The sequence below is a fragment of the Lathyrus oleraceus genome, chromosome 4 (genome assembly GCF_024323335.1).
Source record: "Lathyrus oleraceus cultivar Zhongwan6 chromosome 4, CAAS_Psat_ZW6_1.0, whole genome shotgun sequence".
NCBI classification, from domain to species: domain Eukaryota; kingdom Viridiplantae; phylum Streptophyta; class Magnoliopsida; order Fabales; family Fabaceae; genus Lathyrus; species Lathyrus oleraceus.
Window position 1 is genome coordinate 137,711,118 of NC_066582.1, and position 72,089 is coordinate 137,783,206.

Here is a 72,089-nt window from a genome sequence, read left to right on the forward strand (position 1 = left end):
GTACCTGCTTATGCAAAAATGATGCATGAAATGCTTGTGCAGATGCTTTGTTTTTTCAAGGAACCCTTAGGGTATTATTTGCAACATTTTGAATAGTTAAAGCATTTTAATTTCTCATGGAAAATATTTCATTCAATATATCAAGACAAAGAAGTACAACATTTTTTGATTATTACAAAGAGAAAAGGGAAATAAACATCTTATGAATCCCTAGAAGCTCGGGATGCTGGGAGACGAGAAGTACACAACTTCTTGATCTCTCTCTCATAGGCTGCTTCCATATCTGCTTTCTCCTTTGCAAGTCGATCATACCTCCTTTTCCAGAATTTGGAAGACTGAGGAAGCAGAGAGGTCCAAGCGTCGTTCGGATCGTCGATCACTCGATGCTCGAGGAACTCAATCATAGCGTCCTTCTCCTTAAGCTGCTGAAGCAATTCTTCTCTCTCACGGATCCAAGCACGTGAAAGGTCTTCTTCTCTCAACTCCTCTACACGTTGGGTAGGGAGGGTTGAAGGCCCAGCCACATCCAACGGTGTAGGTCTCGGATGATCGTACGACATCAAGTACACGGCAGCTCTCTGTCTGACCCAAGAGGTGTATGGCTCCAAAGCAATGCAGTTCTTTGGACCCAACTCGTTCCTACTCTTCTTGTGAATACTGTGCCAAGCACGGACAAATCTGGCTTTCAGGCCTTGGGGATCTTTACCCTCCTGGAAGAACACACCTTCTAACAGAATGTTATGAGGTTTATCCTTCAGGGGGAACCCAAGCTGACGTCGTGCGAGAATAGGATTGTAGCTGATCCCACCACATGTGCCAAGAAGAGGCACATTAGGGAATTCACCACAATAGTCAATGATCTGGATGGTATCATACACGCGATCATACCAGGTGATATCATCATTGGTGAGAGACATAAGTCTCTGAGACCACCGTAGACATCCCTTGTTCTCCTTGAAAGCAATTGTCTGCGGCAAATGCAAAATAAACCACTTGTATAGCAGGGGTAGACAGCAGACAATAACTCCTCCATCCTTTGCGTTCCTCAGATGCAAAGAGACATAGGCATCGCCCAACAAAGTCGGAACGGGATTAAGAACTGAGAAGATCCTAATGGCGTTCATGTCCACGAACTTGTCGAAGTTGGGAAACAACACTAATCCATAGATGAGCAGCACAAACAAGGCCTCAAAGGCATCCTCACTCATGGCCTTCCCATAAAAGGTAGCTTGGGTAATGAGGAACTCGGAAGGAAAACCCTGAATTCCGCCTTTGGTAGTCAGATTAGCCCTAATCAAATCTTCATCTATGTGCAACAAGCTGGCAATCTCTCGAGCAGTCGGAATACTCTCTAGGCCACTGAACGGCACTTGATCCAGAATCGGAATCCCAATAAGGTGAGAATACTCCTCCAAGGTTGGCAACAGCTGGAAGTCCGGAAATGAGAAGCAGTGATACAGCGGATCATAAAACTGAGCTAGAGTACTCATCAGCCCTTCATCAACCTGAGTAGTCAGCAGAGGCAGAAGCTTCCCATAGCGAGCTTTGAAACCCAAGGAATCTAATACATAAGATGTCAGATTCCTTAACTCTTTTACATCGGGCTGTCTAAAGCTGTACTTCTTTGTATGCCTTTTTGGTCTTTCCATGTCTGAAAATTTTGCAAATAAACCCTTTTAAGTTCCTTGAAATTTTTTCTTTTTCTGATGACATGAAGTGCAGATGAATGCATGAATGCATGAATGCATGAATGCAACAATCACACTCAAGGATCAAACAAGTCACACCAAACAAAGGTCATGGGAAAGCTCATTGTATCCCTAATATCAATCATCCATTTTGGTGGATTTAGGTTTTCACCTTATCGACACCCAAGTTCCATTGATATTAACGGTACATGAACCGGCTCGAACATCCTTAATATCAACCATCCTTTTTGGGGGATTTAGGTTTTATACCTGATCAACACCCAGGTTCCATTGATATTAAGGTTGTTCGAACGACTCAACCACGAATCACGGGTTTGTTGAGAGTCACGAGCATGGAGTTTCGGTTAAGAACCACCCAAAGGGATTGTACTAGGGTTTAAACCTGCCAGACATGTTCTACCAGAGGTTCCCACAATCATCGTTCCATCTTTCGAATATTATCGGAGGAACGAATACTCGTATTCCAAAAATATTCTCAAGAGAAACTCTTATGAGTGTAGTATCGCGTAACAATCGCATCAGAACTTACATCTGAACGACCTCCGCACTACGTTCCTAAAAATAGGCCAAGATGGGCTTGGTAAACTACGGTCCTTGGCTTCTGCGACACATGATTGAAAGAATAATGCCTAACCACAAATAACTTGTGTGACATTATTAATCCAACATGACCTCCACCAAGTGAATGGACTCGCAAGTCAACTGGCTAAGGAATACTCCACACCAGTCAACAAGACTATGCCATTCTCCTATCCTAGAGTGCACTCGAGTTCGGGTATAGAACTCATCTCACAGAGATCACCAAAGCAAACAGCAATTGTATATCAAGCAATTCAAACATTACAATCAATACAGTCATCCCAAATGGTACAAAAATATGTCATATAACAAATAACAATATAGCACACAACAAGGGTGAAAAGTAGGCATTACCACCAAGGATCATTTTTCCCCAGCAGAGTCGCCACTTTTCTGTAGCGGTGTATTCGTCGCTATATGATTTATTGATTAAACCATAAGCAAAGCATACAATGAATTCGAGTCGCCACCGCACTTTTATTTATCCAAAGGACTGGCTAAAAAGCGAACAAAAGCCTAAGAAGTTTTACGCGTAGAAAACTAATGAAAAAGATCAGAGAGTCTGGGTAAGGGGTAAATTACGCAATGGGAAGGTGTTAGGCACCCACTACGTCCTAGGTACTCCTAGGGAGCCCTTTTCACACTTGTTGTATAAAATTGTTATTTGTTATGAAATATTTATTGTGCAAACATGATTGGGATGATGAGAAAAGAATATACAATTTAATTATTTTTGTGTTCGAACGGATGAACCTGTTGCCTACGTACCTCCCATCAAAGGTAAGGATCAAAACGCCGTAGTTCGGCTAAAAGATTTCCAAAAGTTAGTGGATTCAATTTTAAACACAAGCCCTAAGGTCTTACGTTATCCACGGGAGAAAAATCAACCTTATACAAACAACAAGTCCACCATGTGAGAAAAGCTTCAACTTGCTAGTGAGGGGTTAACCCTATAATAAGCAAGGAAGACTTACAATTCAATCAACTAAGGACAAATAGGTGAGATTAACATCAACCAACTAGGATAAATCAAACCTATGGCTAATGTATGAAAACTTAGCAAGCATGGACAAAGCCACAAAACAATTGAATGGGTGAAGTTAATTGATTATGATTATTCACAAAAGGGGTGTCAAAGTATGATTAAGATTGATTCAAAAGAAGTATTATGAAAATGGAGTTTGAAAAAGTCAAGGACTTGGGGTCCAGGTTTTTAATTTAAAAGCATGAAGATGTTTGCACAATATTTATCTCAAGTTTTGAAAGTAATGTATGAAAAGGTTTAGGACAAAATGGGATGAATGGATGAAGATGGAGTGTAAAACTTCTTAGAAGGTTCACCTCTTGAGATCATATAGAAGATGATTCAAGTGTGTCCTTTGGAATAGGCAATGAGCAATAACAAACAAGCAAAGCAAAAGAGGAAAGTTAACAAAAGCGGATACCGGATGCCAATCACTGGACTTATACCAATCTCCTAAAACAGAACTGGATATCAGAGGCCACTCTATGGACTTATACTAATCTCCTCAACAAAGAAATAAAAAGTGGATACCGGATGCCAATCTATCTGGACTTATACCAATCTCCAACAACAAAGCAAACACTTGGATGTCAGATGCCAATCTATCTGGGCTTACTCTAACCTCCCACATATGATCATAGGAAAACAAATGCCAAATTACACGGACTTACAATTGCATCCTCACATAAATCAAGCAAATGCATCAAGCAAAGAGATGATGAGTGGCCAATGAAATGGTCTTATACTCACTTCCATATCACAGGAACAATGGCCAATGAATGGTCTTACAATTGTCCTCAATGGGCAAACAACAAAGATATGTCACAAAGACAGATGAAATGATCATGCACTAATGAGCAATTAATGATGATAAATGCACAAAGCATGCAAGCAGGCATGTATAAATGAACCAAGTAATTAATCAATCAAAGGCATTCAGCACACTCTATAACCAAACAATGAGGCTCATACAAAAGGTTAGGCATTGAAGCCAACTGGAATAGGGTTAATGGTGCTCTTAACCTTGACATTGAGAGCCAAGGTGAAGCAGATGAAAGGATATGAGGGGTGTGCCTCATGCTCTTATCCCTGGTCAGGGAGAGCTTTGAATATCAGAAGGTGTGGGAGTTCAGAAAGATGGAACTCTCTCCACAAGTTAGACTCTATAGATCTTGGGTTTTTTACTCACTATGCATCAACACAAGTAGTGTGAGTAAGGTGAGTGACACACAGAATAGTAGGAGATAGGTTACATATCTCTTGGATTCTACCAATTGCCTTATTTAAAGGACTTTTCCTGCTTGGGACAAAAGTAAACAAGCACAAACATCGCCTCTTAAGGAGGACTTCAGACAGTTGCCTGGCCAAGTAACAGGCCAGGTCTTCCATACTACATGAAGAAAAGGGATTCTACCTCAATACAAATGCTATCAAGCAAAGCAATGCAAGTTCTCAAAGAACTATTAGCAACTAAAGGTACCTGAAATCAGTCAAACACAATTAGTATACCAGACACAAAGTTAAAACAAACAGCATAAGCCAACAGACAACACAGTCAAGCATATGTGCAAAGCACAAGCTCATAACAAGTGAGCTAAGCAACCTACAAAACAAACAAGTTAGTTTATGATAAACAATCAAACTCATTCAACTTGTATTGATCTCTTTGAAGCATTTGCTTCTTGACCTGAAAAACAAACTCAAACATGAGCAACAAGACCACTAGGACAAGCCTAGGGTCAAAAGGGGATAAAAAATCCAAAACAGCAAGTGAAAGCTATCCAAAATCAAGTTCAAACAATCAAGAAGCAAACCCAAGTGGTTTCATGTTCATATCATTCATCATTATCATTTCATAAGCAAATTAGGTCAAAACATGTCATATAGAACCTCAAAGAAGTCAACAGAATGATTCAACTCAAATCCAATCACAAACATTTCAAAAAATTCTCAAATAATTCATGATCAAACATCATCCATAACATGTTAAGCATACCAAATTTCAGCTCATTTGGATCAAGGGAAGTAGGTCAATGAAAATCAGAAAGTCAAAGCAAGTTCAAGTAGGCTCAAACAAAGCATCAAAACATGTACCAACTTCAATAAATCATAAAACAGTGACAACATGTGATAAATGAATGAGACCAAAACCATGACAAACTTTAGGATGTCTACAATTCACATGTCAAATTTCAAATTCATCCAATAAAGCATGAGAATTTCACAAATCATATAACATCATGTGTCACAAAAAGTCAACAATTTGGTCAAACAGGGGAGAAAATTCCAATCAAATAGGAAATGCTATCAATAATTCCAGAAAAATTCACATGTATTCTCAACATCCACAAGTAGGTTCATGCAAAAATCCAGACCAATTTGAGTTCAATAAGCATGGTAATTAAAATCATGAAGTTGGACATGCATGGTGTGACACAAATTGTCACACCCCTATTCAAAAAATCAAAACTCCATAACCAGCAATGATAAATTCACAAACTCTACACCAAAATCACCATGGACATGTCTAGTTTAAGCACAAAAAATTTGGGAAGCAATGGATAATGTATCATCATTTCACAATCAATTTGGCAAGACATACACAAAATGGACACATATGACAAACCCTAGCACATTTTAAAATCCACACATGCAAAAAATCTGGAAAAATCATCATAAAAAACTAGAGGTCATGAGGAGAATTTCAGAAAAAATCCCATGAAAATTGGATAAGAATTGAGGAACTTATGATTTTTCTAAGTTAGCCATGCCAAATGAAATAAAAATTGCAAAATGGAATGATTTAATCAAATAATGAAACCGGGAATGGCAAACTTGTAATTTGGGAGTCATTTAAATGGAACGCTGCGTTCCAATTAGACTGCGTGTCACATGCTTATTGGTTCATGGCAATGGAATAGTGATTTTCATGCAAAACAAAAACCCACACAGCCAAACACGAGCAAGACAAAACCTGGGTTTAAAATTTCTAGGGTTTATAGCTACAGTACCCAGTTCATGAACACGAAGAACAAACTTTCCAGATTTTGGCAACGAATACATCATTCAAACCAGCAAACAGTGTACATCAACATTACAACATCCATTTTCATTAATTCAAGCTATCATGAAAGAACTAAGCAAAAACATATTTGAATATCAAGCTTCATTTCAACATAACTTCTACAATACTCGACCATTTTCAACGATTTAAAGCTCATCATATTCAGCATGGAAAGACCTTTCTAAAGCATAGCATGATTTTGAAAATGGTGTGATTCGAATTCTTACCAAATTTGAAGAGCAGTGATGATACAGTGATTGTTTGGTTGTGTTGTGTAGAAACAGATGCTTCTTCAAGTTCCAGATGATGAATGAATGAAGGGTTTTAGCTCAGCAACCTTTGAAACAACTCCAATCAAAATCTGCCATGTGAGAAGCTTCAATGCAACAGTGACCTTCCTTTGCTTACAGTTGGAAAATGATGCTCACAAATGCTCCAAGAATGTTGGTAGGTGATGAAGCAACCAACAGGGCACGAGTTCCCTTGACAATTTTCAGAAAAAGTTTCAAATGAAGAATTGAGTGTTTGAGAGAGAATGAGATTTTTTGATCTGGTTTGGTGAAGTGTGGCTAGGGTTTCTCTACCAGAAATGTGGAATATATATTCTGTTTAGTGTTGCTTAATCTTGGTTAGTGCAAATGATAATGGAATTAACTTAAAATGAAGTGTTTTTGGTTAATTTGTGGATTTCACTTAAATGGCAAGGTGCATGAGCTACAGTGCGAATTGGGCCCAAAACCACTCTCCAAATGTGATTTTTAGTCAAGTTCAATTAGTAGAAAGTGTAGCAAATGGCTATTTTGAAAGTCAACTTTTTACCCTTCCTTTTTTAATTCAAGTCAACTAAAAAATGCCATTTTGATTGGTTGATTTTTGGTGAATTGTGATGAAGGATTTGGATAGAGCACATCAAATATGACTTGTAGCAAAAAACCCCACCCAATTTGGCCAAATGGTTTGGAAGATATGCCACTTTGAAGTTCAAAATTTTTTGAGAATGATTTGATCATAACTTGCTAACCACACATGAGAAATGAGTGTTCTTGGACTTTTTGGAAATGGGAGAACAAGATCTTCAACTTTCATGTTGGATAAAAATTTATTTGAAGCTTGTATGATGAAGTAATCTTGAGGAGAAGAACTTTCCATTTTTGGCAAATTCTAATTACAGGTCAACTTTCTATTTTTGGAAATTTCTTGTCTGACTTCAAATTCTTCACTGTGGATGTTTGACATGTTATATGAGGCTTATATGGACATGAATGAGATCTCTCAAACCAATTCCCACCATCAAATCACTGATTAAATGCACAGTTGACCACAATTGACTTCAGTTGACTTTGCTAGGGTTTTGGTTGACTGAACCATGTTCTGATGAATTCCAAGCCCCTACCACTTGATATCTTGATTCAAAATGATGTCACAACTCATATGAACTCTTGATGAATGATCATGGTGCCCAAATTCTTCAAGAATGGCCACCATCTATCTCAATGACTGACTTTGACTGATTTGACCTAATTTGCTTCATCTGCAAGTGACATGGTTAGATGACAATATTTTTTGTACCTTTGGTTAATAGACAGATGAAAAGCAATGATACGCAGATGCAATACATGCTTGGTGATCAAGAACCACACTTAGAAGACAACCCACCCACTAGGAGGGAAGCAAAGGTGTACAAAGATCCTTGAGGCAATGATATGGTATGATATGATGCCATGAGGGATCTTAGGGACAAAATTGGGGTCTTACACCGGTAATTGAACATTTTGTATTATTAAGGAGATATACACTCAAGGGTCATTATAGGAGATATTCATACACCATCCTTGGCATATTATTATAAACTGTGAAAAGATTTATTCTATTTTACTTTCTCTTACAGTGACTTTTTACAAAACCCCAACTATTTGTTTTGTTCAATTGAGTAACAATTTACACTTATATTACTATGCAATCCTCGAGATCGATCTTTGGGATACATCCCTATTATTACTACATTAGCAAAATAGTACACTTGCTATTTTCCCGATCAGTATACATGATAACAAAGGCATGTAGGGTCTTATTTTCCTGTAAAAACCCAATATCCCCTCGCAAGTATGTACTAGTCTTCAAAAGTAATCCTAAAAAGGTCCTTAGAGTCAGGGACCCATTTTGAGATACCACTGCATGAGATGAATGACTCATTGGAAAGTGATGCTCCCAAAACGATCTACTTTAGATGTGGCATATCGTTCCAACCCTGATCGAGGAATAACTCCAAGTAGGTAAACATGACTCTTTCCACAATACTATCATGTGTTTGTGCTCAAGCTTGGGTATAAAGATTTTCTCTCGTGTATCATCATCGTAGCCCAGAATAGAGAATATTGAAAATATCCAGAGTATGCATAATATGAATATTTAAAGCAATAAAGAATGCAATAAATAATATAAAGATAAAGCAAGTAAAGAGATAAAAATAAACACCTAAATGAACAAGGAAACAAATAAAACTAGGCTTGACTTACTTAGGAGTCCCCAGCAGAATCGCCAACTAGCTAGGGAGTCCAAATAAGCTATCCACAACAGAGTCGTCAGCTATCGTACCGTGAAAAATATCTAAGCACATTTCACACTCGAAGATACAACAGAGTCGTCACCGAACTTTATTTATTCATGAAGGAAAGGGAAAGTACCGATAAAACCCAGAGGAAGAGAAAAAGGGTAAGGAAGTCGGTTATACAAGGGGAAGGTATTAACACCCCTCACATCCGTTATACTCAACAGGAATCATTTTGATTGTTCTTTGCCCGAATGGGTGTTACTATCTTAAGGTTACTTGCAAAAGGGGAAAAAGGTTTAATAATTAGTGTGCTCGCCAAGGATTCGAACCCTCGTGCTTACGTATTCTCATAGTGCAATGGGAAAATCAGAGCTCCGTAATTCGTGGTAGAAAATTTAGATGTGTTGGTTATTTTTAGGGAACAATTATAATCATATCCTAGAAGTGTGTAGACATTAGCTGATTGGATCCTAGTTTGGATACTCCAAGATTTTAGTCTCACTGCTAAGGAACGGATTATAAAAGTTATTTTATGAAAAAAAGAGTTTCTTGTTTTAAGAAGATTTAAGTGATAAAATAAAATAAAGAGTTGATTAAATTGAAAGAAAGATAGAAAGTTGCTTGCATTGCAAAGAGTTGTGAAGTAAAAAGTATTGTGAAAGTGTTGTTTGAACCAGGGGTTGTGTTGTTGGATCCATAGGGTAAGTATGTCTGAACCAAAAGATATGGCTAATGCATAAATGTAGAATTTTGCATATATCAAAGGATCAAGATCTACAAAGGGGGTGTTTTCCTAAGCATGAGGTCTAACAAGGAAAATATGAATGAAGAAAGGGTTTGCCTAAGCACGAGGTCTGACAAGGCAACCAAGAAAGAAAAGGGTTTTTTTAAGCCCAAGGTCTGACAAGACAAACATGCATGAAGGTGGATTTTCCTAAGCATGAGGTCTTACAAGGAAAATATGCATGATAAAGAGGTTTTCCTAAGCACGAGGTCTGATAAGGAAACTAAGAAAGAAAAGAGGTTTTTCTAAGCACAAGGTCTGACAAGACAAACATGCCTGAGAAAGAGGTTATTGGTTCACAAATGGTTTTTTGACAATGACATAATTAACCTAAAGAAGATATGGAAGTCCAAAGAGTGTATTGTTTGGTCCAAAGAGAAAGTGTATAGTTGATGGAGATTGTTGCAGAGTTGATGGTGTTGAAGTGTCTGTGGAGAAGAAGACTTGACAATCATTTGATTTGAATTGCACTAAAGTCTACGAATAAAGATGAATACTCTGAATAACTAAGGCCTATGCCTTGTAGGCAAAGCTACTCGGGACAAGGATAGAAAATTCCCTCTCATTCTCCTTTATTGCTTAAGGCTCATGGTGCACCATTCGTATCGTGACTGAGAAGTGTTGAAGATGAATCTTTTTGTTGTGCTTGATGTTCACAGTCTTATATGATGTCTTGAGCTTGTTTTTGACTTGAGATCCAGTGCAATGGATGTGTAAAGGTCCCCATTTAATTAAGTGATCAAGGGACTTATGATCACTCAATTGGATATGAGTCCTAAGGGAATCGGGAAATTGTTTAAGACAAGGTCAAAACAAAGTCCAATATCAAGTGTAATTAATTGATCAAGGGTGAACTTGATCAACTAATAAAGGGGCAAAGGTCATGCTAAAAACATATTAAGCACATGGAATTACGGGAAAAACTAAGCATTAAAAATTGAAATTTAATCATGTCAATTCTAATGTCTAAGTAAACACGAAACGAAATTAAAAATAAATTAACAATTAAACTTAATTAAAAACTAATCCTAATTAATTAAATTCTACCAAAACCAAATCCAATTAAAATGAATTTTACCTATTAAAAATATCTATTTAAATATCTATTTTTAATATTTTTTATGCGTATTAAAAATATGACTAAGAAAAAAAAATTAATAAGATTACAATTCAATTGATTAATAATTAAAACCTAATTAAATCTAACATGAATCATGTATTAAACTATTTTAATTAAAAAAGTGCGTATTAATAAACATTTGTGTATTTTTTTATGAATTAAAAAAAATAACAAAAATAATTAAAAAAAGAGAACAAACAAATAAAAAAAACAATTCAGCAAGGGGGTGTATGGCCCAATAGGGGTCCTGGCAATAAAAAGGCCCAAATTGGGCACCAAAATGGTCCAATGGCCTAGTCAAACAAAAAATCATCATAGTCAACGGTTAAGGATCCAAAGTCAACGTGAGAGAGGATGTGGTCCGTGTGATCAAAATCTGCATAGATCTGATGGTTAAGATTCTGGTTGCACACTACACATGCATGCATGTGATAAGTAGTTTCCCGTTATTTATTTAATTATGTTTAAAATATCAGAAAAAAATCAATTATGTATATAGCTACATTGCTTAATTTAATCTCTAAATAAATTAACTATTGTAGCAGTAAATTCACGACCATTAAGCTATGAATAAACTTAACGTCAATTAAACCAGAGTCGCCACCGCCCTTTTATTATTTCCAAAGAAAAAGGGAAAAGTACGAACAAAACCCAAAGAAAATAAGTTTTCAAATCAAAACTAATAAAATGCCAGAGATTACAGGTAAGGGGGCTGGTTACACAAAGGGAAGGTGTTAGCACCCAAAGTGTCCTAGGTACTCCTAGGGAGCCCTTTTTTATGTGTGTATGTGTTTTGGTATAAAAGATGTTTGCAATAAATAGAGTGTGGGGATGAGAAAAGAATTCACTAATTATATTTTTGTGTTTGACAAGACCTTCGAACTTGTGGCTACGTACCAACATAAAATGAGGGATCAAAATCTCGTAGTTAGTGGTAACAATTTCAAAGTGAGTTGATTGCTTTTAACAAAAATTTAAATTTTAAAAAGGCACAGAGGGCCTAAAAGAGTTTGCATGAGTGTTGGTTCTTTTTGTCTTTTGAAATTTTAAGTCAATATGGTTAAGTTCATTTACAAGTTTGATTTAAGAAGAGAGTTTAAAAATGCAATGGCATAAGGCAAAAGTTTCTAGTTTGCAATAAAGTCTAAGTTTAGAAATCACAAGCAAATAAGATCTTGAAAGAGAGGAGAGATTTGAAATTTAAGAAATGGGAGGAGATGAAGAGACTAATCCTAAGCAAAAATTTAAAAGTTAAGAGTTGAAAATATATGACCAATGGGATGCAATCCAATAGACAAGAATGTCATATAGAAACCCACTTTTCCCTTGGACTTTAGAATCAAGCAATATCAATACGCAAATAGCAAGATGAAGAGCGAAACATCAGATAAAGATAGCCACATCCAAGCAAGAAACTTCATAGCCTTCTTCATAATCTCCCATGTATTAGAGGACATACTCCTTGAATGGCTCAGAATAAGGCACTGGACACAGGTTCAAAATAACATTTGCATCAAGACCATGTAGTAGATGAACTCAAGTGGATCTCAAAACTTACATCAGATGAAAGTTCAAATAACAAGAACTTGGCTTCAGAAAAGTTGGCATTGGCCAAGTCCTTTTGCATAGGAAATGTTGCCTAATTCTAAGTCCAAAGCTCAGATCAAATCCAACAGTCTACACAAACATTTTTTAGAGTTTTTGTTGTTTATTAAGTATCTTAAGGTCAAAAGACCACAAACACAAACAAAATACACAAACAAGTATATACAATCACAATATAATCACAATATATGACTCAAGTGAGTAAAGTCAAAAATGACATTAAAATAAACAAGTTAAGTGATATGAATAATGGCAAATGATAAAAGGCTTGAATTTAAAATGCATAAAAGTAAATGGATTGAAATTAAAAGTTAGTCAAATATTAGTTGATTAGATGTTAGTATTGTTTTTGCTTTTCAATTGTTTAAGTCATTTTTTGGAGAACACTCAACCCTCTATTCACAAGCATGGATCCTTGAACCAAGACATCTTACAAAGGAAGGAAAAAAGGCCAAGTTTCCACACAATACCATGAAATGGGGGAGACTTACAATCCCACTTATTAGAATGCTATGCCTTTTGGGTCAAAATTTAGCGCTATGTTAAGCAATCGTAATTGGACTTATGTAGAAGTCACAACTATCTGAGGCCGAGCAATAAATTTTTTAGTGTTAATGGATGTTAGAGATATGGTATGATGAACCATGCTCCTAAAACATACCACACTTAAAAAGAAAATGGCAAATAGAGTGGACCTAATATCATCCATACTTGTATTGATTTATGAACCAATTAGCCTTAGGATATAAAGATATCATGGATCAATGGAATGAATGGGATAGAAGGGGATTAAAGATGAAGAGGGAGGGGGAATAAGACAAACACAAATTGGTCATGCGAGGACTTTTATTAAATTAAAATCATTCGTTCATTTTGGGAGATGAAATGTACATTTCATCAATCCCCTAAATCCAATGATTTTAATCCAAAAAAATCAAACAAACCTTGACCAAGGCCCAAACACAATAGTCAAACTCCACAAGTCAACAAAAATAGCTCAACACAATATATTCACAATTAAACTATTAAAAAGCAATTCAAAATGCATTAAATTAAATTATGTTTGATCAAAAACCTTAAATCTCTTCAAAACACCAAATAAATGGTTAAGAGATTTATCATAGGTCAAACAAGGTCAAAGGACGTTGGACAACAAATTTCTTTATATTTGGAGACTAAAAAGTATTTTTAAACAATTAAAAATATGTACAAAAATAATTAAATCATGAAAAATATTAATATTGATCCAAAAAATAATTTTAATTCAGAAAATAAAAGAGAAAAATATTTGAATTTTTTTGGTGAAAGTCCCATATGTTTTGGATCAAGATTAAAATTAATATGAATTAATGAAAATAAAGCAATTAAAATGAAAAATCAGAAAATCAAAAATACGTGGACCACCTGATCTCCCTCATTAATTTAGGTGACATATCAGATGGTCCCTAACGCGCGTTCGTGTGGTCTTGAGTCAACAGCGCAGCAAACATGGTAATTACAACCAATGCGTGAGATTAAAACAAATTGGATGGATCATGTGGTTCAGAGACATGCCAACACATCGCCGGAGTCAGAGCTCCGGTCTTCTTCTCCTGTGGACCTCACCGGATTGGTCCACCTTCAACCATCACCAAAATGAAAGAAGAGGACATGAATTTAAATAAAAAATGCTCAAGAGCTCGAATCCGGCCTCAATTTTTTCTAACTCCAAGTATATAGGAAGATACATGGAGTTGAATTTTGAGGATCATGATCTGAGTTGCTTCGATTTGACCTCTAAGCAACTCAATCTTGTTGCCTACATTGGTAGAACTTCAGACAACCAAAAATCAACAAGAATAGTGGAGAAATAAGAGAGAATCAAAGAGTGGAAAAATCTGAAAAATCACCTTCAATGTAGCTCAGATTGACACGATCTTGCTCTCAATTATGCTTGGCCTTGCTTCAGATGCTTGATGGAGTGGAAATGGATCAAGGAAAGAGATGGACTCCTGGAGTTTCAATCTCAAAACATTTGGAGATTTGAACTCGATTTTCAAAGAAAATCCTCAAGCTTATCCTTTAATGGTGATGGTTTAGGGTTGCTGATTCAAAACTTGCGCGCCAGGGTCCTCAATTCTGAGCAAGAGAGCTTCTATTTATAGCCAAATAGATTGATAATTGCACACTTCCATTTTTGGATAAAAATTGAAAATCTCACTTGCATGGGCGTGTGATAGGCCCATCAAATGATGCACTTAGGTCTAAAATTATGTGTAAGCAATGCTGAAATCATGTTAATAAGCCATGCATTCGTGTATGAAAAATGGAACTTGAAATCTTCCAAATGGTCCTTCAACTTTAAGCCACGCGCAAGTCATTCATGTTTTGTCCAAATGATATGAATTTGGACTTTTTGGAAAGGTTAGATCAAGAGGAATAACTTTCATGTTGAACAATTTTTCATTAGAAGCTTGGATAATGATGAATTTTGAGGTGGAAGTTTGGAAAATCAAACATATCAAAACAATTTCTAAGTGTCAAGCCATATGTCCAATTCTTCCACCTTGAGTAACTTTTCATGTGGACTGCAAATGAGAAAGGCTCATTCATCAAGTTGTAGCGCTTTCAAATTCCTTCAATTTGGTCACAAATTTGGCCTCATTTGGATTTAGCATGAAGGAGTTATGCATTTTAGAAGTTGAGGAAAATCACTTGTTCAATGGTATTGGCCCAAAATGACCTATAATATTTCCTCTTGTCACATGTACTTGCAAGTTGAATTTTCTCTTCCTCCAAGCATCAAAGTTGAAGTAGACATCTTGAACTTAATTATGCAACTTGAATGACTTTCATATCATAAAAATTTAGCAAGTTATGGTCTTGAGAAGTTGACCTCTAAATTAGGGTTTAGACAAAATAACCTATAATCTTTAACCATAAAAAATGACTTTCCAAGCAAATCTAGATCTTGACCTCAACATGAAAGTTGTTTTTAATGTCATTTAGAGGAACGTTGCTCTTGGAATCATTTTAATATGATAAAAATTGTAGGCTATAGGGTCTAGGGAATCCCAGTTTTGATCCGTTGACTTCCTCTGGTCAACCACCATGAACCAACTTGCTAGCTTGACATTCTCTTAACTTTTGGGACTCATGGAGGATCATATATGCATAAGATGATGGAAGGTGAAGTATACCTTGAAATATTTGATCAATTATTGAAGAAACTTGTTGAAGAAGTTACACAAGATACCCAAATGAATTAGGGTTTCCCAGGCAAACCGACTCCAAACTCTTGATGATTTCTTGATCAAAATGACACGTGAAGATCATGGGGATGCATATATGATACTTAGAGCCATAGTAAACCATTTATTAGTTGAGCTTCTTGCATTGAGGGTCTCAAACCCTATATATAAGCTTGATAGAGCAAAGGTGAGAATACACACTACCTACAAAAGCAATTAAACTATACAATGACATATTTTTGGTATTTTGGTTAGTAAATAAAGAAAAATGAATTATGATACAATCAAATGCGCTTAGTGACCTCTCCCAATGCAAACCCAATGAATGAGGGGTAAGGAGGATGCCAAGGTGTAATCCCCATGTTAATGCATATGATGCGAATATCATGAGGGATCTTAGGGTCAAAATTAGGGTCTTACAGCTGCCCCTATTTAAGGATGTTCTAGCTGAGGAAATGAAGGTTAAAATCTTCGCATCGGCTTAGTAGAATGGACTTAAATAACAACATATAGAAACAAATTTTGGTCCCTAAGAGACCTCATGATGCATATGATATGAATGTTAAAATAATCTTTGTGGGGAAAATGTTGCCACAAAGGAAAAGAATCCGGAGAGACCGAAAGTCCGCAGGAGTATAATGCATTTTGTAAGGAAAACTCACTGGGGAGATAGAGACTCTAGGGGATAAAAAGGTCGTGCTTAGGCCAGGCTACAACTTTAAAACTACTGGGGGACGCGGGGGATTCCATGAAAATAAATCAATGGAAAGACTCAGTCGGGGAATAAAAGGAACACCTGCAGGGGAAACGGGTAGATCAGATCAAAGCTGAAATACTCGAACCAAGCAGAGAACAACAATCTCACTGGGAAATACACACTCGAACTCAATTGGAGAAGAAATGATCTTCAACACAGGAGTAACAGAAGTATATTATCCACTACCGATTACTGGGTAAAGGAGATAACATAATCTGTCAGAGAGGACATCCATTACCGGTTAGGGTAAACATATCAAGGATGACTCGCTGAGGAAAGAACCAGATCAAATTGGATTTACAACTACCAGTACTGGGCAGAAGACCATAAAGGAAGAGAATATCCGTCACTGATTAAAGTGAACATATCAAGGATAGACTCAAAGGGAAGAATATCCGTCATCGGCTAAGATGAACATATCAAGGATAGACTTACCTGGGGACCTTAGGAAGAATATCCGTTACCGGTTAGGGTAAATATATCAAGGATAAACTACCTGAAAAAGTAGGAATTATATCTATCAGCTACTGGATAGAATATCGGAAAGAGAGTATCCGTCATTGGTTAAGATGAACATATCAAGGATAGACTCCGAGGGGAAAAATAGGGATTACATTTATCAGTTACTGGATAGAATACCGAGAAGAGAATATCCGCCACCGGCTAGGATGAACATATCAAGGATAGACTCCGCAAAAGGGGAAACATGATTTACAACTACCAGATACTGGGCAGAAGACCGCAAAGAAGAGGAAATCCGTCACCGATTAGGATGAACATATCAAGAATTAACCTTCTATGGAACAAAATAGGGATTACAACTATCTTTGTATTGGGTAGAATACCAAAACGAGAATATCCGTCACCGATTAAGATGAACATATCAAGGATAGCCTCAAAAGGGAAAGAGTATCCATCATCGGTTAAGATGAACATATCAAGGATAAACTTCCTGGGAGACGTGAAAACGAATCCACTAGGGAGAAAAAGGTTACTTTTGCCGGATATTGGGGAAGAAGTGAGATACTTGCAAATTGAGAAGAATATTACCAGTTATTGGGTAATAGACTCTCAGGGGACCAAAAGCATCTATCTAGGTAAGATTTAGAAATAAACGGTCAATCAAAGACTCAACCCAATGAGGATATAACTCAGGGGGAGTGATTCCATCCAGACGATCAAATGGGGAGGAAACTGAAATAATGATCATCCACGAGGAAGTAACTCAGTGGGGAATGAGAAAGGTTAAATTTTTTATGCTTAAGGGGATGACACTCTATAATTGAAAGAGGACAAACACACCAAATCTGCGTGGGGGGGGGGGGGGGGGGGGGAGGATACCACCATAGCAGAGGATCAGAGGAATAGTGAATCACAAAGTGCATTATTAATGCAAATGATGAAATCTATAAATGTATGTGTATATGTATATGTATATATGACGATTATGCTGACAAAACAATCACAAAGGAAACAAATGTCACTGGTCTGTATCACCAAAACAATACTCATCCAATCCTCACAGGAGGGAAGCATCTGCTGGAGAGAAAGGGTTACGAAGGATGAACGAGAATCATCTATCTCAAAGGCTCGACCTTGGTTAGGGAGAAGGAAAAGGGTTTGCCGAAAATCTGCATTATTGATAACACTAAAATTTACGTATTTTCGACTCCGATTTCACATGCATTCTAGTTGTTTTATTGTCATTTTGTTGTGTTATTACTGTGTTTTCCTTTGTTTTCAGGTTTTTACTTTAATCGGAACCCCGATCAAGAAAAGGAGTGAAAAAGGGCTAAAAACCCTAAAATTCAGCATTTTGTGCTTATGGCCTACCCAGTGGCGGGCGCCACAGACCAAGCCATGACGTGTCAAATTCAACTTCCCTCAACTCCCACGTTTTCCCACTACTTCCACTAAGGCGCCTCACTTTGGCCTTGTGGCGGGCGCCACAAGAGGAAAAACGGTTCCCTCCTATTTTCAAGTTGAAGGGCATCCAAGTCATTTCCATCTTTTTACTTGCTTATAAATAGAAACGCGAATTCACTTTTACAATCATCCAAACTTAGAACAGAGGCAAACTCAGAAGCAACTTTGTTTCACTTAGGCATATATTCAGTATTTTATAGTGGTAATCGCTTCGCATTGGAGTGTTACCACAATTGGGTAATCAAGTCTGTGATAGAGTCTGTAATCGAGTTTGGAGCACTTTGGAAGGAAGTTAATCCTGCCGCCATTTACATTTCCGCATTGCAATTTACTCAGCCCTCCGATTGGAGCAGGTTTTTATTACTCGCCTTTACTTTATTTATTTCCCGCACTCACTTTTACTTTATTTATTTCCCGCACTCGCCTTTACTTTATTTATTTCCTCGCACTCACTTTAAATTATTTATTTCTTCGCACTCGCACTACTTTTATTTACTTTCCGCACTCGCACTACTTTTATTTAAATTAATGCACTTTTATTTTACCATGTCTAACTAAATCTAAAAGGTTAGAATGTAAGGATCGTAATTGAACCGATAATCCGTACAATTGTTCGTAGAAACACTTAAGTGCTATTTTAACTTTCAACTTAAGTTTTCCCGCACTTCAATTCTGTTGGGTAAGATCGAAAGCCGTCCAACGTCTTTATAAACTTAATTGTTTTTAACTATTTCAAAAACAGCGAAAGCGCTTTGTTTAGTTCATTAGGAGTTTTTAACATTAAGAAGAAAAGAGATTTTAAAACTATTTTCGGACGCGTTTATAAGTTTAGAGTCTGGTTCGTAAGAACCTCTTTTGGTTAAGAAGTCCAGGTTATAATACCTTTCAACTTAGTTAAGATACTATATTTCTTAAAAATAGGTTTACTACTCTAACGCAATGCGAGCCTTTTTATAAGTGACAATAAGAGGGTTTGATTAGGGAGTACAACTCGGTCTGAATACGCGAAAGTGACAGTTCCCGTTAAATTAGTTCTTTTCAAAGTAGGAAACGTTGCCCATAAGTAGTTCTATTAGCAAGTACTTGGATTATCAATTGGTTACGTGAATTACATTCGACCCTGTCTTTATTAATTAAATCTATTTAAATACTTTACTTTTCATTGCACACTACAAAAAACACCTATTTTGACTGCCTTTGATAAACACCATAACAACAGATAACGATAGCTTGACACTTGGTCTCTGTGGATTCGACAATCTTTTATATTACTCTGACGCGTTCGTATACTTGCGAAAAAAAACCGCATCAAGTTTTTGGCGCCGTTGCCGGGGACCAATTTCGTCAAATTTCATTTTCCTGTTGTTATATCGTTTAGACTTAGGTTATTTCCCGCCGGTCCATGCGAAGAACTCGCAGTATCGGAAGTTTAAGCTTAGTAAACCCTCTGGCGGAACCTGAATGTTACGCTCGCGCACGTTTATTCTTTCATAGAATTAAGAGAGCTATGGCCGAAGATCAAAACCAAAGACCTCTTAAGGACTTCGCTCAACCATCTAACGAAGAACCTAGTTCTAGTATAGTAAACCCAATCATCCTAGCCAATAATTTTGAACTTAAACCGTCCCTATTGCAACTAGTGCAACAGAGACAATTCGCGGGTCTCGCTACCGAGAACCCTAACCAACATCTAAAAATATTTCTTCAATTAGCAGATACTTTTAAAACCAATGGAGCTTCTCCTGAGGCAATACGTTTAAGGCTATTTCCTTTTTCGCTCAGAGATAAAGCCCTATCATGGTTAGATTCCCTTCCACCCAATTCCATTACGACTTGGGATAACCTTAGAAGAGTTTTTCTTGCTAGATATTTTCCCCCGAGTAAGACCGCCGTTCTTCGAAACCATATAACTAGATTTACCCAAAACCAAGGAGAATCGCTGTTCGAAGCTTGGGAGAGATATAAAGAGTTGTTACGAGCATGCCCACATCATGGTTTAGAAAATTGGTTAATCATTCAAACCTTCTATAATGGACTTCATTATAACACAAAGATGACCATCGACGCTGCCGCAGGCGGTGCTCTGATGAACAAACCTTATCCTGAAGCTAGTGCCCTCATCGAAGACATGGCTCAAAACCATCAATCATGGGGAGTCGAACGAGCGACAATTGAGAGGAAGGAAGCCCAAGGAGGAGTGCATGAACTAAGCTCTATAGACATGATGCAAGCTAAAATGGACGCATTATCCCTCAAAGTCGAACATATGTACACAAACCCGAATACTGTAGCCGCAGTTTCGTCGGATTGTGAGATATGTGGAACCAAAGGACACCAATCTGCAGAATGCAGACTATTAAACGAAACCCACTATGAGCAAGTGAACTATACCCAAGGGAACCCATACTCGAATACCTATAACCTTGGATGGAGGAATCACCCTAACTTCTCCTATAAAAACAATAACCCTATTCAAAATAATGCACCTCCGAGACCTAGTTATCAAGCCCCTAGATCAAATCAACCTATGCAACCTGTACCACCAAAGCCGAGCCTTGAGAAAATTATGGAAAATTTTATCACCGCTCAAACCCAACAAAACAAGGAGTTCATGAACCAAAACATTCATGTTAATGAATTGATTACTCAGTTAGGAACCAAGGTTGACCAAATAGTTACTCATACCAAGATGCTTGAAACCCAGATCTCTCAGGTAGCTTTAAACCAAGCCCCTCAGACTACACCTGGAGGACAATTCCCTGGACAACCTCAACAAAATCCGAGAGGACAAGCCAATGCCATTACCCTACGAAGTGGGAACGCTTATGATGAGCCACCAAACCCAAGATTGAGTGAACCCGAAACTTCTAAGGAATGTACCAAACCCCCGGACAAAGTAAAGGAACTAGAGGAATCTGAAAACCAGGAAGGTCGAGAGAAAGGAGAAGAACCTAAAGATAAAATTTACGTACCACCCCCGCCATATAAACCACCTATACCATATCCGCATAGACTCAAACAAACCCAGATCAATAAACAGTATCAAAAATTTATTAAAGTTATAGAAAAACTTCATGTAGAAATCCCTTTCACAGAAGCCATCACTCAAATACCTTCTTATGCAAAGTTTCTGAAAGACATCCTTACCAACAAACGTAGACTTGACGATTCGAAGCCTTTGGAATGTAATGCTATTTCCGAGGACAAATTAGCAAAGAAAGATAAAGATCCTGGAAATTTCTCCATTCCTTGCCTTTTAGGTAATCATGTCATCGATAAAGCTTTTCTAGACTTAGGAGCTAGTGTGAGCTTAATGCCTCTAGCAGTTTGTGAGAGGTTAAACTTAGGAGAGTTACAACCCACTAAGATGTCACTTCAGTTAGCCGATAGATCTGTTAAATATCCGATAGGCATTTTAGAAGATGTTCCTGTTAGGATAGGTCAACTATTTATCCCTACTGATTTTGTCGTCATGGACATCAAAGAGGACAATGATATACCAATCCTTCTAGGTAGACCATTCTTATCAACTACAGGAGCCATAATAGATGTCAAGAAAGGAAAGTTGACATTTGAGGTAGGTGACGAGAAAATAGAATTTATACTTTCGAAATTTCTTATGGCACCTGTGATGGGAGACTCGTGTTATGCCTTAGATATCATTGATGAATGTGTTAGAGAATTAGAACAAAAAGAAATTATAAAAACAATTAAGTTACCATCAATCCCCATAAAGGAAGATGATGACTTTAAAGAACCTTACATCGATGATAACCTTTACGAATGTTTATCCCCTACCCCAGATCCTATGCCATGCCCTAAGAAACCAACCTTAGAACTTAAGGAACTGCCTAAGAACCTGAGATATGAGTTCCTCGATGAAAAGATGAACCGTCCAGTTATAGTTAGTGCTACCTTGATCCATGAGGAAACGAACCAACTTTTAGACGTTTTACGAAGACATCCCTCAGCCTTAGGATATAATATCTCTGACCTGAAAGGTATAAGCCCATCCGTATGCATGCATCGGATTTCGTTAGAAGAAGATTCAAAACCCTCAAGGGAGCATCAGAGAAGAATAAACCCTATAATGAGTGATGTTGTTAAGAAGGAAGTTCTTAAGTTACTTGAGGCGGGTATAATATACCAGATCTCGGATAGTAAGTGGGTGAGCCCTGTGCATGTAGTACCTAAAAAGGGAGGCATCACAGTCGTGCAAAACGATAAAGGCAAACATGTAGCAAAACGTTTAGAAGGAGGATGGCGGATGTGTATAGATTATAGAAAATTAAATAAAGCAACTAGGAAGGATCATTTCCCTTTACCATTTATAGACCAAATGTTGGAGCGTTTAGCCAGACACTCTTACTTCTGTTATCTAGATGGATACTCTGGATTCTTCCAAATACCTATTCACCCCGAAGACCAAGAAAAAACTACTTTTACATGCCCTTATGGAACTTTTGCGTACAGACGAATGCCTTTCGGCCTCTGTAACGCCCCAGCTACTTTCCAACGCTGCATGATGTCAATATTCGCAGATTACCTAGATGGTATCATGGAAGTGTTTATGGACGATTTCTCGGTTTGCGGATTCAATTTTCACAATTGTCTTGCTAACCTTGAGAAAATCCTGGAGAGATGCGTGGAGGTTAACCTCGTGCTAAACTGGGAAAAATGTCATTTCATGGTGACCGAAGGAATAGTTTTAGGACATATAGTTTCCGAAAAAGGTATAGAGGTAGATAAAGCTAAAATAGAAGTTATAGAAAACCTAAAACCACCAAAAACAATCAGAGAAGTCCGAAGCTTTCTTGGACACGCTGGATTCTATCGGCGTTTTATTAAGGACTTCTCCAAAATCACTAAACCTTTAACCAGTCTTTTAATGAAAGATGCTGAATTCATTTTTGATGAAATATGTAATGACGCATTTAATCTTTTAAAGCAAGCATTAATCTCTGCACCCATTATGAAACCGCCCGGTTGGTCGGAACCTTTTGAGATAATGTGCGATGCTAGTGATTATGCAGTTGGAGCCGTTCTAGGACAGAGAAAAGATTGTAGCGGTGTATTCGTCGCTATATGATCTATCGATTAAACCATAAGCTATGAGATACATGAAAAATTTCGAGTCGCCACCGCACTTTTATTTATCCAAAGGACTGGCTAAAAAGCGAACAAAAGCCTAAGAAGTTTTACACGTAGAAAACTAATAAAAAGATCAGAGATTCTGGGTAAGGGGTAAATTACGCAATGGGAAGGTGTTAGGCACCCACTACGTCCTAGGTACTCCTAGGGAGCCCTTTTCACACTTGTTGTAAAAGATTATTATTTATTATGACAAAAATATTGTGCAAACATGATTGGGATGGTGAGAAAAGAATATACAATTTTATTATTAGTTATTGGGTTCGAACGGATGAACCCGTTGCCTACGTACCTTCCATCAAAGGTAAGGATCAGAACGCCGTAGTTCGGCTAAAAGATTTCCAAAAGTGGGTTAGGTTCAATTTTAAACACAAACCCTAGGTCTTACGTTATCCACGGGAGAAAACTCAACCTTATACAAACAACAACGTCCACCATGTGAGAACAGCTCCAACTGGCCAGAGAGGGGTTAACCCTATAATAGGCGAGGAAGACTTACAATTCAATCACTAAAGACAGAAGGTGAGATTAACATCAACCACTAAGATAAATCAAACCTATAGCTCATGTATGAAAAGATTAATGGACAAAGCCAAAACAAGTGAATGAGTGAAGTTACTGATTATGATTATGAAAATGGAGTCAAAGTATAATTAAGATCAATTCAGATGAGTATTATGAAAATGGAGTTTGAAAAAAGGTCAAGGACTTGAGTCCAGGTTTTTAGTTAGAAAAACATGAAAATGTTTGCACAACACTTATGTCAAGTTCTAAAAGATAAAGTGTGAAAAGTCTAGGACATAATGAATGATGAATGGATGAGGGATGGATAGTAAAACTTCTTAGAAGGTTCACTTCTTGAAGTCATATAGCAGATGATTCAAGTGTGTCCTTTGGAATAGCAGTTAATAATAACAAACAAACAAAGCAAAGGCGGATATCGGATGCCAATCAATGGTCTTATACCAATCTCCTAAAACAAAACGGGATATCAGAAGCCACTCAATGGTCTTACACTAATCTCCACAGGTAAAGAAATAAAAGCGGATACCGGATACCAATAGATGGATTTACACCAGTCTCCTAAAACAGAACAGGATATCAGATGCCACTCAATGGACTTACACCGATCTCCTCCAAAAGAAAACAAAGATGAAATATGGAAGTTAACTGCCAATCTATCTGGACTTAGGTTAACTCCACAGTATGCTCACAGGAAATCCAATGCCGCATCACAGGGGCTTACAATGGATCCTCACATACAAGAACAAAAGCAACAATATGATCACAGGAAAGCAGATGCCAACTTACAGGGACTTATAACTGCAACCTCACATACAGATTAAACAGATCAAATTATGATCACAGGATAACAGATGCCAACTTACAGGGACTTATAACTGTATCCTCACATACACACAGATAAACAGAAGATATGAGTGACCAATGAGGTCTTACACTCTATCCTTCCATATCACAGGAGCAAATGCCAAAGCAATGGACTTACAATTGTCCTCAATGGGCAAACAACAATGATAGCATCACAAAACAGATGAGATGATCATGCATTAATGGCAATTGATGATGATGATAAATGCATAGCATACAGGCAAGCAAGTGCACATGAAGCAATCAATCAATCAATGAATAGCAAACAGCACACTCTATAGCCAAACAATGGGGGGCTCACACAAGAGGGTTGACTTTAAAAGTCCACTGTAATAGGTAAGTGTCGCTCTTAACCTGGCCATTGAGGGGCTCAGGTGAAGCAGATGAAAAGGAGATGAGGGGTGTGCCTCATTGCTTCTATCTCAAATCAGAGAGAGCATCAAAGAAAGTGTGGGAGTTCAGAAAGTAGGAACTCTCTCCACATTATTGACTCGATTAGATCTTGGGTATTTATCTCATTGCTTCAACCAGGTACTGGGAGCAAAGAGAGGACACACTGAATAGTGGGGGATAGATTACTTATCCCTACCTTCCACCAATTGCCTTACTTGAAGGACTTTTCCTGCTTAGGACAAATATAAACAAACACAGGCATTGCCTCTTAAGGAGGACTTCAGACAGTTTGCCCGGTCAAATAACAGACCGGGTCTCCAGACTACATGAAGAAGAAGGGTTTATACCTCAAAGCAAATGCTATAAAGCAAAGCAAGCAATCAAGTTCAAAGAACTTAGGCAACTAAAGTACCTGCAAAAGTCAAACTTATTAGCAAACAAGTCAACAGTCAAAACCAAAAGGAAATGAACCAATAGTCACACAGAGGGACCAATTGTGCAAGGCACAAAGACTCAAGTATGAGTCACCTACAAAACAAAGTGTTAGCACATGATAAACAAACCAACTCAATCAAAATTGAAAGGTCTTTGGGGCATTGGTGCTCAGCCTGAAACAAATAGCTCAATTGTAAGCTCAGAAGACCACTAGGACTAGCCTAGGGTCAAAGATGAAAGAAAAAGGCCAAGGCAGCAAGCATTATTCAATCAAAGTCAACATCAATCATGTAAAAAGCAAACACAATTGGATTCAAACTTATATCATGCATCATGGTCATTTCATACACAAATGAATGCAAAGCATGGCAAGAGAAGCATACAAAAGTCAACAGCAAAGACTTCATTCAAAAGTCAACTCAAACAATCCCAAAAATTATGAAATAAATCACACTCAATCCTAACATCTAACATGGTATACATGCGAAATTTCATGGCATTTGGATGAGAGGAAGGCAGTCAATGAAATTCATGAAGTCAAATCAAATTCAAGCAAGCATGGTGAAAGTCAACAAGCATGGGTCAACTTCAAAAAATCATATCAATTTGAAAACAGAAGAGAAATGAATGAGATTAACACCAATGCAAAGCTCAAGATGTCTAGTTATCACATATGAAATTTCATGATCATACAATAAGATTTGAGAATTTCACAAAAGATTTAGCAAGGCATAGCACAAAAAGTCAACAAATGACCACATATGGAAGAAAATTCACAATTAAATGGAAAACAGCATGATTAATTCCAAGAAAATTCATACATCAATTAGACATACAAGGGATGGTTCATGCAAAATTTCAAGTGATTTGGATAAGGGGAAGCATGTGAACAAAAATCATACATTTGCATATCATTGGTGTGACACAAATTGTCACACCCTAATTCAAAAATTCATATCTATCAAACCACAAATGGGAAATCCACAAACTTTATATGGAAATGAAGATCAATGTGTCTAGTTTTACCACAAAAAATTTCAAGCTCATTGGATGCAACATGAAAATTTCACAATAAGAATGGCTCAATGCATCATTTTGGCATACATGTCAAGAAAATAATTATTAATGAAAAGCCAGCCAATGGAAAATTAATTAAAATTCACCATAAAATAGAGGACACATTCATGAGTTCAATGCAAAAAAACCCACAATTTTTGGAGTTGAAATGAATTTAAAATGAATTATGGAAGTTGAGTGAATAAATGAGATAAAACATGAACATATAGCATGGTATGGTGGTCAAATGAGAGTCAACAGTGGCATAGTTGTAATTTGGGACTTACTTAACCAAACTGCAGCGTTTTGGTCACGCTGAGGAAATGTTTCTATTGGCTACTAGCCAATGGAACAGTGATCATGGCCCATGGGTGCACGAATTCTGGGTTTAACATGCATAAGCTAGGGTTTGTAATGTCAACTACATGCAATCCATCAATTCAGCTCCATGGTTCATCAACATCCAAACACACAAGCATACCAACATCAGTAAGCAAGACCATGCAACATCAAACAATCATGTAACAGCATGGTGAAAGTCAATATTCAAGCAATCAATATCAAACGCAAATCATGCCAATTGCTGACCAAATTCAAGAGTTTAAGAAACAGCAGGGCAATGCAGCAAGGCAACATCCGGGTTTCAAACAGCAGGGTGTACACATTCAACATCATTGTCACTCGACCAAATAAGACAAACAACAGCATGGTATCATGTATCCATCACTAATCATCATTCAAATATCAATCATGAACAGCAGCATATACCAATAACAGCAGCATAATGCATTATAAGCAACATCCAGCAACAGCAATCATACAATGACTACACAACACTATCTCCATGCAACATTTTGAGAACAACGGAGCAAGCATAATCATGAGGGTTTAAACAACAGCATACTTCAGCATCGTTCAATATTTATCAGCCAACCAAAATTCATCATCACACAAACATCATGGCATCACACTCATAAGGTTTGGGCAACATGTAACAATAATAGCCAGCATGCAAAAGTTGGATTTCTGTAAAGAAGAGAAAAAAAACATACAAGGGTTTAAGGAAGCAGCACATATGTATTCATTCTCCAACAGCAACATACCTCCACATGAACAATAATCATTACCAACATTCTCAATCAAACATGACTATGAAACAAGAACTGGAAACAAGCTATGGCCTGTACAAAACAGGGCCCACAATTTCATCATCACGCTTCATCAATATGGTAACAGCCTAGTATTAGTGTTCAAGCGGCAACCAAAGCACATGAGCTGAATTTCTAGAAACAATATAAGGGTTTCAAAATGGCAGTACTCATCATATTCAACCATATCAAACAAAAATGATTCAACCAAAACACACAACATAAGCATGAAATTCTGGACAGGATGGTTTGAGCAACAGCATAAATTTATCACCAGTTCACAGCATGGCCAATCAGCATAGCAACAAGTACAAACAACAATACTCAACACAAATCATATGTTTTCATGGCAATGGTTAGGGTTGAACAGCGGCAAGCATTAGCATAGTAAGTGATAATGGTTCATGCAGTCAAAACAACAACAGCACACAACAGCAGGCACTTCTAGAAATTAATCTGAGAGTTTTTTCAAAACCACACAGCAACATAGTGTATTCAACATCATCATGTAATCATCAAACCAACATTTCAATGGTAACAGCATGGTATTATCAATGTGCAAATGGCATCCAAACAACAGCATGGTAATTGCAAGCAGTCAACAACAAAGTTCATCATCATGTAATCACTTGGAATCCAACAGAAACAACTAGTCATGGCAAGGAGGTACTGTCATGATGCAGTAGCATCAATCAACAACAAAACAAAGCAGCATAGCACAGTAGGTTCATGCAAATATCATGCAACATTGAATAACCAACACCAAACACACAAACACAATGCAATGGATTTTCTGAGCATGTTTAGGAGATTTCAAACAGTAAGGCATAGCACAGTATGGCAGCACATTCATGTTTTAAAAATTGCAGCAGAATTTTATGAACATCAACATCATCATCACAGCAGCATGGTATAGCAGCAACCACTCATGTTCATCATATAATCAAAACAAGCTCATCATCAACATGCATTACCAACGAATTTCAACCAGAATTTACAAATAGCATGGCAATGATATAGTTCATGCAATCATCATGTAAACAACAGCCATACATGATACAGAAAAAACAGGAACAAACTGGGAATGGCTTAGGGTTTTCAAAGCAGTAGCAACAACTCCATCACCTCAAATCGAGTTTGTATGAAAAATTTTCAGGAGTCCATATTGAACACACACAAAGGTCCAGAAAATCATGGCAATCAATAGTTCATCATCAGTTTCCATTCAAACAGCATATACACCATGAATCGAGCATAAGAAAATCTGAACACCAACTTTGCTCATGAATGAAAAGTTTCAGAAGTGGATAAACAGCATACCAACAGGACCATTAGAGCATATACAGAGCAAATTCAAGCATGGTTTTCATGGAAACATGGTGAGGAAGGAGAATCGAGCAAAAATGTATATGAGCCAGCAATTTCAAATCCAGATTTCTAGCAATCTACTCAACCATTTTAAGTGGTTCAACTTGCAATAGACTCAGCATGGCAAGGACTACACAAAGCATAACATGGATTTGAAAAATAAATGATTCGAAAATTTACCAATATGAAGAGCAGAGGAAGATTCAGCAGTTGTTTGGTCTGGATATGCTCAAACAGTTGAAGATTCTCCCTCCACAAGTTGAATGGTGAAGAAAGCTCGTTTTAATGCAGCTGGGAAATCACTTAAACCAAATCTGCCATAGCTAGTGGTGCTGAAGAACAGTTGAATCAAAGCTGCTTCCAGTTGTGAAATGGCAATGGGAATGAGCTTGAAATGATGTTTGGATGATGGAGAAACCAAAGGAAGCTCGAGTATTTTGGAGTTTTAGCAGAAAATGCAAGTCGAGCAAAAATGCAAGAAGGAGAGAATGAATGTTTCTGTCCCTGGAGGCTGTAAAACTAGGGTTGTTTTGTGCTGAAAATGATCTCTTATATGACTGTTTAAGATTAACCAATCATGTACTAACCAAAATTAACTTAATTAAACCATTTTGCAAAATTGCTAATGTTTGGCCAAGTGGAGGAGAGGTGTGAATTGGCTGAGAATTTGGGCTGCTACAGGCTGCAAAAGGACAGTATATTTGCTGTTTTTGGTTATACATGGAATGCTGCAGCATGTTGTACTGGTTTTGCCTTATGTACTTCTATTTGCACCTTTTGCCAATTTTGAATTTTTATCCAAAATGATGATGGAATGATGGTATGATGGTGGTTTTAAGCTTTGAGCAAGTTTCAAATATGGTTTAAAACATTTCCCAATTGGCAAAATGATGAAAAAGTCCATAAATCAAAAAGTCAAAGTTTGGTCAAACTTTGAATTTTAAAGGAATTGGTCCAAAAATGCCATTTTGATTGGCAAGGTTTTAGGTCATGAAATTTATATTTTTGGAAAGAGGATGAAAAATGTGGTGTGTAGGAAAAAACCCCACCAAATTTGGCCTTATGGTTTGAGAGATATGGCTTGTTGAAGTTCAAAAATTAGTGAGAATGATTTGATCATATCTTGACAACCACACATGGGATTTTGATGTTCTTGGACTTTTTGAAAATGGGAAGACAAGATCTTCAACTTTCATGTTGGGCAAAAATTCATTTGGAGCTTGTATCATGATGTAAGTTTAAGATCAAGAAGTTTCCATTTTTGGCAGTTGAAATTACGGGTCCACTTTCTATTTCTGGAAAATTTTCTGATTGGCTTGATTTTCTTCCATGATGAGGTTGAACATGATAGATGAGGCTTATACAAGCATGAATGAGCTCCTTCAAATCAATTCTATCCATCAAATCTTGATTAAAACAACTGTTGACCAAGTTTGACTTTCTGTTGACTTTTCTAGGGTTTTGGACTGATTGAACTTCTTCTGATGATTTCCAAACCCTAATTCCTTGAGACCTTGACTTCAAATGATGTCTCAAGATGTGTGAACTTGTGATTAATGATCATGATGCCCAAATTCTGCAAGAATGGCCACCATCCATTGCTTTGACTGATCAATGACTGACTTTGACCTAATTGCTGATGATTACTTTATCTGCAAGCAACAAGGTTAAACAGACAATATTTTTGTACTTTTTGGTTAATAAACATGTGAAAGCAAAGATATACAAATGCAAAGTATGCTTGGTGATCAAGAAACAAACCCACAAGGCAATCTAATCCACTAGGAGGGGAGCAAAGGCATGCAATGATCCTTGAGGTTATGATATGAATGATATGGGCCATGAGGGATCTTAGGGCCCAAAATTGGGGTCTTACAGATGCCCCTATTTAAGGTCATTCTAGCCGGAGAAGTGAAGTTTAGAAATCTTCATCTCGACGCGGTAGAATGGACTTAAATAACAGTAATGAGACAAATTTTGGTCCCTAAGAGACCTCATGATGCAGATGTATGCGGGCAAAAGACACAAATTCTGTGGGGAAAATGATTCACACAGAAGAAAAGACGATCCATCGGAGCAATACACTCACCAGGAACGGAGACTCTAACAAGACTCTATGGGGATAATAAAAGACAAAGAAATGTGTGAACAAGACACGACTCTAAACTGGGGAAAAAACAAGACTGACATAACGTGAACAAGACACGACTCTGATTAGGAAAACAGAAAACAGACAGGAGAACTCACTGGGGAGTGAAGGACTCACACTGGGAAAAAGATTTCCAAAGGAAAATAAATCCATTGGAGAAACACAAACTGACTCCTGAGGAGAAGCAACAAAAAGTTCCACTGGGGAAGGCAACAAAGAAAATGAGATGTTACCAGGCATACGGGTAACAAACTCAGGAAGGAACACCAAGGATACCGGTTACTGGGTATATAATAGGTGACCAACCAAAGCGTGAATTGGATTCCACTTCCAAAACACTCATCATCCTGAAGAGAGCTAGAAAAGCAGACTTGTTTATAGGATGGACATTCAATTCCACAAGGAAAATGAATCTTACTCTGAGGGGAAAACAATCAAAAGATCGACTCAAGAGTGAACGAGATATAATATCCATTACCGTCAGAACGTGGATAGAATACTCAGATGAGACATATTATTCATTACCGGCAGACCGTGAATAATATACTCGAAAGGAAAATTATCCTGAACCGGTTACTGGGTTGTTTATAGGATAAAATCCGAAGACGTGAATTGGTTTTCACTTCCAAAACACTCATCATCCGAAAGGAGGGCTTGAAAAAGCAAATCGACTTACAGGATGGACATTCGAATCCACAACGGGAAAACGAATCTTACTCAACTGGGGACACAAACCCAAAGAGTGCATGAGATATGATATCCATTACCGGCAGACCGTGGATAAGATACTCGCATGAGATATATTATCTATTACCGTCAGAACGTAGATAATAAACTCGCATGGTAAGAAACACCAGAGATACCGGTTACTGGGTATATAATAGGTGATCCACCGAAAACGTGAATTGGATTTCACTTCCAAAACACTCATCATCCAAAACACAAACTGGTTAAAGGATGGCTATTCGATTCTACAAAGAATACGAATCTTGCCCAGTTGGGGAAAATCAACAAAGGATTCCAACTAAAGAGCGCATGAGATATATTATTCATTACCGGCAGACCGTGAATAATATACTCGAAAGGAAAAGACACCAGAGATACCGGTTACTGGGTATATAATAGGTGACTAACCAAAAAGAGAGACAATCGATACCAAGCATACGGGTAAACGAAAGACAACTCAAAGGGATAAATTGCAAGCACCCGGCAATTATTCCACAACAAGAAATATTCGACTCCACAAAGGGAAATAACGAATCTTACTCGACCGGGGAAACACAAAAGGCTTCGACCGAAGAGTGCATGAGACATATTATTCATTACCGGCAGACCGTGAATAATATACTCGCATGGAAGATTATCCGCAACCGGTTACTGGGTTAACAAAGGATAAATCGACCGAACAGAAAGGCATCGGGATACCAAAATAGGTATATAATGATAACCAATCAAAAGGAGCAACAGACATTACCAACAAAAGGGTAAATGAAAGGCGAACTGCTGAGGATAAATTGCAAGCATCCGGCAATTATCGACAGAAGACTAGCTGGGGATACATTGATAAACAAACAATGATCCGGGAACAAATCACTAGCATACGGTGAAAAGACCCACTGGGGATAAAATTGCTAGCATACGGCAGTTATCCACAAAAGACTTGCTAGGATATAAGTGCTGATCTGAGCAACTTATACAAGCGAAAGGAAAATCATCATCAAAGACTAGATGAAGATAACCACAAAAATTAGGGTTTACATCTACCGAATACGGGGTAGAAGACCAACAACTCCACGTGGGGATAGAACAAATCACAAATCCGCACGGGAAACCAAAATAGGGTTTATAACAAACCACCAACTGCTGAAGAGCAGGAAAATAGGATTTACAACTACCGGTATGAGGTAGAAGACCAAAACTCTGGCTGGAGAATAAAAGGTGTATAACCACAAATTCTGTTAAGAAAGCCAGGAAAAGTAGGACTTACAACTACCGGTTACTGGGTAGAGGCCCAAAAACATTCCGCTGGGGAACAACCCACTGGGAAGCACAAGATATCTGACAAATAGCCGATTCGGGAATGATCCGAAAAGACAGACTGAATAAAGACACGTCCTAATGAGGATATAACTCAAATAGGAAAATCCATCCCAATATATGTGTTGGGAGGATACGGAAGAAACCGTCATCCACGAGGGTATATCTCAGTGGGGAACTGCAGAAGGAAAGACAACATTTTCTGCTTATGGGGTTGACTCTATATGGAGAGATTTTATAACACCCAACATCTGCTTGGGGAGATCTGTAAAGAGATCTATATCACCATAGCAGGAGATACGACGAACAAAAGATATATGGCAAGAAATGCAACATGAATATCTGAATGTTTCATGAATATGCATGAATATGCGTGATTTATGTTTGATGAATGCTGACAAAACAGACAATTCTAACACAAACAGGTTCAGGAACTAAACGTCCAGTATTATACTTCCAGGGGAAAAACCAGCTGGAGAGCCAATCTGCGGAGATCTACATGCTGTAAAGCAAAGATCTGCGGGTACTGCTGAAGAAGCAGAGAATCAGATATCAGGAAACAACCCAATCAGGGTACAGAAAGTCACAACGGGCAAACAGCCACTAAGACGAATCTGTAGGGGAACAAGAGAAATCCCAAAGTATATCAGCAGGGGATCCCAGTGTCAACTGAGAAACAAAGGTGCGTTGCATAAGCACGAACTGCTGTAGAAGCAAATCCACACAACTCCGCTGGGGGATAACCCACTGAGGGAGAATGAAATCATCCAAACAGAGTGTAACTGCATAAGCAACTCTACTGGGGAAAACAAACGGTCAGGAAATAAATCCGTTCACTGGAGGCAAAAGCCATCATCCGACCATATCGGGATTGAAGGAGTATTCAACAGGCGAAACTGCCGCAACAAACATTCTGCAGACTAGGCTGAGGAAAAGATGATTGCAATATACTGGGATGTCAACCCAAATCAAAGCTGCTCAGGAAAATAAATCCTGCTCTGCTGGAGAGAATAACTCTGATGGAGAGATAGCAACAATTCCACAGACGACTTCGCTGGGGAAAGGGTAAAGTACTGGGTATCAAACCACTGACTTACCGAGTCTTCAAAAAGACAACAATCGTGCTGAGGAAACAGACAATTCCTACTGGCACACTGCATGGGGAAAAGAGGTAACAACTCTTCTTGCAACCCTGGTGGGGATGTTAATAACAGCTCTACTCGTGACTCCGAGGGGAGTATCAATCAATCAGTTACACTCATGACTGTGCTGAGGAGACAGATAAAATCCGGGGCATACGACCCACTAGAGAAAGCGACGGGGCACCAGGATGACAAACCATCAACCGCCGAAACTTCTCAAGAAAACACCCATGCTAGGGGAAAACTGCTGCTGGAGAAAACGAAGTCTTCAACAACACACTCTGCTGACTGTACTAGGGGAACAAACCCCAACAACAACTCTGCTTTGAGGAACAACCTCAACAAAATCTGAAGAAAGAAGATACACCAAACCAGGAATATGAACAAATGTCTTACCTGTTGGAATCATGCCACCCTGGGAGAGCGCTGAAATATTCTTGAGTATCCTTTCAATCTTGTGAATGTTCATTTGTTTAAAACAAAAATTTTGAAAAATTTATTTGTTTAAAACAATGACATTTTATCAATTTAAAACATGCAAAACATTTGTTGAATTGAAACAAATAAGAGTGCAAATAATTGGATAAAAAGCTCAAATTGATTTAATGGAATGGTAGTCTGCAAATGGCAAGACTCCATAGATCTGTACAAATTTGAAATCAGTGATATATATTGGAAGAGGGCTACATTGAACATAATGATCCTTTCTCTACCAATTTGAATCTCGATGTATCCGAAGCTTCAGTTGACGACGAATCGAGAATCTGCTGACGAAATAACGACTGATGAACCAGAAAGTCTTGTCAGGATGCAGTTACTTGCCAAAATCCCTAATTTTTGCCTAGATTGCCCCAGAGTGAGGTATTCAATCTAGCGGGTATGCAAATATATCTTTTTTTCAAGTCTCTAATTTTTGCCTGGATTACCCTTGCGGGTTCTCCACCGAGACGCTCATTTTTGCCTAAGCCGCCCTTTCGGGTTTTCAACTTAGCGAGCTATTCTGTTTTTTCATTCTTTTTCATTCTTTTTTTTTATCTGCATATACTTTTTTTTTTTTAGGCAAAGTATCTCTTAACTGCATCTGAATTCACAGGACGAGTGAAATCCTCCCCATCCATTGTTGTAAGCGTCAAAGCTCCGCCTGAAAAGGCTCTCTTAACAACATATGGACCCTCGTAGTTTGGAGTCCACTTGCCCCTGGAATCGGGCGCGAAAGACAAAACTTTCTTGAGCACAAGGTCACCTTCTCGGAACACACGAGGCTTGACCTTCTTGTCGAATGCTTTCTTCATTCTCTGTTGATACAACTGACCATGGCACATGGCAGTTAATCGTTTCTCTTCAATCAAATTCAACTGGTCATAACGACTCTGAATCCATTCAGCATCAGTCAACTTGGCTTCCATCAAGACTCGCATTGATGGGATCTCCACCTCTACTGGGAGAACGGCTTCCATGCCATAAACAAGAGAGAAAGGGGTTGCCCCTGTTGAAGTGCGTACAGACGTACGATATCCATGCAAAGCAAATGGCAGCATCTCATGCCAATCTTTGTACGTGACAGTCATCTTCTGGATAATTCTCTTGATATTCTTGTTAGCAGCTTCAACAGCCCCATTCATCTTAGGTCTGTAGGGAGAGGAATTATGGTGTGCAATCTTGAATTCAGCGCACAACTCATCCATCATCTTGTTATTCAGATTGGATCCATTATCAGTAATGATCCTCTCTGGCACACCATAACGGCAAATCAACTGATTCTTGATAAACTTCACAACCACCTGTCTGGTTACATTCGCGTATGACGCGGCTTCAACCCATTTGGTGAAGTAATCAATTGCTACGAGAATAAACCGATGTCCATTGGACGCTTTCGGCTCAATCATACCGATCATGTCAATTCCCCACATAGAGAAAGGCCATGGTGATGAAATCACATTCAGGAGTGTCGGAGGAATATGAATCTTATCCGCATAAATTTGACACTTGTGACATTTCTTCACATACTTGCAACAGTCAGACTCCATTGTCAGCCAATAGTAGCCTGCTCTCAACATCTTCTTAGCCATGGCATGTCCATTGGAATGAGTACCAAATGAACCCTCATGGACCTCAGTCATCAATAGGTTTGCTTCGTGTCTATCCACGCATCTGAGCAAAACCATATCAAAATTCCTCTTGTACAGCACTTCACCACTGAGGTAGAAACTGCCTGACAACCTTCTCAAAGTTTTCCTATCCTTCACAGATGCCCCAGGCGGGTAGACCTGGTTCTGGAGGAAATTCTTGATATCAAAGTACCAAGGCTTGTCATCTTTCACTTCTTCGATTGCAAATATGTGAGCGGGTCTGTCCAAGCGCATCACAGTAATATTGGGATCATCATTCCACCATCTGACAACAATCATAGAAGCAAGCGTTGCGAGGGCATCTGCCATCCGATTATCCTCTCGAGGAATATGATAAAATTCAACTTCTGTGAAGAAAGTTGAAATTCTCCTTGCATAATCTCTGTATGGGATGAGACCTGGTTGATTCGTCTCCCATTCACCTTTGATCTGATTGACAACCAAAGCTGAATCACCATAGACATCAAGATACTTGATCCTTAAGTCAATGCATTCTTCAAGTCCCATAATACAGGCTTCATACTCCGCCATATTATTCGTGCATTTGAAGGTTAGCCTTGCTGTAAACGGAATGTGCGATCCCTGGGGATTAACAATTACTGCCCCAATTCCATTTCCATATTGATTAACAGCGCCATCAAACACCATCGTCCATCTGGAACCAGGTTCTGGACCTTCATCAAGTGTAGGTTCATCGCAATCTTTCATCTTCAAATACAGAATTTCCTCATCAGGGAAGTCATACTGAACAGACTGATGATCTTCAATCGGCTGGTGCGCTAAATGGTCAGCCAAGATACTACCTTTAATAGCTTTCTGAGCTCGATACTCAATATCATACTCAGACAACAACATCTGCCAACGGGCAATCCTCCCAGTTAAAGCAGGCTTCTCGAAAATATACTTAATTGGATCCATTCTGGATATCAACCAAGTTGTATGATTTATCATGTACTGGCGCAAACGCTTAGCTGCCCAAGCTAAAGCACAGCACGTCTTCTCAAGCATAGAGTACCGAGACTCACAATCAGTAAACTTCTTACTGAGGTAGTAGATAGCAAACTCCTTCTTCCCTGATTCATCTTGTTGACCGAGTACACAACCCATCGAGTCTTCAAGAACTGTCAAGTACATAATCAGAGGTCTTCCTTCTACTGGCGGAGACAAAATCGGAGGTTCAGACAGATAATCTTTGATACTGTCGAAAGCTTTCTGGCAATCCTCGGTCCAATCATGAGACTGATCTTTCCGGAGGAGCTTGAATATCGGCGCACATGTGGCAGTCATGTGGGATATAAATCTGGAAATGTAGTTCAAGCGGCCAAGAAAACCTCGGACTTGCTTCTCAGTTTTGGGTGCGGGCATCTCTTGTATTGCTTTGACCTTTGCAGGATCAACCTCAATACCTCTTTCACTTACCACAAAACCCAACAACTTTCCGGAACGGACTCCAAAGGTACATTTGTTCGGATTCAGACGAAGCTGGAACTTCCTCAAACGCTGAAAAAGCTTCAACAAATGCTCAATATGCTCAACTTCCGTTCGGGACTTAGCAATCATATCATCAACATAGACTTCTATCTCCTTGTGCATCATATCATGAAACAAGGTAGTCATAGCTCGTTGATACGTGGCTCCGGCGTTCTTCAAACCGAAGGGCATCACTCGATAACAGAATGTTCCCCAAGGTGTGATGAATGTTGTCTTCTCCATATCCTCTGGTGCCATCTTGATTTGATTATATCCGGAAAATCCGTCCATAAAAGAAAAGACTTTGAATTTAGCTGTATTGTCTACCAACATGTCAATGTGTGGTAGAGGAAAATCATCTTTTGGGCTAGCTTTATTCAAATCTCTGTAATCAACGCACATACGGACTTTTCCGTCCTTCTTAGGAACAGGCACAATATTGGCCACCCATAGAGGATATGTCGAAGTCACCAGAAACCCCGCATCAATTTGCTTCTGAACTTCCTCTTTGATCTTCACTGCCATATCTGGATGAGTTCTTCTGAGCTTCTGCTTTACAGGCACGCACTCAGGCTTCAAAGGCAGGAAATGTTGCACAATATCTGTATCTAAACCCGGCATGTCCTCATAGGACCAAGCAAAGATATCTGAATATTCTCGTAGCAAGCTGATCAAATCTTCCTTAACAGACCCTTCAAGAAGTGCCCCAATCTTCACCAGGCGCTCACAATCTTCAGATCCCAAGTTGACTGTTTCCAAGTCTTCGAGATGCGGCTGAATGATCTTCTCTTCGTGCTCAAGGAGACGGGTGATCTCATCAGGAATCTCTTCAACGTCATCTTCCTCTGCCTCAAATACAGGGAATTCAAAATTGGGAGATGGCGTTGGATCATTATGTTCAATGGGTTTTAGGATCAACCTGCATAATGATTTTGGTTAAGAAAAACTTCAGAATTTAAACAAACAAATCATTATGCAGATGAAGGGATGTTGCTTTTACAGCTTTTATTTTTGTTTTTATGGTTTTTTGTGATCACTGATTTCATAAAGAAAAGCAAAAAGTGAAAACAAAGGAAAAACAAATGTTTAACAATGCGAAAATTGAATGAAAATATCATTGTATATATGCTTTGCCAACAATGTCATCACTTCTCCTTTTGGCATGGGAGAAGGGTTTTAAACAAAATGAACAATTACTCTGATCTATGGATAACTGTAGGAACATCCACAGCGACCCAATTGTGGCAGACACCACCAGGAATAACAAAATTGTTCAAATCTTCTGCATCTTCTTCTTCAATGATAGCAGCAGCTTCCTCTTCTGCAGGTTGATCAGCATGGATGAATCCTCCACTCGTGAACAGACCTTGCTCGTTGCATGCCCCAGAACCAAAGCCAATGCCAGCCCGGGATCGATTATCTTCAAGTTCAAGCACTTTCCCTAATCCAGCAACTGCACCACATTCAATGGCCAGCTTTGCATCACGGTAGGAAGTGAATGAAGGAGACTTCTTCTCGATTGGTTTATCAATAGATAAAGCTTGGAACTGAGTTCCAACTTCATCCTCAGCATCAATGTACGAGAAAGAAGACAGATTACTGACCAGGAGAGCCTTTTCTCCCCCTACTACAACCAATTTCTTGTTTTTCACAAACTTCAACTTTTGGTGTAGGGTGGATGTCACGGCGCCAGCCTCGTGAATCCATGGTCTGCCCAAGAGACAGCTATATGATGGGTGAATATCCATTACTTGAAAAGTGATCTGGAAATCACTTGGTCCTATCTTGATTGGGAGGTCCACTTCCCCAATCACGGTCTTGCGCGACCCATCAAAAGCTTTAACAACAACCCCACTCTGCCTCATAGGAGGACCTTGGTATGACAATCGTGAGAGTGTGGATTTTGGCAACACATTCAAGGACGATCCAGTGTCCACCAGCACATTGGACATTGCATCAGATTTGCAATTCATTGAGATATGTAAAGCCATGTTGTGGTCTCTTCCCTCCTCCGGGAGATCAGCGTCACAAAAGCTTAGAGTGTTGCAAGCGGTAATGTTTGCAACGATGCTATCAAACTGTTCCAAGGTGACGTCGTGATCGACATATGCCAGGTCCAAGACTTTCTGCAGAGACTCCCTATGAGGCTCTGAATTCAGCAACAAAGAAAGAATGGAAATCTTGGAAGGCGTGTGTAGAAGTTGGTCTACAATATTATACTCGCTCTTTCTGATGAGCCTCAGCATCTCATCAGATTCTTCATCAACAATGCCACTCGGGCCATCTGAAGAAACAGGAGTCTTTTGTACAGACGAGGAGGGTTTGGCAACATCAAGTGCCGGATCCTGAACATTCACAGCGGTCCCCACAGGACGCTCAACAGATTCAGAAGCAACAGCCTTAGCAGGCGCAGAAAAGACACGACCACTGCGGGTCAATCCACTAACATCAGCGATAGTGGTCACGGAAGTAGAAGGCAAAGGTACCTCGACCCCATCCTGGACAGCAACAGGATTGTACCGGAATGGTACAGCTCGATCAGATGAATAAGGCACAGGGCCTGCCGGTTTGATAATCAAAGAAGGTGAAGCCTTAGGCTTGTTGCTATTGTAGCGAATAACAACGGGCTCTGGAAGCTTGAACACCGGGGAGATAACACTCACCTCGGGCTCAACAACATCAACATTGCGATTCTGGAGAATCTCAATGGTACCTTCATTCAACATCATCTGCAATTCCTTGCGAACTTGGTCGCAACCCAAGCGATTTACAGAACAGACGCGACACTGGTCATGGTTATGCTTCAAATGACTGTGCTGACACAGCATCTTATGTAATCCAACCAATGACTGCCGGATATGGCTGACATATTTCACTTTGTATTTCCCAAGGTCTTCCTGGATCATATTGACAGACTTCCCATGCGAAGGCAATGGGTTCCTGGTAACATTAGGGTTTGAGTCTTCAAAACTCAGAATTCCACTTCTCATAAGGTCTTGAACCTTATTCTTCAGCGGGAAACAGTTCTCTACATTGTGGCCCGGAGCACCGGAATGGTAGACACAATGCTGGTCTGGTTTGTACCACCATTGCGGATTTGCAGGAATAGCAGGAGGATCCCTGGGCGAAACCAACTTCCTCTCCAACAAGGAGGGATAAAGCTCTGTATATGTCATCGGAATCGGGTCGAAGCTGACCTTCTTCCTATCATAATTCGCATTCGCTTGGTTGGTTGTACTTCCACGAGGCTGGTAAGCCTGTTGCTGTGGACGTTGCTGTTGCTGTTGATATTGCGGTTGTGGATATTGCTGCTGATGCTGATACTGCTGAGCATTATCCTTGAATACAGGTGCCACACTAGCCACCTGATGCTGATGTCTGGAATGATGTGCAGGCTTCCTCTGAACAGAGGGTCTTCTATGCTTGGGCTGAGACTGCACAGCATGCGCTTCACCTTCTTTCCTCTTGAACGCTCCATACCGTTTAGAGGAAGAACCATCATCTTTAGACAACCGTCCTTCACGGACGCCTTCTTCAAGACGCATCCCCATATTCACCATCTCAGTGAAATCAGAGGGAGCGCTGGCCACCATTCTCTCATAATAGAATGACCCAAGAGTCTTCAGAAAGATCTTGGTCATCTCTTTCTCTTCTAATGGTGGAGTGATCTGAGCTGCCAGCTCACGCCATCTCTGGGCGTACTCCTTGAACGTCTCTTTGTCCTTTTGTGACATAGACCTGAGTTGATCTCTGTCAGGCGCCATGTCAACGTTGTATTTATATTGCTTGACGAAAGCTTCGCCAAGGTCATTGAAAGAGCGGATGTTGGCACTGTCCAGACTCATGTACCAACGGAGAGCAGCACCAGACAAACTGTCTTGGAAGTAGTGGATCAAGAGTTGATCGTTGTCTGTCTGAGTGGACATTTTTCTGGCATACATGACTAAGTGTGCCAAAGGACAAGTGTTCCCTTTATACTTCTCAAAGTCTGGGACCTTGAATTTGACTGGTATTTTCACACCGGGAACTAGACAAAGTTCGGCTGCTGACTTGCCGAAGAGATCTTTGCCTCTAAGAGTTCTCAATTCCTTTCTCAGCTCGAGGAATTGATCGTTCATTGCATCCATTTTCTCATGTACATCTGAGCCCTCAGACGCTTCAGAGTGATAAATGGTGTCGTCTACCCTCGGCATGGTATGCACGACAGGAGGTACTGGTATAGGGACCGGGCTAGATGCCGGCATTTGAGCGAATGTAGGAGCTGGCCGATCAGGCATGAAGCCAGGAGGCATCCCCCAAGGAAAACCGGGAGGCATGGCATTTGGCTGCTGGGCACTAACAGGCACTGATGAAGTAGCTATCTCAGAAATAACAGTCCGCTGAACCGGAGTTGCTGGCTGTTGAGGAGCAGGCTGATTCTGGGCGGCCAGAAGTTGTTCCATCAATGCGCCAAGTCTGGCGACTTCATCTCTCAAACTCTGGTTCTCTTGTTCCAACTGCTCCATAATTCTGGCGGAGTTGACTCTCGTATAATACCGGTGAGTCAGCTTGTCTTCAAAATAAATGAAGAGCAGAGGTTAGAACCGGAAGACCAGAAAAATGGGTACCTGTTTATGCAGGAATGATGCATGAAATGCTTGTGCAAATGTTTTGATTTTCAAGGAACCCTCAGGGTACATTTGCAATATTTTGAATTTTAAACATTTTTGATTGCTCATGGAAAATATTTCATTCAAAATATTAGGTCAAAGAAGTACAGCATTCTTTTAAATATTACAAAGAGAAAAGGTAAATAACATCCTATGGATCCCTATTAGCTCGGGATGCTGGAAGACGAGAAGTGTACAACTTCTTGATCTCTCTCTCATAGGCAGCCTCCATATCAGCTTTCTCCTTTGCAAGTTGATCATACTTCCTTTTCCAGAATTTGGATGACTGAGGAAGCAGAGAAGTCCAAGTGTCGTTCGGATCGTCGATCACTCGGTGCTCGAGAAATTCAATCATATCATCCTTCTCCTTGAGCTGCTGCAGCAATTCCTCTCTCTCGCGGATCCAGGCACGCGAAAGGTCTTCTTCTCTCAACTCCTCTACACGTTGGGTAGGGAGGGTTGAAGGCCCAGCCGCATCCAACAGTGTAGGTCTCGGATGATCATATGGCATCAGGTAGGTAGCAGCCCTCTGTCTGACCCAAGAGGTATAGGGTTCCAAAGCAATGCAGTTCTTTGGACCCAATTCATTCCTACTCTTTATGCGAATATTGCGCCAAGCGCGGACAAATCTGGCTTTCAGGCCTTGGGGATCTTTACCCTCCTGAAAGAATACACCTTCCAACAGAATGTTATGGGGTTTATCCTTTAGGGGGAACCCAAGCTGACGACGTGCAAGCGTAGGGTTGTAGGTAATCCCACCACATGTACCAAGAAGAGGCACATTAGGGAATTCACCACAAGAATTGATGATCTGAACGGTATCATACACGCGATCATACCAGGTGATATCATCATTGGTGAGAGACATGAGTCTCTGAGACCACCGTAGACATCCCTTGTTCTCCTTGAAAGCAACTGTCTGCGGCAAGTGCGAAATAAACCACTTGTACAGCAGGGGTAAACAGCAGACAATGACTCCTCCATTCTTCACATTCCTCAGATGCATGGAGACATATGCATCACCCAACAAGGTCGGAACTGGATTAAGAACTGAAAAGATCCTAATGGCGTTCATGTCGACGAACTTGTCAAAGTTGGGAAACAGCACCAATCCATAGATAAGCAAAACGAACAGAGCCTCAAAGGCATCCTCACTCATGGCCTTCCCATAGAAAGTGGCTTGAGCAATGAGGAACTCGGAAGGAAAACCCTGAATTCCGCCTTTGGTAGTCAGATTAGCTCTAATCAGATCTTCATCTATGTGCAACAGACTGGAAATCTCTCGAGCAGAGGGAATACTCTCTAGGCCACTGAACGGCACTTGATCCAGAATCGGAATCCCAATAAGATGAGAGTATTCTTCCAAAGTCGGCATCAACTGGAAATCCGGAAATAAGAAGCAATGATAGAGCGGATCATAGAACTGAGCAAGAGTGCTCATCAATCCCTCATCCACTTGAGTAGTCAGCAACGGCAGAAGCTTCCCATATCGAGCCTTGAAACCCAAGGGATCTAATACATATGATGTCAGATTCCTTAACTCTTTTACATCAGGCTGCTTAAAGCTGTACTTCTTTGTATGCCTTTTCGGTCTTTCCATGTCTGAAAATTTTGCAAATAACCCTTTAAGTTCCTTGAAAATTTTCTCTTTTGATGACATGAATGCGGATGAATGCGTGAATGCATGAATGCAACAAGCACACTCAAGGATCAAGCAAAGCACACCAAACAAAGGTCATGGGAAAGCTCTATGTATCCCTAATATCAATCATCCATTTTGGTGGATTTAGGTTTTCACCTTATCGACACCCAAGTTCCATTGATATTAACGGTACATGAACCGGTTCAGACATTCCTAATATCAACCAGCCGCTTTGGTGGATTTTAGGTTTTACACCTGATCCGGGATCCATTGATATTAACAATGCTTGAACGACTCAACCACGAATCACGGGTTTGTTGAGAGTCACGAGCATGGAGTCTCGGTTAAGAACCACCCAAAGGGAGTGTACTAGGGTTTAAACCTGCCAGACATGTTCTATCAGAGGTTCCCATAATCATCGTTCCATCTTTCGAATATTATCGGAGGAACGAATACTCGTATTCCAAGAATATTCTCAAGAGAAACTCTTATGAGTGTAGTATCGCGTAACAATCGTATCAGAACTGACATCTGAACGACCTCCGCACTACGGTCCTAAAAATAGGCCAAGATGGGTTTGGTAAACTAAGGTCCTTGGCTTCTGCGGAACATGATTGAAAGAATAATGTCTAACCACAAATAACTTGTGTGACATTATTAGTTCAACATGACCTCCACCAAGTGAATGGACTCGCAAGTCAACTGGCTAAGGACTACTCCACACCAGTCGACAAGACTATGCCATTCTCCTATCCTAGAGTGCACTCGAGTTCGGGTATAGAACTCATCTCACAGATCACCAAAGCAAACAGCAAATGTATATCAAGCAATTCAAACATTACAATCAATACATTCATCCCAAATTGTACAAAAATATGTCAAATAAAGAATAACAATATAGCACAACAAGGGTGAAAAGTAGGCACTACAACCAGAGATTCTGGGTTCGATCCCCAGCAGAGTCGCCACTTTTCTGTAGCGGTGTATTCGTCGCTATATGATCTATCGATTAAACCATAAGCTATGAGATACATGAAAAATTTCGAGTCGCCACCGCACTTTTATTTATCCAAAGGACTGGCTAAAAAGCGAACAAAAGCCTAAGAAGTTTTACACGTAGAAAACTAATAAAAAGATCAGAGATTCTGGGTAAGGGGTAAATTACGCAATGGGAAGGTGTTAGGCACCCACTACGTCCTAGGTACTCCTAGGGAGCCCTTTTCACACTTGTTGTAAAAGATTATTATTTATTATGACAAAAATATTGTGCAAACATGATTGGGATGGTGAGAAAAGAATATACAATTTTATTATTAGTTATTGGGTTCGAACGGATGAACCCGTTGCCTACGTACCTTCCATCAAAGGTAAGGATCAGAACGCCGTAGTTCGGCTAAAAGATTTCCAAAAGTGGGTTAGGTTCAATTTTAAACACAAACCCTAGGTCTTACGTTATCCACGGGAGAAAACTCAACCTTATACAAACAACAACGTCCACCATGTGAGAACAGCTCCAACTGGCCAGAGAGGGGTTAACCCTATAATAGGCGAGGAAGACTTACAATTCAATCACTAAAGACAGAAGGTGAGATTAACATCAACCACTAAGATAAATCAAACCTATAGCTCATGTATGAAAAGATTAATGGACAAAGCCAAAACAAGTGAATGAGTGAAGTTACTGATTATGATTATGAAAATGGAGTCAAAGTATAATTAAGATCAATTCAGATGAGTATTATGAAAATGGAGTTTGAAAAAAGGTCAAGGACTTGAGTCCAGGTTTTTAGTTAGAAAAACATGAAAATGTTTGCACAACACTTATGTCAAGTTCTAAAAGATAAAGTGTGAAAAGTCTAGGACATAATGAATGATGAATGGATGAGGGATGGATAGTAAAACTTCTTAGAAGGTTCACTTCTTGAAGTCATATAGCAGATGATTCAAGTGTGTCCTTTGGAATAGCAGTTAATAATAACAAACAAACAAAGCAAAGGCGGATATCGGATGCCAATCAATGGTCTTATACCAATCTCCTAAAACAAAACGGGATATCAGAAGCCACTCAATGGTCTTACACTAATCTCCACAGGTAAAGAAATAAAAGCGGATACCGGATACCAATAGATGGATTTACACCAGTCTCCTAAAACAGAACAGGATATCAGATGCCACTCAATGGACTTACACCGATCTCCTCCAAAAGAAAACAAAGATGAAATATGGAAGTTAACTGCCAATCTATCTGGACTTAGGTTAACTCCACAGTATGCTCACAGGAAATCCAATGCCGCATCACAGGGGCTTACAATGGATCCTCACATACAAGAACAAAAGCAACAATATGATCACAGGAAAGCAGATGCCAACTTACAGGGACTTATAACTGCAACCTCACATACAGATTAAACAGATCAAATTATGATCACAGGATAACAGATGCCAACTTACAGGGACTTATAACTGTATCCTCACATACACACAGATAAACAGAAGATATGAGTGACCAATGAGGTCTTACACTCTATCCTTCCATATCACAGGAGCAAATGCCAAAGCAATGGACTTACAATTGTCCTCAATGGGCAAACAACAATGATAGCATCACAAAACAGATGAGATGATCATGCATTAATGGCAATTGATGATGATGATAAATGCATAGCATACAGGCAAGCAAGTGCACATGAAGCAATCAATCAATCAATGAATAGCAAACAGCACACTCTATAGCCAAACAATGGGGGGCTCACACAAGAGGGTTGACTTTAAAAGTCCACTGTAATAGGTAAGTGTCGCTCTTAACCTGGCCATTGAGGGGCTCAGGTGAAGCAGATGAAAAGGAGATGAGGGGTGTGCCTCATTGCTTCTATCTCAAATCAGAGAGAGCATCAAAGAAAGTGTGGGAGTTCAGAAAGTAGGAACTCTCTCCACATTATTGACTCGATTAGATCTTGGGTATTTATCTCATTGCTTCAACCAGGTACTGGGAGCAAAGAGAGGACACACTGAATAGTGGGGGATAGATTACTTATCCCTACCTTCCACCAATTGCCTTACTTGAAGGACTTTTCCTGCTTAGGACAAATATAAACAAACACAGGCATTGCCTCTTAAGGAGGACTTCAGACAGTTTGCCCGGTCAAATAACAGACCGGGTCTCCAGACTACATGAAGAAGAAGGGTTTATACCTCAAAGCAAATGCTATAAAGCAAAGCAAGCAATCAAGTTCAAAGAACTTAGGCAACTAAAGTACCTGCAAAAGTCAAACTTATTAGCAAACAAGTCAACAGTCAAAACCAAAAGGAAATGAACCAATAGTCACACAGAGGGACCAATTGTGCAAGGCACAAAGACTCAAGTATGAGTCACCTACAAAACAAAGTGTTAGCACATGATAAACAAACCAACTCAATCAAAATTGAAAGGTCTTTGGGGCATTGGTGCTCAGCCTGAAACAAATAGCTCAATTGTAAGCTCAGAAGACCACTAGGACTAGCCTAGGGTCAAAGATGAAAGAAAAAGGCCAAGGCAGCAAGCATTATTCAATCAAAGTCAACATCAATCATGTAAAAAGCAAACACAATTGGATTCAAACTTATATCATGCATCATGGTCATTTCATACACAAATGAATGCAAAGCATGGCAAGAGAAGCATACAAAAGTCAACAGCAAAGACTTCATTCAAAAGTCAACTCAAACAATCCCAAAAATTATGAAATAAATCACACTCAATCCTAACATCTAACATGGTATACATGCGAAATTTCATGGCATTTGGATGAGAGGAAGGCAGTCAATGAAATTCATGAAGTCAAATCAAATTCAAGCAAGCATGGTGAAAGTCAACAAGCATGGGTCAACTTCAAAAAATCATATCAATTTGAAAACAGAAGAGAAATGAATGAGATTAACACCAATGCAAAGCTCAAGATGTCTAGTTATCACATATGAAATTTCATGATCATACAATAAGATTTGAGAATTTCACAAAAGATTTAGCAAGGCATAGCACAAAAAGTCAACAAATGACCACATATGGAAGAAAATTCACAATTAAATGGAAAACAGCATGATTAATTCCAAGAAAATTCATACATCAATTAGACATACAAGGGATGGTTCATGCAAAATTTCAAGTGATTTGGATAAGGGGAAGCATGTGAACAAAAATCATACATTTGCATATCATTGGTGTGACACAAATTGTCACACCCTAATTCAAAAATTCATATCTATCAAACCACAAATGGGAAATCCACAAACTTTATATGGAAATGAAGATCAATGTGTCTAGTTTTACCACAAAAAATTTCAAGCTCATTGGATGCAACATGAAAATTTCACAATAAGAATGGCTCAATGCATCATTTTGGCATACATGTCAAGAAAATAATTATTAATGAAAAGCCAGCCAATGGAAAATTAATTAAAATTCACCATAAAATAGAGGACACATTCATGAGTTCAATGCAAAAAAACCCACAATTTTTGGAGTTGAAATGAATTTAAAATGAATTATGGAAGTTGAGTGAATAAATGAGATAAAACATGAACATATAGCATGGTATGGTGGTCAAATGAGAGTCAACGGTGGCATAGTTGTAATTTGGGACTTACTTAACCAAACTGCAGCGTTTTGGTCACGCTGAGGAAATGTTTCTATTGGCTACTAGCCAATGGAACAGTGATCATGGCCCATGGGTGCACGAATTCTGGGTTTAACATGCATAAGCTAGGGTTTGTAATGTCAACTACATGCAATCCATCAATTCAGCTCCATGGTTCATCAACATCCAAACACACAAGCATACCAACATCAGTAAGCAAGACCATGCAACATCAAACAATCATGTAACAGCATGGTGAAAGTCAATATTCAAGCAATCAATATCAAACGCAAATCATGCCAATTGCTGACCAAATTCAAGAGTTTAAGAAACAGCAGGGCAATGCAGCAAGGCAACATCCGGGTTTCAAACAGCAGGGTGTACACATTCAACATCATTGTCACTCGACCAAATAAGACAAACAACAGCATGGTATCATGTATCCATCACTAATCATCATTCAAATATCAATCATGAACAGCAGCATATACCAATAACAGCAGCATAATGCATTATAAGCAACATCCAGCAACAGCAATCATACAATGACTACACAACACTATCTCCATGCAACATTTTGAGAACAACGGAGCAAGCATAATCATGAGGGTTTAAACAACAGCATACTTCAGCATCGTTCAATATTTATCAGCCAACCAAAATTCATCATCACACAAACATCATGGCATCACACTCATAAGGTTTGGGCAACATGTAACAATAATAGCCAGCATGCAAAAGTTGGATTTCTGTAAAGAAGAGAAAAAAAACATACAAGGGTTTAAGGAAGCAGCACATATGTATTCATTCTCCAACAGCAACATACCTCCACATGAACAATAATCATTACCAACATTCTCAATCAAACATGACTATGAAACAAGAACTGGAAACAAGCTATGGCCTGTACAAAACAGGGCCCACAATTTCATCATCACGCTTCATCAATATGGTAACAGCCTAGTATTAGTGTTCAAGCGGCAACCAAAGCACATGAGCTGAATTTCTAGAAACAATATAAGGGTTTCAAAATGGCAGTACTCATCATATTCAACCATATCAAACAAAAATGATTCAACCAAAACACACAACATAAGCATGAAATTCTGGACAGGATGGTTTGAGCAACAGCATAAATTTATCACCAGTTCACAGCATGGCCAATCAGCATAGCAACAAGTACAAACAACAATACTCAACACAAATCATATGTTTTCATGGCAATGGTTAGGGTTGAACAGCGGCAAGCATTAGCATAGTAAGTGATAATGGTTCATGCAGTCAAAACAACAACAGCACACAACAGCAGGCACTTCTAGAAATTAATCTGAGAGTTTTTTCAAAACCACACAGCAACATAGTGTATTCAACATCATCATGTAATCATCAAACCAACATTTCAATGGTAACAGCATGGTATTATCAATGTGCAAATGGCATCCAAACAACAGCATGGTAATTGCAAGCAGTCAACAACAAAGTTCATCATCATGTAATCACTTGGAATCCAACAGAAACAACTAGTCATGGCAAGGAGGTACTGTCATGATGCAGTAGCATCAATCAACAACAAAACAAAGCAGCATAGCACAGTAGGTTCATGCAAATATCATGCAACATTGAATAACCAACACCAAACACACAAACACAATGCAATGGATTTTCTGAGCATGTTTAGGAGATTTCAAACAGTAAGGCATAGCACAGTATGGCAGCACATTCATGTTTTAAAAATTGCAGCAGAATTTTATGAACATCAACATCATCATCACAGCAGCATGGTATAGCAGCAACCACTCATGTTCATCATATAATCAAAACAAGCTCATCATCAACATGCATTACCAACGAATTTCAACCAGAATTTACAAATAGCATGGCAATGATATAGTTCATGCAATCATCATGTAAACAACAGCCATACATGATACAGAAAAAACAGGAACAAACTGGGAATGGCTTAGGGTTTTCAAAGCAGTAGCAACAACTCCATCACCTCAAATCGAGTTTGTATGAAAAATTTTCAGGAGTCCATATTGAACACACACAAAGGTCCAGAAAATCATGGCAATCAATAGTTCATCATCAGTTTCCATTCAAACAGCATATACACCATGAATCGAGCATAAGAAAATCTGAACACCAACTTTGCTCATGAATGAAAAGTTTCAGAAGTGGATAAACAGCATACCAACAGGACCATTAGAGCATATACAGAGCAAATTCAAGCATGGTTTTCATGGAAACATGGTGAGGAAGGAGAATCGAGCAAAAATGTATATGAGCCAGCAATTTCAAATCCAGATTTCTAGCAATCTACTCAACCATTTTAAGTGGTTCAACTTGCAATAGACTCAGCATGGCAAGGACTACACAAAGCATAACATGGATTTGAAAAATAAATGATTCGAAAATTTACCAATATGAAGAGCAGAGGAAGATTCAGCAGTTGTTTGGTCTGGATATGCTCAAACAGTTGAAGATTCTCCCTCCACAAGTTGAATGGTGAAGAAAGCTCGTTTTAATGCAGCTGGGAAATCACTTAAACCAAATCTGCCATAGCTAGTGGTGCTGAAGAACAGTTGAATCAAAGCTGCTTCCAGTTGTGAAATGGCAATGGGAATGAGCTTGAAATGATGTTTGGATGATGGAGAAACCAAAGGAAGCTCGAGTATTTTGGAGTTTTAGCAGAAAATGCAAGTCGAGCAAAAATGCAAGAAGGAGAGAATGAATGTTTCTGTCCCTGGAGGCTGTAAAACTAGGGTTGTTTTGTGCTGAAAATGATCTCTTATATGACTGTTTAAGATTAACCAATCATGTACTAACCAAAATTAACTTAATTAAACCATTTTGCAAAATTGCTAATGTTTGGCCAAGTGGAGGAGAGGTGTGAATTGGCTGAGAATTTGGGCTGCTACAGGCTGCAAAAGGACAGTATATTTGCTGTTTTTGGTTATACATGGAATGCTGCAGCATGTTGTACTGGTTTTGCCTTATGTACTTCTATTTGCACCTTTTGCCAATTTTGAATTTTTATCCAAAATGATGATGGAATGATGGTATGATGGTGGTTTTAAGCTTTGAGCAAGTTTCAAATATGGTTTAAAACATTTCCCAATTGGCAAAATGATGAAAAAGTCCATAAATCAAAAAGTCAAAGTTTGGTCAAACTTTGAATTTTAAAGGAATTGGTCCAAAAATGCCATTTTGATTGGCAAGGTTTTAGGTCATGAAATTTATATTTTTGGAAAGAGGATGAAAAATGTGGTGTGTAGGAAAAAACCCCACCAAATTTGGCCTTATGGTTTGAGAGATATGGCTTGTTGAAGTTCAAAAATTAGTGAGAATGATTTGATCATATCTTGACAACCACACATGGGATTTTGATGTTCTTGGACTTTTTGAAAATGGGAAGACAAGATCTTCAACTTTCATGTTGGGCAAAAATTCATTTGGAGCTTGTATCATGATGTAAGTTTAAGATCAAGAAGTTTCCATTTTTGGCAGTTGAAATTACGGGTCCACTTTCTATTTCTGGAAAATTTTCTGATTGGCTTGATTTTCTTCCATGATGAGGTTGAACATGATAGATGAGGCTTATACAAGCATGAATGAGCTCCTTCAAATCAATTCTATCCATCAAATCTTGATTAAAACAACTGTTGACCAAGTTTGACTTTCTGTTGACTTTTTCTAGGGTTTTGGACTGATTGAACTTCTTCTGATGATTTCCAAACCCTAATTCCTTGAGACCTTGACTTCAAATGATGTCTCAAGATGTGTGAACTTGTGATTAATGATCATGATGCCCAAATTCTGCAAGAATGGCCACCATCCATTGCTTTGACTGATCAATGACTGACTTTGACCTAATTGCTGATGATTACTTTATCTGCAAGCAACAAGGTTAAACAGACAATATTTTTGTACTTTTTGGTTAATAAACATGTGAAAGCAAAGATATACAAATGCAAAGTATGCTTGGTGATCAAGAAACAAACCCACAAGGCAATCTAATCCACTAGGAGGGGAGCAAAGGCATGCAATGATCCTTGAGGTTATGATATGAATGATATGGGCCATGAGGGATCTTAGGGCCCAAAATTGGGGTCTTACAAAGATAAAAAATTACATGCCATTTATTATGACAGTAGAACCCTAGATGCTGCCCAACTTAACTACGCAACAACCGAAAAAGAACTACTCGCTGTAGTTTTCGTTATAGACAAATTTAGATCTTATCTAGTAGGAGCAAAAATTATTGTTTACACCGATCATGCTGCCATTTGTTACCTATTAAGTAAAAAAGATGCCAAGCCCAGGTTACTCCGATGGATTCTATTACTACAAGAGTTTGATTTAGATATAAGAGATAAAAAAGGCATTGAGAATGTAGTAGCCGATCACCTTTCTAGGCTAGAACATCTAAAACCTGAACTAGTACCCATAAATGATGATTTTGCCTATGATAGACTGATCGCTAGAGTAGAAACCATTAAAGATAATAACCTAGATCCTTATGAGCACCCCCAAAATTCCTTAGCAATAAGTAACGTACCCTGGTATGCAGATTTCGTTAATTACCTAGCTGCTGATATAGTACCCCCTGATCTTGACTACCACCGCAAGAAGAAATTCTTCCACGATGTGAGAAACTTCTATTGGGACGAACCACTCCTTTTCAAAAGGGGTAAAGATGGCATTTTTCGCCGTTGCGTTCCAGAAGAAGAGGTAAATAGTATTATCGAGCATTGTCATTCTGCACCTTATGGTGGACATGTGAGCACCTCTAAGACATACGCCAAGATTCTTCAAGCTGGCCTATTCTGGCCTACCATGTCGCGTGATGTCTATGCTTACATTGTCAAATGTGATAGATGCCAACGCACTGGAAACATTTCAAGACGAGATGAAATGCCCTTAAGAAACATTCAGGAAGTAGAACTCTTCGACGTATGGGGTATAGATTTCATGGGACCCTTTCCACCATCCTTAGGATACAGGTATATCTTAGTAGCTGTAGACTATGTGTCTAAGTGGATTGAAGCTATAGCTGCACCCACAAACGACACTAGGGTAGTAATCAAACTATTTAAAAACTATATATTCCCTAGATTTGGAACACCACGTTTAGTCATAAGCGATGGAGGATCACACTTTATATCGAGAATATTGACAAACTTTTAAGAAAATATGGAGTTAGGCATAGAGTAGCAACACCATACCACCCACAAACTAGTGGCCAAGTAGAAGTATCTAATAGGGAGATAAAATAAATCCTAGAGAAAACTGTTTCTATTTCTAGGAGAGACTGGTCTCGGAAGCTTCAAGAAGCATTATGGGCCTATAGAACCGCTTTCAAAACCCCTATAGGAACTACTCCTTACCAACTAGTTTATGGAAAATCTTGTCACTTACCATTCGAGTTAGAGCATAAGGCCTATTGGGCCATTAAAACTTTGAATTTATACTACCTAGCCGCTGGAGAAAAGCGTACCCTAGACATTCATAAATTAGAAGAACTTAGGCAGTCGGCCTACGAAAATGCAAAAATATATAAAGAGAGGACAAAAGCCTATCATGACAAAAGAATAGTAAAGAAAAACTTCAATGTAGGCGATTCTGTTCTCCTTTTCAACACTAGGTTACGACTCTTCCCTGGAAAGCTACGTTCAAGATGGACTGGTCCTTTCGAAGTATCCAAGATTCTGAGATCAGGAGCAGTAGAAATCAAGAACCAAACATGTATTCCATTCATTGTAAATGGACAAAGACTGAAGCTCTACGAAGGAGGAGACATTCCAGCATACTACTCAAGCCACACCCTGATTGATCCACCGATTCCTACTACTACAGGTGTATAAATTCTAATCGTCAAGCTAATGACGTTAAACAAGCGCTGCGTGGGAGGCAACCCATGGTTTTTCTTTCATTTTACTTTTTTTTCGCATTTATTTATTTTTATTTTTGTTTTTATTTTATTTTATCTTATTTTGCATTGAGACTAAAATTTGAATGGTTTGCATTTTCAGGATCACCTTCTTAACTTTTACAGGATGCAGGGTTTTGATGACATGCACGTTGCCTATAGAGATAATGCTCAGAGGGAGCGCTACATTGCTTTGTATCAGCGCCCTATGGCACCCACACGTTACCCTGATCAGCACTGTATGGAGGCACTGGGTATCGAGCCGAGTATCAGATTCCTTAGCCACCAACTTCACTGGGACGAATTTGCTGATGACTTGAATAACACATACAAGAACCTGACTTTGGAGTTCCTGAGTTCATTCGACTATGACCTATATTCTGGACCAGATGGGTATGCTGCTTTCAGACTTTTTGGAGTTGAGTACTCCTTCAGCCAGAAAGAGTTCGGCGACTTATTGGGCTTCTAGACCACTCCTGATGCTATCCCGGAGACACCTATGGGATATTTTCTGGGTAAGGAGGTGGAGAAGTTTTGGAGTGATATATCAGGTGGCGGAAGCCAGGATCCATCTACGCAGTTATCTTATGTCATACATAACCCAACCTTCAGATATTTTCAGATGATATTAGCACATTCCTTCTTTGGAAGACAGGATGCAGAGACACTACTGAGTGAAGAGGAGATCTTCCTATTATTTTGCACATCCCAGTCTCCCCCAGTAGCATGTGGGAACTTTTTATTGAATAATCTCAGCGGTATCTCTAGATCCACCGAAGGAGTCATCCATGTTGGTGGAATCATCACACAGATTGCTGTCGCTTTAGGTCTGTCTCGCAAGCTGTCACATCTTCGGATCTACTGTGGACACACTACCATGGACATCGATTTCTGTTTGACCAGAGGATTGATGAGGAGAGCCTCTTTCCACCCATGTCAGTTCCGATTGCTAGTCGATAGTGAGGCTATCCATTATTTCACACTGCCAGACCCTATGATGACCAGTGTGCATGATCCAGCGAATTGGAGTTATGCTCTAGAGGGCCAGGGAGAGACTGTCGAGGCACCGAGATCACCACCCGTTGCTGAATACACGCCTACACCACCATCTCCTAGAATCACTGTTTTCTCTAATAATCATTCATTGCAGACACCCGACATACGCACCCAGATTGTTGAGTGCCGTAGAGAGATTGCAGAGCTTAGACAGGAAGTGGCGGACCTAACTTTACAGATAGGAGTGTCTGATCTCACCCATGCCACTGAAGTCGATTTTCTATATCAGGAGATCGCAGAGCTCAGGCAGGAGATAGCCGTGCTCCGTGGATCCACTCAGGCAGACGACACCCCTAATACCTGATCTCACAATTTCATTTTATTTCTCTTTTATATATTTATCGTATTTGCATTATCTATTTTATATTATCGCATTTAGAATATTATATAAACCACTACTATACATTAGTATTTCTATTCTTATTTATATATGTTTTATATTTATTTTATTTGCATTTTAATTTTTCAGTTATTTATTTATTTATATTTAATTTCTGTTTTTGTTTTTGTTTCAGTTTCACTTTTTATTTTTTCGTTTTTACTTTTATAAAAATTATGCAAGTCGAAGAAACTAGGGGAATCACAAGACAAATGCTATCCAGACCCCTCAAAGCCAAAAGACAAGAGAAGCCCAAACCAAAGGACCAAAATCTGGCCCAGCCAGATTTGGCCTTGTGGCGCCCGCCATAGGACCTGTGGCGCCCGCCACAGCGTCTGTAAATGGTCGGGGCAGACCCCTTTTCTTCACCATTTTTGCAACTTACAACCTCCAAAACCCATTTTTTCACCTTGGAAAAAAGTCCTTGAACCCACAAAAAGCTCATACTTTCCTAACCATCATACCACACAAATCATTAATCCACTTGCCATTTTCGATTTCATCCGCCAGATTTTGTAAAAATCCAACCTTTTCACCAACCACTTCATCTTCTTCATCCACTTTTCAAGAGCATTCAAATGGAGTTCAACGGATTCATTCTTCGAGGAGGGAAACCGGGGGAGAGACAAAGAAAAATCATTGAACGGTTGCAAAATCGGGAAATCCTCCCGACAAGGTATGTTGACGAAAATTGTCTCTATACTTTAGGTATCTACCATAGCATTTTCCATTTATTAGACAACTTAGGTTTGCATAATTTCTTTATCAACAAAGAACCCACCTATGAGCGGTTGACAATCGAGTTTTTAAGTTCCTTAATTTATATTGTCAACCCTAACACTGCTAGCACAGTCGGTACTGTCAAATTTAGAATGTTTGCTGTTAAATACCAATTCAGTACCGATGAACTAGCTAGCTTGTTAGGGATCCCTCATGGGGAAGGTGCTATTTGTGAGGCCCCTTTGGATTCTGAATGGTCTGTTGAGGTATTTTCCTTCTGGGAGCGTTTATCAAACACTTCCATAAACTCTTTTGAAGGAGTTCTTGCCTCAACTATCCATAACCCGGCCATCAGAGTTTTTAGATATCTGTTGGCATGCACTATTTTTGGCCAGGAGAATCCAAATAAGGTTAACGCTAGAGAGCTTCTATATTTGCAAGGAAGCCTCACAAATAGGAGAATTAATTCGGTTCCGTTTATGCTCGCCCATATGATTTTAACTCTGAATAAGGCGAGACCGATTTCTTTTGGTGGATTGATTACGTCTATTGCTCGGGCACTTAACCTGAACAATGAGATGGCTACCCTAGACCCCTTACCTCCTTGCACAATTAACTTAAAATTTCTGAGAGACATGAAATTGTGTCGTTCAAGGAGAGAAGGAGGTTATACACTTATGATTCATGGTGTAGCCATCCCATCTGTTATTCTACCTTGCACTAGACATATGGATATACGTGATGAGAGGAATTGGACCTACGATTTAGATGCTCCACCTGTTTTGGGTCCTCTTCCTCCTAACATTCCTGATGAGGCGGGACCAGACACTGATGATGAATATGATCGGCAAGAGAGATCTCCCATACCCCATGTGTCCCCCCATCATCCTTCACCACCACACACCGCACCATCTTCTTCTTCTGCAGGTACCACTCCTGGCTTCTATATTACAGAGGAGATGTGGCGTGACCACCTGGCTAGAGAGCAGAGGCGAGATGACCTACTCTCTACCCTCCAGCAACAAATGACGGATAATATGAGCTTTATGCAAGAGTCACAGCGGAGGACAGACAGATCCTACGACAATGTTCTACAGTCCCTGCAAGTGATCACAGATACACAAGCCCGTCAACAACAATACAACCAGCGACACATGGCACTCATCGAAGCTACTCAAGGTTCCATTCTAGGTAACCTTCGAGAGGTGAGGACCGCTCAGGATGCCTTGCAGGCGAGGATGGATCAGAGAGACCGTCATCGTACCCGATCCCGTCGTCCACCTCAGGATGGCGAGGGCACTAGTGGTCAGCAATAGGTTGCCAGGTAACTCTTCCCTTATCTTATTTCGAAACATTGGGGACAATATTCGATTTAAGTGTGGGAGGAGCATTTATCATTTTCCTTTTATTTTCAGTTTTATTTGCTGTTTTTAGACTGTTTATTTCCTTTTAGTTGTTTAATTTCCCTTTTAGTTGTTTATTTTTCTTTTTAGTATAATGCATGAGTCTGATGAGTCAGATGAGTCACCGAATATAGTAGATCTTTAGTATAATCTAATCTCCCCATACCTTTTAGCCCCACCAAAAAGATTTTTTTTGCAAAAGAAAACAGTGTTATTCCGAAAGTTTTCAGGTTTTAAAGACATGTTTTGAGTAAGGATGCGGTGACTTGGGAGAACTTTGCGAAACATCAGTATTATTTTAGCACCATAGACTTCATAAATATAGGAATCATTTCCCGAAACCCCATATACCATGGCCTTAATCATCATTTCCGTATAAGTCCTCAGTAGTTTATCTCAGCAGTCAGCTCCGGCCTACGCATCCTCTACGTAGGGGACCGATGCAAATAAGTGAATGATCTAGAAAAACAAAAAAATAAAAGAAAGCAAAAAGGCAACTCCGGTATAGGTGACCCTCACAAAGTCATTTAAACCAAAGAATTGTAAAAAATTGCTACAAAAAGAAAAAGAAAAAGAAAAAGAAAAGCAGTACCCACTACTAGTTGGTTCAGAGGTATCTGGAACTGAACTCGGTAGGGCGGATTACGATCCGATCCCCCACAACTGCAGTTGGGTCCAATAAAAGGGTTTACACATGTTTATGTGCCAGAAACCCCAAGCTCATATCATAATCACTAACATGCCACTCTACTATGAAGCATGTACGGATAACAGGCTTAATGTGATTGCGCCTGAATGAAAAGGACACAAAAAGAGATGAAGAGGCATGCCTAGGTATCGTGGGATAATATGGGTTGGTTAATATAGGAATGAAGTTTATGTCCGTATTTGCGGATTAGTGTCATCATGATACCTTTAGTTCACTCAGTTAGTACCTATCACTGCATCCCGACTTGAACTTAGAATTTCTACCTGAAGCACTCGTTTACACCGGTTTTTCTTTCATGAGCCTTATAATGTTTTGCTTGAGGACAAGCAAAGGTTTAAGTGTGGGAGAGTTTGATAACACTAAAATTTACGTATTTTCGACTCCGATTTCACATGCATTCTAGTTGTTTTATTGTCATTTTGTTGTGTTATTACTGTGTTTTCCTTTGTTTTCAGGTTTTTACTTTAATCGGAGCCCCGATCGAGAAAAGGAGTGAAAAAGGGCTAAAAACCCTAAAATTAAGCATTTTGTGCTTATGGCCTACCCAGTGGCGGGCGCCACAGACCAAGCCATGACGTGTCAAATTCAACTTCCCTCAACTCCCACGTTTTCCCACTACTTCCACTAAGGCGCCTCACTTTGGCCTTGTGGCGGGCGCCATGGCCTTGTGGCGGGAGCCACAAGAGGAAAAACGGTTCCCTCCTATTTTCAAGTTGAAATCCAAGTCATTTCCATCTTTTTACTTGCTTATAAATAGAAACGCGAATTCACTTTTACAATCATCCAAACTTAGAACAGAGGCAAACTCAGAAGCAACTTTGTTTCACTTAGGCATATATTCAGTATTTTATAGTGGTAATCGCTTCGCATTGGAGTGTTACCACAATTGTGTAATCAAGTCTGTGATAGAGTCTGTAATCGAGTTTGGAGCACTTTGGAAGGAAGTTAATCCTGCCGCCATTTACATTTCCGCATTGCAATTTACTCCGCCCTCCGATTGGAGCAGGTTTTTATTACTCGCCTTTACTTTATTTATTTCCCGCACTCGCTTTTACTTTATTTATTTCCCACACTCACCTTTACTTTATTTATTTCCTCGCACTCGCTTTAAATTATTTATTTCTTCGCACTCGCACTACTTTTATTTACTTTCCGCACTCGCACTACTTTTATTTAAATTAATGCACTTTTATTTTACCATGTCTAACTAAATCTAAAATGTTAGAATGTAAGGATCGTAATTGAACCGATAATCCGTACAATTGTTCGTAGAAACACTTAAGGGCTATTTTAACTTTCAACTTAAGTTTTCCCGCACTTCAATTCCGTTGGGTAAGATCGAAAGTCGTCCAACGTCTTTATAAATTTAATTGTTTTTAACTATTTCAAAAACAGCGAAAGCGCTTTGTTTAGTTCATTAGGAGTTTTTAACATTAAGAAGAAAAGAGATTTTAAAACTATTTTCGGACGCGTTTATAAGTTTAGAGTCTGGTTCGTAAGAACCTCTTTTGGTTAAGAAGTCCAGGTTATAATACTTTTCAACTTAGTCAAGATACTATATTTCTTAAAAATAGGTTTACTACTCTAACGTAATGCGCGCCTTTTTATAAGTGACAATAAGAGGGTTTGATTAGGGAGTACAACTCGGCTCTGAATACGCGAAAGCGACAGTTCCCGTTAAATTAGTTCTTTTCAAAGTAGGAAACATTGCCCATAAGTAGTTCTATTAGCAAGTACTTGGATTATCAATTGGTTATGTGAATTACATTCGACTCTGTCTTTATTAATTAAATCTATTTAAATACTTTACTTTTCATTGCACACTACAAAAAACACCTATTTTGACTGCCTTTGATAAACACCATAACAACAGATAACGATAGCTTGACACTTGGTCTCTGTGGATTCGACAATCTTTTATATTACTCTGACGCGTTCGTATACTTGCGAAAAAAAACCGCATCAATTATCAAATCTGCGGGAAATTTTAGGTCAACACCATATCAAATGGGAGACAACCTTGCAGAGGATCAAAAAAATACTGCTCTAGAGTCAGGGCTACCAGGGGTCAGGGATAACTCCGCTGGCGACTTGAGGGGAAACAAAATTTGCTGAATCTATGCAACCTGCTGTGATAATGCGCCTACAACTCGAGCGAGGCAAATACGAACTCAGCTGGGGAAACCAACAAAATTCGGTTGGAGACGCTGAAATGCCATTGGGGAAGAAACTAAAATCACACCAACTTCTTGGGGAAAACCAACAATGCTCCGCATTTAGGGCTTACCATTTTTTCAGACCGCTGTTGATATTCCTTAATTGGTTTTAAAGTAACTGCTTTTATTATTTAAGAAAACTTGATTTTGATTTAAAATTCAATTTCAAAATGATCATCATAAAACTTCAATCTATTTAGCTGTAAGATAAATAAGAGTAGAAACAATTGGAGAAAAGCTCTACTTTATTTAATGGGATGGTAGCTTGTAAATGACAAGACTCCATTGATCTTTTCAAAAGTTGAAAAATGGTAATTTACATGGAAAATGGCTACATTGAATAAAATGATCACTAATTCTTCTACCAGTTTTGATATCCACTATGCTCTTGGCTTTGGTTGAAGATGAATCAGAACCAAACATTGGGCTCAAGAAAGTCTTCAAAGATGAAGATCAGCAGCTTGCAGTTACTTGCCATAATCCCTAATTTTTGCATGAATTTCCCCAAGGTGGGGTACTCAATTTATCGGGATAATTTTTCTGTTTTATGTCTCTAATTTTTCCTGGATTTCTCTTTCGAGTTTTCAATCCACCGAGACACTCATTTTTGCCTAAGCCTCCCTTTCAGGTTTTCAACTTAGCGAGCTGTTCTTTTTATTTTTAGGCGAAGTATTTCTTGACTGCATCGACATTCACAGGACGCGTGAACTCTTCACCATCCATAGTTGTAAGAATCAAAACACCGCCTAAAAAGGCTCTCTTCACAACATATGTGCCTTCATAATTAGGAGTCCATTTTCCCCTAGAATCTGGTTTGAAAGATAGAATCTTCTTGAGCACAAGGTCATCTTCTCTGAATACACGAGGCCTGACCTTCTTATCAAAAGCTTTCTTCATTCTCTGATGATACAACTGACCATGGCACATGGCAGTTAACCTCTTCTCTTCAATCAAATTCAGTTGATCAAACCTGGTCTGACACCATTCAGCCTCAGTCAACTTGGCTTCCATCAGCACACGCAATGATGGGATCTCAACCTCTAATGGGAGCACAACCTCCATGCTATAAACAAGTGAAAAAGGGGCTGCCCTTGTTGAAGTGCGGATGGATGTACGATTCCCATGCAAAGCGAATAAGAGCATCTCATGCCAATCCTTGTACGTCACAACCATCTTCTGAATGATCTTCTTAATATTCTTGTTTGCAGCTTCAACATCCCCATTCATCTTAGGTCTGTAGGGAGAAGAATTATGATGTTTAATCTTGAAGTCTTTGCAAAGAGCTTCCACCATATTATTGTTCAGGTTAGATCCATTATCAGTAATGATCTTACTTGGCACACCATAACGGCATATAATCTGATTCTTGATAAACCTCACAATAACTTGCTTGGTTACATTTGCATACGATGCCGCTTCAACCCACTTTGTGAAGTAGTCAATAACCACAAGAGAGAAACGATGTCCGTTCGAAGCTTTAGGCTCAATCATGCCAATCATATCAATTCCCTACATGGAGAAGGTCCATGGAGAGGAAATGACATTCAATAGTTTCGGAGGAACATGAATCTTATCTGCATATATTTGACACTTGCGGCATTTCTTCATAAACTTGCAGTAGTCAGATTCCATTGTCAGCCAATAGTAACCTACTCTCAACATCTTCTTAGCCATAGCATGTCCATTGGAATGAGTACCAAAGGAACCTTCATGGACTTCAGTCGTCAATAATTCTGCTTCGTGTCTATCCATGCATCTGTGCAGATCCATATCGAAGTTTCTCTTGTAAAGCACATCACCATTTAGGTAGAAGTTACCAACTAATCTTTTCAAAGTCTTCTTATCTTTCAGAGATTCCCCAGGCGGGTAAATCTGACTTTGGAGAAAACACATGATATCAAAATACCACGACTCTCATCCTTGACCTCTTCAATAGCAAACACATGAGTTGGCCTATCAAGACGCACCACAGTCAAATTGGGAACTTCATTCCAATACTTCACCATGATCATTGAAGCCAACGTTACAAGAGCATCTGCCATCCGGTTTTCGTCTCGAGGGATATGATGAAATTCAACCTTTGTAAAGAAAGTTGAAATCCTCCTCGCATAGTCTCTATATGGTATCAAATCGGGTTGATTCGTCTCCCATTCACCTTTGATCTGATTCACAATTAAAGCTGAATCTCCATAGACGTCTAAATATTTGATTCTAAGATCAATGGCTTCTTCAAGCCCCATAATGCAAGCTTCATACTCAACCATATTGTTTGTACACTTGAAAGTCAATCTAGCTGTAAATGGAAAATCAGTGCCTTGAGGAGTAATAATCGCTGCCCCAATGCCATTACCATACTGATTAACAACTCCATCAAATACCATGCCCCAATGGGAACCAAGCTCTGGCCCTTCTTCAAGCAATGGTTCATCACAATCCTTCATTTTCAAGTACAAGATCTCTTCATCAGGAAAATCATACTGCACTGATTGGTAATCTTCAATCGGTTGGTGGGCTAAATGGTCATCCAAAATACTACCTTTGATCGTTTTCTGAGATCGGTATTCAATATCATACTCCGATAACAACATCTGCCAATGGGAAATCCTCCAAGTTAAAACAGGATTCTCAAAAGTATACTTGATTGGATCCATTTTGGATATCAACCAAGTAGTATGATTCAACATATACTGACGCAGACACTTAGCAGCCCAAGCCAATACGCAACAAGTCTTCTCTAGCATAGAATATCGAGTCTCACAGTCAGTGAATTTCTTACTGAGGTAGTAAATTGCATATTCTTTCTTTCCAGTTTCATCTTGCTGACCAAGAACACAACCCATACTTTCATCGAGCACAATCAAATACATGATCAATGGTCTTCCTTCAACAGGAAGAGACAGAATCGGAGGCTCAAGTAGATACTCTTTGATACTGTCAAAAGCTTTCTGGCAATCTTCGGTCCAATCACAAGACTGATCTTTTCGAAGAAGCTTGAATATGTGTGCACACATGGCAGTCATATGCGAAATGAATCTTGAGATATAATTCAAACGGCCGAGAAAACCTCTGACTTGCTTCTCAGTTTTTGGCGCAGACATCTCTTGTATCGCTTTGACCTTGGCAGGATCAACTTCAATACCATTCTCACTGACAATAAAGCCCAACAACTTACCAGAACGAACACCAAAAGTACACTTATTGGGATTCAAGCGGAGTTTGTACTTCCTCAAACGCTGGAATAGTTTCAACAAATGCTCAACATGTTCTTCTTCATCACTGGATTTAGCAATCATATCATCAACATAGACTTCGGTCTCTTTATGCATCATATCATGAAAAAGAATGGTCATAGTTCTTTGGTAAGTTGCACCGGCATTCTTTAGACCGAAAGGCATCACTCTATAACAGAATGTTCCCCAGGGTGTAATGAATGTGGTCTCCTCCATGTCTTCGGGTGCCATCTTAATCTGATTATAACCGGAGAATCCGTCCATAAATGAAAAGACTTTGAATTTAGTTGTGTTGTCTACCAACATGTCAATGTGTGTCAGAGGGAAATCATCTTTCGGACTGGATTTGTTCAAATCTCTATAATCGACGCACATATGGACTTTTCCATCCTTCTTTGTAACAGGCACAATATTGGCCACCCACTGTGGATATTCGGCGGTAACAAGGAAACCAACATCGATATGCTTCTGCACTTCTTCTTTGATCTTCACTGCCATATCAGGATGAGTTCTCCTCAACTTTTGCTTGACTGGTGGGCATTCTGCCTTCAACGACAATCTATGCTCCACAATCTTAGAATCCAAACTAGGCATGTCTTGATAGGACAATCAAAACACTTCTAAATACTCTCGAAGAAGATCAATCAACCCCTTCTTAACCTCTGAACATAGCTGGCACCCAATCTTGACTTCTTTGACATTATCCTCGGAACCCAAGTTGACTAACTCAATCTGCTCTTCAAATGAATGAATGGCTTTTTCCTCGTGCTCAAGTAGACGAGACAATTCATCAGACATTTCTTCATCACTTTCTTCCTCAGCCTCAAGCACAGGGAATTCAAAGTTTGGAGAAGGAGTAGGATAATTGTATTTAATGGGTTTATAAACCAACCTGCATAATGATTTGATATTTTGATTTTAGAGAAGTGAATTGTGACCAAATATTATGCAGATGGACAATTATTATTTATTTATTCATGTTTTTTGTGATTACCATTTTCAGAAAAGCAAAAAGTAAAAATAAAATATCATAGATGTGGATGAATAAAATTGTATTTTATTAATGATAAAATTGAAAGATGCCTAACAATGTTCACTTCTCCCTTAGGCATATGAGAAGGATTTTCAAAAATAATAAAACAATTACTTAGAGCAATGAACAATAACAGGAACATCGACGACGATCCAATTTTTGCAAGCTTTTCCATGCGTCACAAAATTGGTGCAGTCTTCATCTCTATCTTCCTCGATTACAGCAACTGAGTATTATTCATTACCATGGATGAACCCTCCGCTACGGAAACTAGGCTGCACATCTTCAACTTTAACTGCAGACGACCCTTACTGAAATCCCAAATCAGCACGATTATTGTTCTCGTCGACCTCTACCATGCGGCCCCACTGATCAGAATTACCGTTTTCGACGATCTTCTGAGCATCTTTAAAAGAAGACATAGGTGCCCTAACTCTTTTTTCCTCGGCAATAGATAGAGCTTGGAACAGAGTTCCAATCTCATCCTAAGCTTCAACATATGAGAAAGACGACAAATGGCTTACCAACAAAGCTTTCTCTCTATCCACAATGGCGAGCATACCGTTCTTCACAAATTTCAATTTCTGATGCAGAGTGGATGTAACAGCTCTCGCCTCATGTATCTATGGCCTTCCGAACAAACAGCTATAGGCCGGGTGGATATCCATTACCTGAAAAGTAATTTGGAAATCACTCGGACCTATCTTCACTAGAAGGTCCACCTCACCAATAACAGTTTTGCGAGAACCATCAAAAGCTTTGACGATCACGCCACTGTATCTCATCGGAGCTCCTTGGTACGACAATCTAGACAAACTTCACTTCGGGAGTACATTCAATGAAGAACCAGTATCAACCAACATATTGGACAATGCATCTTCCTTACAATTCATCGATATATGCATCGCTAGGTTGTGATTCCTACACTCCTTGGGGAGTTCTTCATCACAGAAGCTCAGATTATTGCAGGAAGTGATGTTGGCCACAATATGGTCAAACTGATCTACTGTTACATCATTCTCCACATAAGCTTGCTCCAATACCTTTTGCAATGCTTCTCTATGCACTTCATAATTCATAAGCAGAGACAACACTGAAATCTTGGAAGGAGTCTAGAGCAGCTGCTCCACCACATTAAACTCACTCTTCTTAATCAAACGAAGCACCTCATCATCATTATTAGGCTTCAAACTGATGGATTCACCAGACTGACACTTTGGAGCACTAGTCGGATTTGCTACAGGTACCTCAACCTTCTTACCAACATCCTCTACATCCTTCGGGAAAACAGGACCAAACACACGACCGCTACGGGTCACCTTCGCTATGTCAGCAATACTCATAATAGAGTTAGTCGTAGGAAATGGGACCTCTTGACCATTCTCCATCATTGTTGCATTATATTGATATGGAACAGCTCTATCGGATGCATACGGGACTGGGCCCGCTAACCGTATTACTAACGGAGATACCGATATGTTCACGCTATTAGTGTTGCTGCTATCAAACTGAATTACCACCCACTCAGGGGTCTTAAATACTGGAACTATCACATTGGCATCATCTATATCCCTTGATTGTTGAATCTAGATTACATTCTCATCCATCAACTTCTGGATATCTCTCTTGACAATCGAACACCCACGGGGGTTCACACTGCAGATTGCACAACTGTCGTGGTCATGCTTACAATCGCTAATAGTGCACAAGGTCTTATGCATATCAACCAAGGATCAACGAATACGTCACACATCAAATACTCGGAAACTTCCCGGACAGCCATATACCATATTAACAGAGGGATTACCATGAGCAGGCAATGGGTTAGCTTTCACATTCAGCGCACGATCCTCAGAGGACACCATCCCACTCTTCACTAGCTTCTAGACCTCATATTTTCGCGGGTAGCAATTCTTAATATCATGGCCAGGAGCCCCTTGATGAAAGGCACAACTGGCTTATACCACCATGGAAGTGGTTCTGGGATTTGTTATGAATTTCTTGGTTGGAGTAGGTTCTTGAGAACCAAGGACGGGTATAATTCAACATATGACATAGGAATAGGGTCAAAATAGACCTTCTTCCTCTCAAAGTTCTGTTGTTGTTGTTGATTATTGGGGTTGTTGTTGTAGTTGTTCGTTCTTTGTTATGGTTGTTGTTGACGTTGTTGTTGAACTGGTATTGATTGATTACTGGAAAATACTGGAATAACGGATGATACTTGATGGTGATGCTGACGTGGTTGCAGACTTCTTCTAACATGAGGCTTCCTCTGCCTCCCAATTGCTACTGCATTGGCTTCGCCTTCCTTCTTCTTAGCGGAACTGTTACCATACCTCTTACTCGAAGATACCTCTTTCTTAGACAAACGTCCCTCACGGACACCCTCTTCTAATCTCATCCCCATATTTACCATTTTGGTAAAATCACTAGGGGCACTGGCAATCATTCGCTTGTAGTAAAACGAACTCAGGGTCTTGAGGAAGATCTTGGTAATCTCTTTTTCTTCCAACGGAGGGTTGATCTGAGTGGCAAACTCTCTCCACCTCTGGGCGTACTCTTTGAACGTCTCTTTATCCTTCTAAGACATCGACCGTATCTGGTTCCTATATGGCGCCATATCCATATTGTATTTGTACTGTTTCGCAAATGCTTCACCCAAATCATTGAACGTGCGAACACTTGCACTATCCAATCCCATGTACCACCTCAGAGCGACACCAGTCAGACTGTCTTGAAAGTAATGAATCAATAACTGATCATTATCAGTCTGCGTCGACATTTTCCTGGCATACATGACAAGATGGCTAGGCGAGCAAGTATTTCCCTTATAATTTTCAAAGTCAAGGACTTTGAACTTCATCAGGATCTTGACATTCAGCAACCAAGACTTTACTTGTTGTAGGGTAGGGACATCGTTTCCAATGATTAATATGTCATCTACATATAATACAAGGAAAATGATCATGCTCCCACTAACCTTCTTGTAGACACAAGGCTCATCTTCGTTCTTGATGAATCCATATTGTTTTACTGTTTCATCAAAACGAAGATTCCAGTTTCTGGAAGCTTGCTTCAATCCATAGATTGATCTTTGTAACTTACATATCTTTTGGGCTTCTTCTGGTATGTCAAATCCTTCAGGCTGTGTCATGTACACACCCTCAAGAAGATTCCCATTAAGGAAAGCAGTTTTGACATCCATCTGCCATATTTCATAATCATGATATGCAGCGATAGCAAGTAAAATCCGAATAGATTTAAGCATTACAACTGGTGAAAAGGTTTCATCATAGTCAACCCCATGAATTTGTTTATATCCTTTTGCAACCAGTCTTGCCTTATAGGTATGTACCTTACCATCCATGCCAGTCTTCTTTTTGAAGACCCACTTGCATCCTATAGGGTTAACTCTTACAGAAGGCTCTACCAAGGTCCAAACTTGGTTTGTGTACATGGAATCCATTTCAGATTTCATGGCTCCTAGACACTTCTCAGACTCGGGACACGTTATGGCCTCTTGGTAGGTCACAGGCTCATCTTGATCCATGAGTAATACATCACCTTGATCAGTTATGAGATATCCATATCTCTCAGGTAGGTGACGTATCCTGCTTGACCTACGCTGGTCTTGTTCTACTTGAGCAGGTTTCTCTTCCACAATTACTTGTGTTTCATGTTCTAATTCCTCCATAGGTGTATCAATGCTTTGTGATTCTTGAATTTCTTCAAGCTCTACTTTCCTCCCACTGTTTCCTTTGGAAATAAAATCCTTTTCTAGGAAAACTCCAGTTCGAGCGACAAACACTTTGCCCTCAGAAGGATTGTAGAAGTAATACCCTTTTGTTTCTTTAGGATACCCCACAAATAAGCATTTGTCAGATTTGGGCTCAAGCTTAGTTGAAATTTGTCGTTTCACATAAACTTCGCAACCCCAAATCTTCATGTAAGACATATGTGGTTTCTTACCACTCCATATCTCATATGGTGTCTTCTCAACCCTTTTGGATGGAACACGGTTAAGTGTGTAAGCTGCTGTCAATAGTGCATGTCCCCAAAAGGAGTTTGGAAGATCGGTGTGACTCATCATGGATCGGACCATGTCTAACAGGGTTCGATTTCTTCTCTCAGATATACCATTCCATTGGGGTGTTCCAGGAGGAGTAGGTTGGGATAGGATCTCACATTATTTCAGATGGTCATCAAACTCTAGGCTTAAATACTCATCATCTCGATCTGATCGAAGAGTTTTAATATTCTTACCTAGTTGGTTTTGTACTTCATTATTGAATTCCTTGAACTTTTCAAAGGACTGTGATTTGTGTTTCATTAAATACACATAACCATATCTACTAAAATCATCAGTAAATATGATGAAGTACTGAAAACCTCCTCTTGATGGTATGTTCAGTGGTCCACATACATCAGTATGTATGAGGGCCAAAAGATCATTAGCTCTTTCACCTTTTCATGTGAATGGAGACTTTGTTATCTTTCTAATTAAACAAGATCTGCATGTCTCATATGATTCATAATCAAAAGAGTCCAAGAGTCCATCTTTATAGAGTTTGGAAATGCGTTTCTCATTTATGTGGCCTAATCGACAATGCCAAAGGTAAGTTGGAACAATGGGTTTGGGTTTGGCAACTTCCTTGCCTTTCCCTTTATCACCCTGCTTGGTGGGTCTTTTGTTCTGTCTCTTTCCATTTCCGATCATCAGAATGGACTTCCCTTTTGACTTTAGATTCTGCTCAGCAGTTCTTAACATGGCTAGCAGTTCAGGAAGAGATTTGTCCATATCATTCATATTGAAATTTAGGACAAATTGACTGAATCTATCTGGCAACGATTGCAAGATCAAATCAGTCGCAAGTTCCTTTCCGAGGGGAAAACCCAACCTCTCAAGGTTTTCCACATACCCAATCATCTTGAGCACATGGGGACCTACAGGGGCTCCCTCAGCTAACTTGCCTTGAAAAAGGGCTTTTGAAACTTTAAACCTTTCATGCCTTGCTTGCTCTTGATAGAGCATCTTCAGGTGTTCGATCATATCGAACGCTGCCATGTTCTCATGTTGCTTTTGCAACTCTGAGTTCATGGTAGCTAGCATGAGACAAGCAGTTTCATTGGCATCATCGACATGCTTCTTATAAGCATCTCTTTCTGCCTTAGGTGCATAACTAGGAGGTTCCTCTTCAGGAACAGGTTTCTGACATACAACTTTCTATCATGTTTGAGGACAATCCTCAGATTTCTGTGCCAATCCAGAAAATTTGTCCCAGACAATTTTTCCTTGTCAAGGATTGATCGCAAAATGTTGTTAGAGGTGTTTGTTGTCATGGTAATCTACATGAAAATAATGAAAATATAAGTATCAATAACATATTTAATTAGGCCTTTAATTAAATATGCTCCCACTATTTTACTCAAAACAAATGACCCTCACCATTTGATTCAGAAAATCCCGTTGGAAGATTTTCTAGTGGGTCGAGATCCACATTTCACTTTGTTTTAAGTCCGTGTAGGCGGATTATAGAAAACTAGGTTATTTAGGTAGGAACTCCTTCCAATTGTATCTAATATAACTCTCGAATATTTTAGTTGGGGAAATAACTCCTTATTCCAATCCATCACATGGGTCATTTCCAACTCTTGCTTCTAAACATGTATAATCTTATTATAATTTGTTTAGTTAAGTTTGACCCATTGTTTTAGCAATTGGATATTACAATTATCCCATCGCACCTTACTAATATAGAACATGCACCTCGCGTAGGCAAAACCTACATTATCCGATACTAGTTTTGATGAGTGCTAAAACTTGGAAAGCATAAACTTAATATTTAATTTGAGGGAATTTGTAATTATTTAGATCTCAGCGGCTTATTTATCATATAAATCGTCTCTCACATGCATCAACATACATTCACATGCATCAACATACATAATGAAATAGTTATGGCCCCTAGCGCAATTGTTCTCCCAAGTCAATGAGAGAACCTAAGCTTTCCTAATAATGATCTAAGCTTCTCCAAGCAAGATCTTCAAGGTTGTCCTCCTTTGATATTGAATTCTTCTCTTTCTTCATAATATTACATTACATAAAAGAAACTCGTTTTACATACGAGGGAGTGAGATGAGAAAAGAAGTTACATTAAGAGATTAAAAGAGAGGCACGACACGCAGGTCCTATTTTAAAATCCCAAAACAAAATAAAGGAAAACTAAGGCCATAACCGATCACCACAAGACAATAATAAAAAACACATTATTATTATTAATTTTAATTCTTTTA

At 39.1% G+C, this 72,089-nt stretch overlaps 1 non-coding gene across 1 annotated transcript; it reads right to left on the reverse strand.

Annotated features, from left to right (window-relative positions):
* Positions 1-20,240: 20,240 nt before the first annotated feature.
* On the reverse strand, positions 20,241-20,347 carry LOC127078058 (small nucleolar RNA R71). The gene has a single exon (XR_007787804.1). It is a non-coding gene; the product is annotated as a small nucleolar RNA R71 (small nucleolar RNA).
* Positions 20,348-72,089: the final 51,742 nt, after the last annotated feature.